This window comes from Pinus tabuliformis, chromosome 2_2, assembly GCF_031772625.1.
Source record: "Pinus tabuliformis cultivar Carrire ecotype Pingquan chromosome 2_2, CPIR1, whole genome shotgun sequence".
NCBI lineage: Eukaryota > Viridiplantae > Streptophyta > Pinopsida > Pinales > Pinaceae > Pinus > Pinus tabuliformis.
The window spans coordinates 644,510,834-644,582,922 of NC_142300.1; the positions used below are offsets into that span (position 1 = coordinate 644,510,834).

General features: G+C 37.6%; 2 protein-coding genes across 2 annotated transcripts; both read left to right on the top strand.

Moving 5' to 3' along the window:
- The first annotated feature begins 13,752 nt into the window (after positions 1-13,752).
- LOC149194272 (short-chain dehydrogenase reductase 2a-like) lies at positions 13,753-15,686 on the top strand. Its single transcript, XM_089407432.1, has 2 exons — positions 13,753-14,073; positions 14,640-15,686. Exons 1-2 carry the CDS (start codon positions 13,829-13,831, stop codon positions 15,460-15,462), a joined length of 1,068 nt encoding a protein of 355 aa, XP_089263558.1. The 5' UTR covers positions 13,753-13,828; the 3' UTR covers positions 15,463-15,686.
- Positions 15,687-45,707: 30,021 nt separating this feature from the next.
- Positions 45,708-58,739, top strand: LOC149194273 (uncharacterized). The gene is made up of 6 exons (XM_089407612.1): positions 45,708-45,978; positions 46,141-46,286; positions 46,338-46,433; positions 46,529-46,618; positions 46,812-47,003; positions 58,536-58,739. Exons 1-6 carry the CDS (start codon positions 45,708-45,710, stop codon positions 58,737-58,739), a joined length of 999 nt encoding a protein of 332 aa, XP_089263738.1.
- The last annotated feature ends 13,350 nt before the right edge of the window (positions 58,740-72,089 follow it).

The window sequence follows — 72,089 nt, forward strand, 5'->3', positions numbered from 1 at the left end:
ACTGTGATATGCCACTGGATGCCCCTGTTGAGTAGGGACTTCCCAAATAGTATAGTTAGAGGCATCTGTCTCAACCTCAAATGGTTGTTGAAAGTCTAGTAAGGTGGTCACTGGTGCAGAGAAGAGGTGATATTTCAACTCTACGAATGTTTTCTGTTGAGATTCAGACCAAAATAATTTTTCTTTCACTCCTCCTTTTGTGACTTGACTTAAGGGCCAAGTGATATGAGAGAACCCCAACACGAACATGCGGTAGAAATTGGAATGACCTATAAAGTTGTAGATCTCTATCAGAGTGGTTGGGGTTGGCCAATCCCAAATGACTTTGATCTTAGTTGGATCCACACACACCCCTCGTTAATCAATAATGTATCCTAGATACTGAGCCTGGGTCATGCCAAAAGTGCATTTCTACAAATTGGCACACAGCTTGTCTTGTCAAAGTGTTTGGAGAACCTATCGGATGTGGTGGAGGTGCTCTTCCCAAATCTGGCTGAAGATCAAGATGGCATCCAAATATACCACTACAAATGAGTTGGTGAATGGACGCAAGATGTTATCCATTAGCCTCATGAAGTTTGCAGGAGCATTCGTCAACCTGAAAGGGATAACCAACCATTCAAAAAGGTCCTCCTTGGCTTTAAAGGTAGTCTTCCACACATCATAGGATTCAATTGGTACCTAGTGATATCTGGACTTCAAGTCGTTCTTGCTGAAATATTCCCCCCCTTGAGTTGGTCCATAAGGTCATAAATTCATGGGAGCGGTTACCTATTCCAAATAGTGATCTTTTTCAACGCCCGGTAGTCAATACATAGTCTCGAAGTCCCATCCTTCTTTTGTAACAACATGATAGGGCTCCCACAAGGTGATGAACTCGGTCAAATGCGACCTTTCTGCAGCAGCTTCTGAATTTACCTCTTGATTTCATTGTTCTCCATAACAGAGCATCGATAGATTGGTCCATTGGGTAATGGCGCACTTAGGGTTAGATTGATGGAGTGCTTGACCTGACAATGCAGAGGCACCCCTACGGGGGAGGTGAATATGTCCTTGTACTCCTCGACAACCTTGTCCATCTGTTGTTATCGTGCAGAGGGGCCTTGTCTGGAGGCCATGGCCACCATCTTCTTCTTTCCTTGAGGGTATATGATCAGGAAAACAAATTTTCAGCTTTTTGAAATGAGCTTACTGCATTGTTTTGCATTAACCAGAGAGATGGTGGTAGGCGGTGCTACCTCCGGTATCGTGTACAACTTATTTTCCAATGTAACAATAACAGTGCAAGGCCTTAACTCATACACAATATGTCGCTTCCACAAGTATGGTTGGCCTAATAATACATCACAAACATCAAGGGAAGAAATGTCACATAATACCTCATCTGTGAAGGGCTTGATGCTATATGGAAGGTAGCATTGTTGCCTCACGTTTAGATCCCATCCTTAGTTAAGCCACCCGATGGTGTACAGCTATGGGTGTGTTGTGGTCAGTAGGCCCAGCCGCTTCATGACCTCTACTGCAATGAAGTTCTTTTGTCTCCCGTTGTTGACAATGAACTATAGCAGGGAACCATTTACCCACATCTGGGAATGGAAGATACACTCCTCCTCCTCTAGATCTTTGGATTCCTCCTTCTGGATCTTTGTGGTGGCGACAATGGCATTGGGCTCTGCATCAATAATATTCTTCCCTTTTTCATTCCCCTTGTTGGGTTTTAACTCAGAGTCGGAACATGAATCTAATTGTGAAGCCTTCAGGTTGGCCACCAACCACTTCTTGGCCCGGTTCTCACTTGTGTTGTGGGTGGAGCTCTTATGGAACTCAAACCACTTTCTTGTGTCCTTCTTCGGCTTCGCAGTGTTGTCCTTTACCTGTGGCCTTGGCAGGTTGTCCTGGGCCATCCCAACTTGGCTTTGTCCTTTGTTCTTCGGTTTGGGGGAACCTTTCCCTTGCTTTAGATTCACAGATCCAAAGTCTCTCTTCTTCCATTTAAACTTCTTCTCAATCTTGATGGCGTATCGGTACGTCGTGTCAAGAAAGGAGATGTCTAGGAACTCCATCTTGTCCTAGATGTATGTATCTAGGAAACTACAGTACTTGAGTACCAAATGTTTCTCAAAATCCTTTATACCCAACTTCATGCGAAGGGCATGAAAACATTGGTAAACTTTGACACATCTTGGTCCCTTCCCTACTGTAGCATGGTCCACTTTATGTATTTGTCCTCATAGCTCTTGATAGGGTAGTACTACTCCTTAATGGCGTCCCGGAATGAATTCCAAGTGGGAGTGTCTAAAAATAGTGAGGTCGTACTTTCATCCTTCTACTCACAATAGGTTTCCCACCAATTCTTGACGTGGGGGTCAGCTTTGAGAAGAGAAAAAGTAATCTTTTCTGAGCTCAAAAAATCATGAATAGAAAAATATCCTTGTAGCAAATTCAACCATTTATCTGTGATGTCTACATCTATTTGGCCCTCAAATATGGGAATGCTAAAGTTTACTTATACCTTAAAAGGTGTGGAGCCTGCAGAGTGCCTGTTGGATGTGGATGCGCCAATGGTGGGCAACCGCTGAAGGATCTGGGAAAATTTATCCATCATCGTGTTCCTTTATTTCTCGAGGACCTCCTCGAGCAATATTTTGATAGGATCTCCTGCTCCCTCATCTTTCTTTTCTCCCACCATGGGAGGCCGTTGGGATTTATGAAGCTGGTCTTGCAAAGGTTCGACCAGTTGGGGACATGCAAATAAAAATAGAGAAAAAGAAGACTACTCTGATACCACTGATCCGAATTTAAATCAGAACACAAAAAATTACAGATATAACCATAAATACAGAGATACAGCAGAAATAACACTTCCTTTCATTAATATCAAATATTGAAATATGCTTACAAACAAAATGGAAATGAGACTAGCTCGGGAAATGATAGCTTATCTCTGAGAAGCGATGTGGTGGCTACATGCCTCTGAACTGAGGTACAATGAGGCTCAAGGGCCTTTTTATTATTGAACAATAAGAGAAAACCCTAAACAACCAAAACCCTAACTCAAGGAGATGCAACACCAAGATTTTATGGGCCCCGTTGGGGTTAGTTGGGCAGCCAACTTCCTGGGGTCGTAACTTGGTCATATTATCTATGTTTGACACGCATGATACCTCGTTGGAAAGATGTCTCTGAGGACTACAAATGAAAATGAAATTTCATTTTAATCGGCTAGAGAAATATTACCAAAAAACGTCGTTTATGGCCTCAAAACGACTCAAAAGTTTAGGACCCGAATAATTGCCAAAAATAGTAAAATGTGCTACAATTAAGAAAATTGAAAAACTGAAAGAAATAATGGTGGGGTTCCAAGTGGAATAGGTGGTGGCCACCAATATCCACTTGGATCAATGGTTGATCATATGTGGGCTTTATATCCTTCACTATTCGCTAGTTCAAGAAAATGAGATTTACATATATGTATATGTATATGTATATATGGACGTTTTTGTAAATGTTGCAATGAGTTGTGTTATAAAGCTCCAATAACCTATATGATTGTCATGTTTTTTATGTTGGTCATGGTTTGCAGTTTTTTTTCATTTTAAATGCTGAATCGAGCTATGGTATAAAGCTCCATGAAAAGTATGTGTTTTTCTTAGCGGTTTGCTGGAAATAAGTGTCATTGAACACCAAGGACTGTGTTCCCCTAAGGGGGAGGGGTTTGTAATAGCCCCGAGTTTATTTTCTATGTAAATAAAAAAATAAAACCAAGGTCATGGGACACATATTCCAAGATGAATGTTGGGAAAAACATAGTGATAGGGATCACTTGTGATTAATTAATGGCTATGGAAATTGGCAAAGGCATAGTGCCAATAATTGGTATTTTATTTATGAAAACAAAGGAAAATAGGAGAAAATGGAGATGAAGGGTCGCATATTTGCATGAGAGGGAAATTGAAGGAAAAATGAAGAAAATAGAGGCCTCAATGATAAAAAGGCTCCTGAGGATCATTTCACAACGTTTTGTTAGTTTAGTTTTCGATCTCTCTTCTATTATCTCATTCTCTCAAACTCTTGCACACTTAGATCATTCTTGGAGCATGATTGGAGCAATATAGTATTAACTTGGATTTGGATAAAGAAGGCAAAAGAATATAAGGAAAGTGTAACATAATAGTTGGATCAATAGTTACAGTTGGATTTCTTTGTAGGTAACATGTTGCATGTGTGTTTTCCTTCATGATTTATGGATGCATGGTGTATGCATGTGATTATGTCGTTATGTGTTGTCATTGGCATGGAGAATTTCTTGGATTGGAAATGATTTTAGCCTTGCCTTGCCATTTCCTAAATAGCCACGGTGTTGTGGGTTTCCCATTTGATGGTTTTCTAGTTGGTGCTTATAACTCCTTATCGCTTTGGGTTGGAACAAACCCTCTAGAAGCCTTGGAACAACTTGGGTTGAGTTACTAGTCCTAGAGCCTAGGTTAGGACAAACCCTTTGGAGCCCTTGGTGGCTTGAGTTACTAGTCCTTGGAGCCAGGTTGGAAAAATGATCTGGATCCCTAGAATGATGTGGGTTGAGTAACTAGTTCCTGAGCCCTAGACAACTTGGGTAGAGACTAATATAGTTGGTGCTAGTGATGCCTGGCCGTGAGGTGGAATCGTTGGTTGAGGATTGAGGTGTTTTGGCCTCTGGAAGCCCTGGTTTGGTTTTGTTTGGTTTATTCCATGAGATCCCACATTTACACTTCGAATATGGTGTGAGGTTGATTGAATGAAAGAGAGATTCGGTTCACACACTCTATGGGCGGGTGGTACATGGAAGTCCCTGACTTGGTTGGCATTATCGTATGTTACTAAGATTTATTCTTCTATGATGATTCATGTTTAATTGTTGGCATTATGTTGGTGATATTATGGTTGGATTGCCATGGTTTATATGCTAATTATTTTCTGGTTATATGTTGTTCATATAATGTGTATCTTCTATGACTGTTCTCATGAATTTTTTAGCTATTGGTCAGTTAATGAATGTATTGACTAATAAGTGGTGTTGCATCTATGTGGAGAGCGTACAGGACCTTCTCGGTGATTCTCTGGTGAAATTATTTAATTAATGAACATATATGTATTTATAACCTACAGGTACTATGTACACAAAGTGTTTGTATAAATGAGTAATTTGGACCTCCAACTTCCCAGTGTCATAACTTTGGCATACGATCTCTATTTGACTATCATAATACCTCGTTTTGTAGATCTTTGTGAGGAGGCCAAAAATAGATCATAATTTAACATTATAACCTTTTTAGTCTCTCCAATTTCCCTAAAAAATGTCATTTAGGTCCTTAAAATGGCCTTTGAAGTTTAGAACCCAAAAACCTACCAAAAATAGAAATTTCTGTTAAATTTTAAGTAGACAAAACTAAACAAAAAAATGTTCGGTCAATTTGGGCAGATGATAGTGTGATTATGTGTCGTTGGGTGGTTGCATCTAGTTCTAAACATATGGACCCTATTTTCCATAAGTGCATCTTAGAAATTGGGTCTCGCATAGTAACTCTCTTCTTCGTGTTTACCCTAGTGAGCAAGTTAAAGTGGGTAAATATGGGTGGAGGTGGTTACAGGGTGGTATCAAAGCTTCCAGGTTCAAACATTAGGACTAGATGGGCTAGGTGTGATTGTTATGCATGCATGTTAGTTGTCAATATGTTAGTTATGCATGCATTACGATGGTCACTGTTATGGTCTTGTGTCATTATGATGTTGATGTTAAGACAATTTATACGTTGATTTCAATATCTCTCTCTCTCTCTCTCTCTCTCTCTCTCTAGATATATATATATATATATATATATATATATATATATATATATATATATATATATATATATATATAAAGAGAGAGAGAGAGAGAGAGAGAGAGAGATGGTATGTTTGCAGGAAGAAGATCAGAGATGACAAGAAAGATGGTGGATTACAATTCATGTGACTCTCCTTATAGAAAAAATGAGCAACAAAGAGATGAGTACTCTCCTAACATAACAGATAGCTTGAGAAGTTTAAGGGATGAAATTAGAATTTTCAAAACAGGTAATGACATGATCATTCAGTCATATGAACAGCTTGCCAAAGCTCAAGGAAAGAAAGAAGAAGTTAATGCAGTGATCCTTCGAAGTTTATTAGATTTGTAGAGACATGGACAACCACGAATGAATGATGAACAAGAGGAAAGGACAAATGGGACATATGGTAGCAGGTTTCATGGAGGGCACAGGTTAGATACAGTTGGCATAGTTAAAGGTGGTTGATGGATGGATACACCTGATGGGAGAGGTAGTGGTTATGGATTCTATTCTAGTTCTAGATTAGAGAGACAACATGGTCATCACCCTTATCATCCTTACAAGAAGAGTGAGAAGCAGTACTTGTTGGATGAGTTCAAGAAATCCAAGCCTCCTATCTTTGATGGAGAGTTGAAAAAACCAGAAGATACAGAACCATGGCTTCTTGGCATGAAGAAGTTCTTTGAGTTGCATGATTATACAGAGAACATGAAGGCCAAGATAATTATTCTCAGTCTCAGAGGGAAAGAGGACATCTAGTGGGAAGATGTGAAGTGTGTTAAGGGTATCGAGATAGAGGCATTGAGTTGGTATGAATTCAAGAGAATTTTCAAGAAGAAGTACTTGTTGGAGAAATATTATGATGGTAAGCCTAAGGAGTTCTATGAGTTGAAGATGGGATCTATGATATATGAAGAATATATGACTAAGTTTGTGGAGTTGTTAAGGTATGTTCCATATCTTAAGGATGAAAAGATGAAGGTCCAAAAATTCGTTCGTGGATTTCCATTAGGATTTAAACATCAGATTGAGTATGATGAGCATTGGTCATTGGAGGAAGTCATTAGGAAGTTGAATTATTGTTATGAGCAGTTTAAGACCTTATGGTGCCATAAAGCTAGAGGAAGATTTCAAAGTCTCACCCAAACCAGCATAGTTGTAACTACCATACTTGTATCATCAAATTATGGAAACCATGGAATAATGAAGAGCCCTTCTTTAACCCAAAATTGAGACCCTTCATTAAGGACATATTTCAGGTCTTTCTATGGATCAAATTGCATAATAAATCAACCTTTTGAAAACAAATATATGTCACAAGTGGTTGTCCAAGTGGGAAAAAAAACACTGGTGTAAATTGTCATATTGTGGCCAAAAGCCATTAAAACTACAAATAATAGCCTTTGATCGGAGAGCATAAAGGAGAGAGTTTACCTTTGGAACATTAAATTCCATGATTGCAGCTTGTTCTATTTGCTCAACAATATAGGTTCCAGGAATATTTTAAACCAAATCAGCTAGGTTGGAGACCTTTCCCTTCACCGCATCCTTATAGGGACTTGGAGTGTTTTGGGCCTGATTTGCAAAAGAGCAAGCCTTTCCTTATGTCACATATTTATAGGAGACTGGTCCATTTGATTTCTTAGACTCCAAAGCTCCCCCTCGCAGCCTCAATTGCAGGACTATGGTCGATTTCCCGACAATTTCATAGTCCTTAATCTATAGAGAGTCCGAAAGCAACTTTCCTTCATATAACAGACACTGATTTTTTGCAAGGATGCCTCATTTGTTATGTATACATTACTTCAAGTTGTAAATTGTGTTTCAACTTCCTCTCCAGAAAAGGGAGGTCTTCCCACTTACATTTTTTATGAAAATGTGTTCAAATAAATTATTCCCCAACACTTCCCGTGGTACTTTATTCTCAAGTTTGATTGGTAGATTGAGCATATTTTGAAGAAACTTCTCCCTTTTTAAAACAAAAAACAAGGCCCTCACAAGCTGCAACACCCATAGGACAACATGCGCACAAGATACCTAAGTATGGGTGATGTGGTGACCAAAAGACAACCCTGAAGGGCTTGGTCATTGTTTCTCTCGCATAAGATCTAAAAAATAACCAGAGTAGTTTATTTCATTCGACTTATGTTGATCTCAAACTTAAGGGGATATTGTTGGGCTTTGGAAACTTGCACTCTCAGAAACCATGAGTAAACAAATACAGGAAAACAGCCTTTCCACCATGAAAAACACATGTTGATCTGTTTATTTTCACCCATATGATAGTTAATGTTTGCAGCTCTTATCCATGGCATCCCCATGAAGCAAATATCCATTGCAAATATCCATCCCATTTGATAGTTAATGTTTGCATCTCTTGTCCATGGCACCCCCACAAAGCAAATCTCCATCTCAAATATCCATCCCATGACTGGCACTAGATGATGGGGAGAACATGAAAAAAATAACCCTAGAAATCAACGTGAACTCCATTCTCGAGATTCTCCAATAAGAGTCATCATATTTTAGTTTTTTTTTTTTAATTTAAATATTTTAGTTTTTAAAAAGAATTATAAAAAAATAGTTTACAAGGTAACTTAATTCGTAATCATGGTTATGAGGTATTATATAAACCATGAATTTGAAGGTTTAGAATAAAATAATAATAATAATAATACGATACACTTTACAACATAATTCTTTCTCTTTACAATATAACTACTTGCACATAAATACACAAATAGTAAAAATGATCAGTTTTCATAAATGAATATACTTCAAGAGTTTATAATCATATATTAATATAATTTTGAAATAGATAGATATTTATTATAGAGTGGTTAAAGGTGTTGCATTATTATATTTGAAATTTAAGAATAATATCACTTAGAAGTAAGAAAATTTTTGGTAAAAATCACATCATCATGAAGACAAGATGAAGAACCATATCTTGGCATCAAGTTAACTAGGTGAAGAGAAAAAAATTAGGTGTGATCATATAATAGTTAGATTTGACTAAATAAATATTATTTATCAATAAATAATAATATTTTAATAAAAGAAAATCATTCTTAGAATATAGTTGTTAATATTAAATTGAGAAAAATAATTAATCAAAGGAAAAAATTTAATGAGATGAACTAAAATAATATTTAGGTCAAATCTAGATAATCTAAACAGTAAAACAATTAATAAAATAAAAATAATATTTGGGTCTCACCAAAATAATCAAAACACTAAAAAAATTAATAAAATAATATTTAGATCAAAAAATTAATTCTAAAAACTTAAAAATAAATAAAAGAATAAATGGTCAAACTTAAAAAAATAAAAATAAAAATTAAAAATTCAAATGAAATAAATAATTAAATCAATAATGAAAAAAATAAAGTAAATAATCATTTTCCAGCCATATTTTTTATTAATATTATTTAACCTCTTTTCAATCTTTATTGCCTCTCTAAATTTACTTATCAATTAATTTTATTATTAATTTTAAAATGTATAATAAAAAATAAGGTCGTGGAGGCAGCGTAGTGGTAAATTCGGCCTCGTCATGATGGATCGGTCTTGTGTTCAATCCCGAGCAAGGTCGTTGCTCGTCGTGCGAGTAGTTAGTCTAAACCTTTTCCCGGATGCGGGTGTTACGTTGCCAGCTTAGGGAGAGCCACTTTCCCAGCACGGGAGGCCACGTGAAGGCTGGAGGTCTTTAATGCCTCTCGCCGCCAACACCTTCAGCCGGGCAATGCAGATTAATGGCCTTAATGAAGGCGTTGAGAATGATGGAGAGGTCACAGATCGCATTCAATGCAGGAGAACTCCAAAGGAATGTTGATGGCTTTAAGAAATTGGGAATGTGGGCAGGCGAAGCTCAGTTCGACGAGGTATTTGCCCAGAGCTCTGAGCAAAGCGGTGACATTGTTGATTTGGGTGAGGCTGGCACCTTACTGGTTATTCCCGGTTCTTGCCTGTGTGCAATTGAGTTCTGTCCTGAGCCAAATTGGAGGGGAGAATTGCTGGAGGAGGAGTGCGGAGATAGCAGGCCCTCATCCGCTTCGGAGAAAGTCAAGGAAGTCGAGGGCAGCATGGTGCGAGAGAGGATGCCGTGCAGAAGAGGAAGGAGCTCAGGGCGTGGTAACTCCTCCCGCTCACCCGCAGCGGACACTCACCACCACTGTTGTTGCTGTTACTGTCATCGAAGAGTGGGAGCTTCCCCTGTTCAAGCAAGTCAGTTTATGGAGGCTGGGGGATCCAACGATGGTGCGCCAAGACTCCCTGCGTTCGGCTCAGTTATTTTTACTTTGGGTGGCTCCAGGGACAATCCTGGCATTAACGCCCACATTTCAGTACTATTTACCAGGATCCCTGAGGAGAATGAGGGCGGATTGCAGCGGCCCCCCGCTGAGGAAAATCCTGAGGAGCATGATGGCGGACTGCAGCAGCCCCTTGCTGAGGAAAATCTCGCGGTTGATAGAGGGAAGCGTCCAATGGGGGAGGCATCAAGTTCGGGGGGCAATTCACTGCAGGGGCCTCAGCAAGTACATGGCCGAGCTCGCGAACCAGAATTACCAGCCTCTATGGCAATGTGGGATGGATACCCAGAGGGACAAGGCTGGGCTAGAATTCTGGAAGCAGAACCAGAGGAATAGTCCCCAGCGGCACTCCCTCGCTTTTTTCGGTCGGGTATGGGATCGTGGTCGGTTTCGTGTTCCCTCCTCTTGTCTTATGTCTTATGTCGTTTGTCTCATGTCTTATGTTGAAACTTGTCTCCTTCTCTGTTTTGGGTCATGTTCAAAGACAATGTAGTTTCTCTGTTTTGGGTCATACGCGCAGCTTATATAGAGTTCTGGGTTACATGTCATTTGAAGGATGCCCCTGCGTGGGCTTTTTTAGTACTATATGGGATCATTACTGTAATTGGTGCACTGGTCAAGAATGGAATTATAACCATGTGCAAGAGAATTTTGAGTGAGTTAAAGCCGCCCATGGAGCCACAGTTGGACATGGGCAGCCAGTCCTCTTGAATGTAAGTTTTATCTGTACATATTAATATATTAGTAGATAGTGTTGCTGAGAAAAAAAAATGTATAATAAAAAATAATATATCTATATGAACCATTTATCCATTCCATTCTTATTTATCATAATTATATTAATTAAACCTACTTACCTAAACAAATCTTCCATTAACTAATTGGATTTGGATCATGTTGAGCTTATAATTGCATTATTTTTACTATGTTTGGAAGTAAAAGCTTACTTAAAATGGAGTTTGTTTTCCCCTTTTACGCTAGGGCTACTTTGAATTCTTACATCCAAGAGAGTTGAAAATTAAAATTATGATTCAGTCATATCATTTACATTCTTTTCCATTTTACAATAATGCATATCGCAAATAGATTTTTATTAGATTTTTATTTTTGGAATGCTTGAAAAGAAAGGGTTAGAGTTATAATTTTGAGTTATGTAATTTAAAAAGTTTTAAAAAGTTAGATTTATTTATTTAATAATTTAGTATTTTGAAAAACTAAAATTACAATTTTACAAAAAAAATTGTATTAATAAAAATTAATGAAAAACCAAAATATCTAATTGTTAAATTACATTATTTTATTATAATTTCAATTGCGAAAACTAAAAGTAAGACTCTTCTGGTGTAGAGTAGACTGTGACTATTGGGTGTAGAGGAGACGGTGATGAGGTATTCTATTAAAGCACTGTAGTGTAAAGGTTAGTGAGTCGAAACTTCGTGGAGAAAATTCCATTTATACTAAGTGATTTTGAAAATGTAAAAGTCTTTAGATCTTGGCTACTCAAACAGTGTATTAAATGTACAAATCATTTTAAAACTCACATAACTTACCAAATGTCAATATTTACATATCAAATATCAATACTTATATATTTATATTTATTGAATTCCATATAAATATCAATATTTATATATTTATATTTATTAAATTCCATATCAAATATCAATATTTATATATTTATATTTATTAAATTTCATAATTTACTAAAATATATATAATTTTTTTACTAAAAATTTGTTATATGATTTTTTCCTATTTCATTATTTAAACTATATTTTAAATTTTAAATAACATTTGACGCTGCACAATCAACCCAAAAAATACAAACAAAGTTCCCTTATTAACTTAATTCCTGAAAAAGCTACGCGCCAACAAGGAAAATATCCCCTTATTAACTTAATTCCCGAAAAAGCAACCTATTGTTGGTGACATTGTAATGTTTCCTTGTTGAATTGCAAAAAAGAATTCAATGCACTGACTTGGCATGGCTATGAAAATTTAATTACTTTTAAATAAAAAATAATAAATGATCTTTCCTATTTAGGATTTTTACATAGTTAATATACATGGTTCTATAAAAAAAAATTACATGGTTCTAATAAAAAAAAAAATTCAAATAGTTTAAAATTATGTCTTTTCCAAAATAAAGCATATGCACTATTAAATACATTTTAATAGTAAAACATATACACTTTTCAATATGGATTTACATAAATTTTAAAAGGTGTTATTTAGGGAGGTTATAAATTAGTTTGAAAATAAAACATATACACTATTAAATACATATTTAATAGTAAAACATATACACCTTTCAATAGGGATTTACATAAATTTTAAAAGATGTTATTTAAAAAGTGTTATTTAGGGAGGTTATAAATTAGTTTGGAAAAAAAATTTAATTGAAATTTGGTAAATTTTTTTTAAAATATTTGATTATAAGAATGTTTAAATTTTTTTTTATGGAAATAAATTTTACACTATTATAAATCTTAAGATTATAAATTTTGAAATTTAACAACTCTAACTTAAATTTCTATCAAACTTTTAAAAAATCATACCAAAAATTTATTATTTTCTGAATAAATATATACCCTCGTATACTACCCTATTTTAAAGTGCATATATTCATGCAACTATATTTCAAAGTGCATATATTCGTACAATACCACAGACGATGAGCCATACGTCAATGCATAATGGTGGTCGTTGAACCGGCCTGTCAATTCCATTTATTTCACATATTTTCATCCAAATTTCGTCAATTCCATTTATTTATAATTTTCTTAAAAAAATCGCGATTTTAAACGGTTAATAATACATCCTTTTATATAAAAAAAAAATTCAAATAGCTTAAAATTATAATTTTCGAACTACTATCCTAGAAAGACTTATCCATAATAAAGCATATACATTATCCAATATCTATTTACATATTAGGACATATACACTCTTAAAAATGAATTTACATAAATGTTAAAGGGTGTTTTCTTGTCAGGAGGTTATAAATTGATTTGGAAAGTTACTTTTTCTAAAATTTAGTGATTTTTTTATAAATCTAATCACATGTGTGTTTGAATCATTTTTATTTAGGGTAAAAATAGATTCAGTTCGGTATTATTAAAAAATCTTTACCATTCAAAAATTTTAAAATTTAATAACTATAATTTAAATTTTCCAAAATTTTACTTAAATTTTTAACAAAAATTATAACAAAATTTCTACTATTTTCTAAATAAATTTGTGTCCTTGATCGATTTCAAAGTGTACAATACCACAGTCGATGAGTCATACGTCGATGCTGGTGGTTGAACAGGCCAGTCAATTCCATTTTTCGTCCTTTCCCGTGGTGTTTGACTAAGTTTTTATCAGTTTTTGAAAGGCTACCAATACTCTCTACAGATACTTTTTCAACCTTGAATGCATGCCGTCGTGAACAAAATTCAAAGATTAGGAAATGCGTATAGGCTGTCGTTTTAAATCAGGATTCTGTCTTATCATTTCCCTCGTGCCCTTCGACGAAATTGTAGTTATAACTTGTGGCTATAAATATGGTCATCACAGAAGGATACTCGCACTGAGCTGGCTCTTAAGTTGGGAGATCATTTCAGTAGCAATCTCTTTAGTGCTGTGTCTTTTGTGCACTTTCTCTTTCCTTTCCGAATCACAGTCATGTCGGCGCAACATCTAGGCGAGAGCACTCATAACCAGCATTCAACGGTGCGAGATAACGTGCCACATAGCAAAAGCAACGAAAATCCCATAGTGTTGATCAATACTGTTTCTGAATGCAGCGAGGATGGCCATTCTGTGATGCCCAATATCGTTTCAGAGGTTATTGAGAATGGGCATGGGCGTGTGCGGGAGCCGGTCATTATTTCAGAAAGCAATGAGAATGGACACGCATCCTTTAGAAGGTAAGATTCAAGATTCAAGATCTGCTGATCACTCTTTTTGAACTCTTTAAAAAATAGTTGTGCTTTTGTAATCCCACAAGCTGTCGAATTAGTCTGGATCATATTTTGCTACACAGTATTTGCGTTGTGTCTCTTTTACTTTGTTGGCGCAAGATTTCTGCTGGTGATAAATTGCTTAATTTCAATCACATATCTGGTTAATAAGACCTTCTAAAGGTTTATGACGGGTTTCAAACATAGTTACCAAGTTCGGCAGCATCCGCCAAAAAAAATCGAAAATTCTTGAATACTATTCGATTCATTTAATAATTCGTTAAGTTTAATACAGTACGCATTTTTTTGAAGAGTAAAAATTAAGATGTATATTATCTATTTTTTTTTCAACGTTGAATTTACAGTGTCGAATTTGATAACTATGGTTTCAAATACATGTCTATATAAATTTGGTAACTATGGTTTCAAATACGTATCCATGTATTAACTAGCTTTGTCGTTGGAGAGTTACTAGAATACATGAGTTTTTACCGCATGTTGCCGAACGTAAAATTGCTTTGCCTGATATATAGGTTGGAAGGCAAAGTAGCAATTATTACAGGAGGTGCGCGAGGGATCGGCGAAGCTGCCGTTCGGCTTTTTGCAAAACATGGTGCAAAAGTTATAATAGCCGACATCGATGACACTGCAGGCGAGAAACTCTCCAAATCTTTGGCTCCTGCTGCAACATACGTGCATTGCGATGTGAGCAGAGAGGAGGATGTGGCCCAGCTTGTCAACATAACAGTTGCCAAGTACGGAAAACTTGATATCATGTACAATAACGCAGGAATCCTTGGAGAGCAGAAGAAACGCAAGAGCATAATGGAGTTTGATGCAGAGGAGTTCGATAGAATAATGAGTGTTAATGTGAAAGGAGTGGGGCTTGGAATGAAACATGCAGCACGAGTCATGGTTCCCAGAAGAAATGGGTGCATTATTTCTACTTCAAGTGTTGCAGGTGTTCTGGGAGGACTTGGACCTCATGCATACACGGCATCTAAGCATGCCATCATTGGGTTAACAAAGAATGGTGCATGTGAACTAGGAAAATATGGGATTCGGGTGAACTCAATTTCTCCCTTTGGAGTTGCAACGTCTATGATGATAAATGCTTGGAGCGAATACGATGCAGAAAATGTAGAAGAGATGTTAAAGGATGATCTCGAACATCGCAAGCAGAAAATAGAAGAGCTGGTTGGAAGCTTGGCAAATTTAAAGGGCCCAACTGTTCGAGCCAAGGATATAGCAGAAGCAGCCCTGTATCTTGCCAGCGATGATTCGCAGTATGTAAGCGGCCATAATTTAGTAGTGGATGGAGGTGTTACAAACGTAAATAACTGTATTCGTCTGTGACCTGCTTCCAAACAATTTGTCTCTCGTTTCACGCACACTTTTTTCACCAATCTTGATTAATGTAAGGAGTTTGGACTCCACAAGGGTTCGTACTGAAAGTTGACTTGCAAGAGCTAATACTTGTGATGGAAGTTGACTGGAAAGAGCCTTATCTGACATTCATTTTATGATTTATTTTTGTGAAACTGCTTGTAATTTAACTAATTCACTGAAAGTTGACGTTGACTGGGAAGGGCTAATACTTGCCATGGAAGTGGATTGGAAAGAGCCTTATCTTACATTCGTTTACTGATTTATTTTTATGAAACTGCTTGTAGTTTAACTAATTTTAAAATGCAAGGTTTTATGGCATGTATTTAATTATTGTAGAAATTTTTTGTTTTTAAAGGAAATTTAATATTATTAGTTTAGTGTTATCTTTATTTTAGATTTATGAGGGATCTTTCGAGGTGTAGAGATTTGAATTTCAGAGACTTATCCCTCTCACAGGTTGATAGATCTGGAATTAAAATAGATTTAGGTTGGTTTAATAATTAATTTTAATTTTTTTTTTAATTTTTACTTTTATATAATTTTACTAAGTCAAAATGTTTTAACTAATAATTTTCTTTTTTATTTTTATTTTTATGCAATTTGATTTGGTCAAAATGTTTAGATAAGATAATATAACATGACATTACAACATCTATTCTATACTAGGAAATAAGAGATGGTTTTGGACATGTGGTATTGATGAGTCATCATATTGGACCATGGTATGGTATGGTTAATAATATCTATGGTAAAGTGAGAGTGAATATCCATGGTTAAAAATCTTGTTATATTTTAAGTATTAATTTTTTATGTGGTTATTAATGAAATTTAAATATGTTCGCAAAACTATTATTTTAATTCATATAATAAAATGGATGATATTTTTTAATGTGGTAAAAGTGTCGATAGATCTCAAAAGTAATTATAATTTATTGTTTTTAAGATTTAATCAAAAAACTATTATAAAATTAAATTCATATAAAATATTTATAAAATATTTTGATTGTGAAATGCTAGATGGTTTATGGGTATATTGTATTAATGAACCATGGTATTCACACATCGCATTGTAGCAAAGTCTATTTACAAGTTAATAATATATATGGAAAACATATTGTTATATTGTAGGTATTAAAGTTTCCATATGCTTATTAATTAAAATTAAATATGGTTCTAGAATCATTATTTTATTTTATAAGATTAAATGGATCTTAACTTTTTATTGTTATTTATAGGCTATATATTTTAATGTAATATATATGTTACTATTTTCTTTTATCTAAAAAAATATTCATAATTTTACTAATAAAAACAAAATTACAATATAACAAATTGAATTTTATTATTTTTATTATTTTTAACATTTTAAAAACACCACAATATCTCTCTTATACTAAGCTCCATATTATTTTTAACCTACATACAAATATTTACCAACTTTTTTATGTATTATAAATTAAACACATTAATCTAAATTCAAACCATAAATTAAAATGTAAATTTATTTATAAATTTTCTTATCTTATAACTACAATTCACTCTTATGCTACGGGTACACCTCACTCCTGTACTAAATTGTAAAAAACCTTTTTACCAATAACACTATATATATATAGATATATATATATATACTTTACCAATAACACTTTTAATTTTATATATATATACATATATATATTTTACCAATAACACTTTTAATATATATATAAAAGTGAAACCACCATCAAAATCAAAAAGCTTTCGTTCTGGGAAGGAATCTTATCACCTCTTACTTCCGCAAACACAGAGCCACTTTCAAAATGGGACAAAAATTACAAAAAGGCCAGTTGGAAATATAAAGTACAAACATTGGGAGTCGGTGAGAGATCCCTGTAACATATTTGGAGAATAGACATTAGATTTTGACCAAATGAGAGTCCGAGCAGTTTCCTGCACTGGATTATGAGTATTAGTGGTACATTGTAAATAGGTAAACCGAGTGTGTTGAACAATATGATGGCATCACAAACATTTTTAAAAGTAATGAGCGGAAAGAGGTCAAGGACAGATGAAAATTTAAAATAATGAAATTTGCTTTTGAGTTTAATTGCAAAATAAATCGACGACTACATCACTTTTAGTGTACGTATAAATTGATGAGAAACGAAGTGAAAAGGGTAATTTACCCACCAAAATTTAAAAATAATAAATATTTGCTGTTGAGTTTTAGAGCAAGATAAATCGACAACAAGACCCTGTGATACGTAGCACACAAATTCAATGGATTTTTCTTTTTTTTTTTCTACAATGTGTTTGAATAAAATAATTTTTTAAAAAATATTAATAATTTATAATATATTTATTTAAAATATATTATTGAATACAATAAATTATTGTAAATTTTAATTATATTAATAAACAATTTTATTTAAATAAAATAAATTGGTTATCTATTTTAAGAATACTAATCAGAATTATGAAAATAAAGTTGGATAAGAAGAAAAAAACGTTTGCGCTGGAATTTCAACATACTTTTGAGCAGTAAATAACTAAATATTCAATGCAGCATATTTTTAGATGTAAATATTAAAATTGAACTGTAAAGTCAGCAAGTTCATAATATATTTGGTTAAATAATAATATTTAAAAAATATTTTTAATTTATTTATATATATATGTTAAAAAAAAAATATTTAAATTCAAAATTTATTTGTGTACATAAATATTGTAAATATAGATTTGATGATTTCATATATATATATATATATATACAAACATTATTTTCATTTAAATATCATATTTATAATGTTATATGCAAAGTATTTACTATTCAACTCAATAAAATAACTCTTATATAAGTTATGAAAAATTAATGTAGCAGGATAATAGTACTATTATACTTGTGAGAGATAAGTCCTCACTAGCTCTATTAATGTGCAACTAAATTTATACAAGGAGGTGACCCTTGGTTTCAATGTCTAAAGGTCCCTTCATATTCTCCTAGTTTATTTATTTACAAATTTTATTACAAAAATACCAAATGATTATGTTCAACATTCCCTCCTTTAAGTCAAAGGGGTGTTTGTGATCCAATTGCATATAGATGGCCACCCACTTCTTCTACTGACTCAATGGTTCTCTATATTTTTGGAAGTTTTTCTATGAAAATTTAGGTCCCAAACTTGTAGGGTCTTTTTGAGGCCTTGAATGATGTTTTTTGGAAATATCATAGGCCACATGTTGCCATAGAATCCCCTTGGCCATGGCGAAAATTTGTAGTCTTTGGACGGATCTTTCCAACAAGCTACTATGTTCATTAGATAAACATTGTATGCACAATTTTTCCCTAAGGAAATTAATTTACCAACTAACCACCTCATGGGATTGCAAACCATTCGGCACTTCATATTATATGGTTAGGGTTTTGGACCTCTACAATTCTTTCTTTATGTTAAAAGACCATCATTTTGGCCTCTTATAATAGATTTTGCAAATGCATATAGCTGACATCTCTCTCCCTTAAGAGATAGCTTCCATAATTCTAGCCAATTTGTGTTCTGAGATATTCTATTATTTACTTATAAATAGAAATTGGGTTTTCACTATATTATTATTTTCTCTTTTATATTTGTTTGTCTATTCCATTTCCTTTCTTTCCTTTCCTTTCATTCTTTGTACAGCTTGGATTATTCCGTTTCCTTTCATTCTTTGTACAACTTGGATTATTCCATTTCCTTTCTTTCTTTTCCTTTCATTCTTTGTACAACCTGGATTATTCCATTTCCTTTCTTTCTTTTCCTTTCATTCTTTGTACAACCTGGATTATTCTATTTCCTTTCTTTCCTTTCCTTTCATTCTTTGTATAACCTGGATCAGTTTGTGAGCTCAAACATCATTCTGATTTTTTTAAACGTTTCCCTTTAGACTACTTTTCTCCAATTTTCTCATTTGTGGAAAACTTTCTTAAAATAAATAATATTGGTCTCCACATGCTATCAAATCAAATGATACTTTGTGATGATATGTTTAGTTCAATCATAGAATCTAGGATTCTTGCCCAACTTCATTACAAGAGTGTTGTCAACTAGAGGAGGAGAGGAGTAGAATTCACTTGTTTAAAAAATAAATATTCATGTGTTTCCTTAATCCACACAATCTTCTTTATTTCTTCAATAACTACCACATATTCTGTTTTTGTTGTGGAATTTACTAGAATTGACAATTTGTGTTACCTCCAAGAAACAGCTACCGATCCTTGATCCAAAACTAACTTATTAATTGGCTTGAAGTTAAGACATCATTTTCTTTGTTTCTAACAAAATTTAAATTTAAATATTCAAATAAACAAATTTATGTAAGTGTAAATATTTGAGTCCAAAATCTTGAATTTTTTCTAATTTATTTACTAATTTATTTATTTCTCTCAAAACTACTTATAATTTAATTTAAATATTATGCAAGCTATGCTTTCAAGTATTAAAGGAAAAGCTTTCGTTTTGGGGGAGAAATGAACTGGGAGCCACCTTCAAATTCAGATAAAAATTACAAATAGGTTGTCTTTATCTACTACAAAACTACTTATAATTTAATTTAAATATTATGCAAGGAATGCCTTTAAGTATTAAAGAAAAAGCTCTTGTTTTGGGGAGGAATGAACTGGGAGCCATCTTCAAAATGAGATAAAAATTTCAAATGGGTTGTCTTTAACTTGTAATGCCCCCGGAAAAAAGTGTAAATATTTGGTTTATTGTGGTAAATATAAACTGAACGTGATATTATTATCTGTTTGAAATTTAAATATATTCGTTTTTATTATGAGAGATAAGAAATGTTTCTTTTAAAAGTTGGTAACTTCTCAAGGAGGAAGTTTTCCTCTTGAGGTAAAAAGATAGTTGCTATGAGGGCAACCCTAACTACCATAGCAACCCTAACTACCTCCCCTAACTGGAAGTGTTTCAGAGAAAAGGAGGGGAGGGGAGGAAAATTTGCACTGTAGGGACACGCAGAAAAAAAGAAAAGATAGGAGGTTAAGTTTGGTGATAGCCCTGCACATTGTGCAAGTAAATTGTGGAAGACTATGGTCTAGCAAGTAAGCAAGGGGGGAGATTCTGGTCGTGATAGATGACTCTCATGGTCGGGCAGTTGAGAGGCAGTAGAAGCCCGGTGAGCCTTCAAGAAGATCTTTACCAGCCAGAGAACTAAGTACGTAAAGAAGCCTTGACGGAAAACTGCTGTGTGAACTTTATAATGTATCATATTTATGTAAAAGAGGTGTGGAAGGTTTTCTCTACAGTAAATAATAGAAGAAATACGAGAGGCGAGATGGGTGTCTTCTCATGAATATCTTTACAAATGTAAGAGTTAGTAGTCTGTGAAGAGTTTTCTTCTTATTTATGAATTGGAATTAACTGCGAGAGAAGTTTTTGGGAAAAATAATCCATAAATTAAAAGCAGAAAGCTCAACAAAAATTTATAGCAGACTCAGATTTAGCAAAGACTGTCCATGTAGTAGACATGAATCCATATAATAATTAATGGAATTGACCATTTAGGAGCTCTTTCCTTAATTATGCCTGAACACAAAGAAATGCAGGAAAATCTAGAGAATAGATTCAAACCCTCGGAGCACAACCAATAGAGAGAAATTTATGAAATATTTTAAAGAATATGCTGAGAGGCAAAACAGTTTCCGCATGCATAATGAATCCAAATCCAGAACCCTTTCTTTCCCTACATGCGTGAAATTATATCAATATATAGCAGCAATGCAAATCATGTAGCTATATAACATTTACAGCAGAACGAATCTTGTAACTATACAATCATACGAAGGCGAAGAATTCATGATAAAGTTAGATAATAACATAACCAAAGCTCTGAGGAGCGGATTGAAGATTAAGAGAAAACGTAAATGTGGTACGCACAAAATATCAGCAATATCATAGGGCTAGACCTGTAAGCAAATGCCATCATTCATCAAGACCTGCTAGTTTAAACCATTTTAACCATGCTGTAGATTGCTCACCTAGAATCTCATGAAAACACTCAGTACAAACACAATAACGTTCCATGGAAATCAAAACTGAGCATACAATTACATAGTATAAACCATAGAAATTTCTTATAACTCAAGGAACCCTAAAGGGGTTAGAATATTAAAGTATAAACAGGAGCCGCAACGCCCAGTAGAAATGGCATGCATTTAAAAACTTAACATATACTCAGGTCTCAAGGACCTTAACAGAAATCTGGAGAATAAATATATGAAAATGTGCTTAGCTAATAAATAAAACTGTGGTAAGCCACAATGGGATTCAACCCAGGGTTTATATCCAGAATAGTCCTCTTTTTAAATAAATGTAATACACAGCGTAATAGAAAATTAAAGAGCAAGCTCGAGGGCATGTCAAATTTAACAATGCGCCAAGATAACTAGGGCTATAGTTCTAAGGAATAACCTGAGAACAAGGTTTCACAAACCCTGAAAAGAGCAGAGTAAACCTGACTAGCGTATAGAATTTGCCATCAATCTGATACAATAAACGAAATAGGAGTCATAAAGACTTGGGCCGGAGGGCCATTTTAAAATAAAATGGAAGAACCCTTTCCTTTCAACAACAGAATGGGAAATCTTTCAATAGATCCAGAAATCGACAACCATCAGGAGAAGTATTCCATGAAACTTACCCGTTAGCCAACGTAGAAGAGGTAGAACCTGGGAAACCTGGCAAGCATTGTCCAGAACCCTCGGGTGATTGTTGGAGGCCGGCATCATGACCCTCAACTATAGAACAAAGACAAGCAAGAGAACTATTAGAGATTTGGACAAAAAAAATAAAGAAAACCTGAATGGAGGAAAAGAAATCAATGAGCTTAAAAATTGCATGATTAAACTCTTACCAGAAGATGAATGTTGTAATAACTAGGTTGAATACCGTTCAGAGCTTGGTGGCATCCATGGACCATCTGAATTCATTCAGTGAGAAGGAGTTCTAGACGATTCGGTGCCAAGGAGGAAAGACAGAGCTGAAGCAGGCCTTGTGCAAATGCTTTGGGAAACTCCACGCTACTAGATAAACATGGGTGGAGCACATTGAACCAGCACAGCCCTCGGATGGGCATCCATACATCCACACTGTCGATGAGGGGAGAAGTTCGAGGGGCATGAAGTCAGAGTGTACTCTGACCATACCCATCACGTGACAGAGCCGGTGGTCATTAAATTCCAATGCCAGATGTTAAGAGTAGACAGTGCTAGCATTAAAGCCATCATCAAATAAACTATCCACCAGAAAGATTTTCCGACAATGCAAAACAATACCATTTGATAATTCCAAAATGGCATATGTGGTATTAAGAAATTTAGTAAAGTTAACATGTAATATTTCATAAGCATGTATAAGGTGGAATAGGGATTGACTTATATGTAAAAAAAATTATTTGGTATGTTTATTTCATGTAGGTGGGTACGTTACAAGTGGTATCAGAGCCAAGTATCAAAAATTGTGGCCTCTAGGAAATGAAACAGATAAACAGATAAAGGGCATACATTTTATTTTAATGTCTATTGAGTAGTTAAAGAAAAATAGTTAATGCGTTGAACCTTCTTCTATTACTTCTCTTATGTTAAGTACAGGAAAACAGAAGACCGAAAATATGAGAAGAGAAGACAGTGTGTCACGTAGGTTTGTGGTGGGTTAGGGACCTACAACCGGTCCTGAAAATGACCCTGAATTATGGGTACAGCTTGGAGAGGAGGCTCGCAATACAAATCTTGCAATTTTAGAGACAGTGCAGGAGTTGAAAAATGAAATGGACCGATTGTGGGAGGATAACGCGAGGTTAACCATGGAACAGGAGAGGATCATAAAGAGCCTATCTGACAAGCAAAATCAACAACCGCTGAATCCCAGCGCTGAGCAGAAAAGGGTGTTAGAGGAGAAGAATCACCACACAGAACCAGAAGAGTCAGAAGGAAGGGAGGAGGAACGATCTGATAATGCTTCCGAACAACAGACATCAAAAAGGCAATGAATAGAGTTGCAAGGGGAGTTCCGTAAGATCAAACCGCCACACTTTGATGGAGAACAGGAGGAAGCAGCTGAGGTGTGGTTGATTAATATGAACAAATATTTCCAGCTATATGAATACGATCACAAACTCAAGGCACGGTTGGCCATTTTCCAATTACAGGGAAAAGCCACTCTGTGGTGGGAAGAAGTTAAGATGGTAAGAGGAGTAAGTGAATAGAATATAACTTGGGAAAATTTTCCAAAATACTTTAAGGAAAGATGCCTGACTGAACGTTTCTATGACGAAAAGGCAAGAGAATTCCATGACCTGCTACTGGGACAGCAAACTATGGATGAATTTATCACTCGTTTTACTTCATTGCTCAGTTATATGCCTTATATCCGAGAAGAAAAGGCTAAAGTACAGAGGCTCGTCAGTAGTTTACCTTTGAACATGAGGGAAAGAATTGAATTTGACAACCCAAAGATGATGGACGAGGCCATACGTAAAGCCTGAATTTGCTACCAGCAAAGCAAGTAGAAGGGAGAAATCTTGGGTAAGAAATGGGTTGATAAGAAAAGCAACAAACTAGCTGGAAATACTAAAGCTAATCGAGGTGGTGGTAACAAAGGATTCACCAAGGGGAAAAACAACAAAAACATACAGAAGAATCTACTCCGATTAAAGCCCCCCATTGAGTCCAGAACCAGTGAACAACCTAGAGAAATAGACAACAAAGGGACAACAAGGCCTCCAGTGCAATGTTGGCGCTGTGGTGGACCACATTATGTAAAAAACTGCCCTCAATGAAAAAGAATTGAACAGGTTTCCCAGATCTATGAAGCATCTATAGTTGGCGATGTAGGATGGAGTTTACCAAAGATTAATGCTGCCCTGGAAGATCGTCAGGCAGAGTACGAGCCGACCATGGTGGAATTTGAAGGTAAACTCTTAGACCTTGTTGTGACTGTTTTAATTGATCCTGGAGCTACGTTAATTTATATTAGTCCTAAGGTTGTGGAGCATTGTAAATTGCAACCTGTTAAATTTAAGGACCCTTGGCTAGTACAGCTGGCAACAGGGGCAAAGAGACGAGTACTTGCTAAGGTCAATAATTTCCCTTTAAAGATAGCAAGATAGCCAATGACGACAAATTTAAATGTGCTTCCCCTTGGTTCATATGATGTACTGATTGGTATGGACTGGTTAGAAAAACACTGGTCCATAATTAACTATAAAACTAAGACTATCTGTTATAAATATGAGCTTGGAACAAAGCAAGAGATGTAGGGAATTAAGCAGCCAGTGCAGATTCGGCCAATAACCGCCTCACAGTTAGCAAAATGCATTAGGAAAGGATGTCATATTTATGCAATCCAAGTGGGTTATTCCAACTCGAAAAATAAAACAGCCACATTGGAGAACATTTCTGTGATACAAGAATTTACTGATGTGTTTCCAGAAGATATTCCGGGACTGCCACCCAAAAGAGACATAGATTTTACCATCGAATTAGTGCCAGGAGCAGCGCTGGTGTCCCGAGCACCCTACAGAATGAGTACACTAGAATTGACAGAGTTAAAAATGCAATTATAGGAGCTGTTAGACAAAAACTACATTCGCCCCAGTGTGTCACCCTAGGGAGCCCTGGTGTTGTTCATTAAGAAGAAAGACGGGACTCTTCGCATGTGTATGGATTATCGCCAATTGAATAAATTGACGATAAAAAATAAGTATCCTCTACCCCGTATTGATGAACTGTTTGATCAAGTAAAAGGAGCAACAATATTCTCAAAGATTGATTTGCGATCAAGGTATCACCAAATCAAGATTAAAGAGGAAGACATAGCTAAAACAGCTATTAGAACATGATATGGCCACTATGAGTTTGTGGTGTTACGCTTTGGGTTAACCAACGCCCCCACAACCTTCATGTGTCTAATGAACTGCATATTTCATTAGTATTTGGATAAGTTTGTGCTAATTTTTATTGATGATATACTGATATATTCTCGAACTATGGAGGAGCACAAGGAGCACCTCAGATTAGTATTGCAAACCCTCCAAGAACATTGATTATACGCTAAGTTTAGCAAATGTGAATTCTTTAAGGAACAAATAAAATATTTGGGGCATATAATCACTAAATAAGGGATCGCAGTGGATCCTGAAAAGATAAGGACCATAATGGAATGGTTGATACCAAAGGATGTGGCAGACATCAGATCCTTCATGGGGCTAGCAGGTTATTACAAACGGTTTGTAGAAGGATTTTCGAGAGTAGCTTATCCAATCACTTCCTTATAGAAAAAGGGAAGAACCTTTAGGTGGACCCCTGAATGTCAAAAAAGTTTCGAACAACTTAAACATCTGCTCACCACCACACCCATTCTAAGCATAGCCGATCCTAGTAAAGATTATGTGGTGTGCACGGACGCAAGCAAGGAAGGTGTAGGAGATGTGTTAATGCAGGAAGGGAAGGTGATAGCTTACGAGTGAAGAAAATTAAAAGAGCATGAGCAAAAATATTCTGCTTATGATCTAGAGTTGGTAGCCATCATTCACGCTTTAAAAATGTGGTGACATTATCTTATGGGAAGAAAATTTCTATTATTGACAGATCACCACAGTCTGACCAATTATTTTAGCCAGCCCACCTTAAATGCTAGGCAAGCACGGTGGGTGGATTTCTTAAGTAGTTTTGATTTTGAGATCAATCATTTGAAAGGGAAAGAGAGCTGGGTGGAAGATGCTTTAATTCAGAAATTGCAATGTCTATATGAGATTTCTTGCAGTGAAGGGAAAAGCCCCTTCGAAGAAATGATTAAAAAGACAACAGAACAAGATACTAATTATCAAAAAATAAAACAACAAGTTCAACACCAAACCAGCAAAGAAAAAAGGCCAGGTTATGCTTTGGATGATGTTGGAATGTTGTATTACAAGAAAACATTGTAGGTGCCCAATCAGAACAGCATTAAAAATTTGATTTTGGATGAGTATCATAAGAGTAATTACGTTGGACACCTAGGATATCAGAAAATGATCACTGCACTCCGAAAAGAATATTATTGGTTGGGTATGAAGAAAGATGTGGCTGGATATTTGGCACATTGCCTAGAGTGCCAACAAATTAAAGCAGAACACCAACACCCTGCGGGATTATTACAACCATTACCCATTCCAGAATGGAAGTGGGAAACCATGTCTATGGACTTTATAATGGGTTTGCCTAAGTCAAAGAAAAATAATGACTCCATCATGTTGGTGGTGGACAAGTTCAGTAAGTCAGCACATTTTATACCAGTACAATCTACTTACAGAGCTGTGCAGATCGCTCATGTTTTCATGCAAAATATATTTAAGTTGCATGGATTACCAAAGACAATAATCTCATACCGTGATGTAAAATTTACACTGGTATTTTGGAAAACATTGTTTGAAGAATTGGGGACTCAGCTGAATTTAAGTATAACTTATCACCCTCCAACTAACGGGCAAACTGAATGGGTGAACCAGGCGGTGGAAGACATGTTAAGAGCATATCTGATGCAGCAACCAACCAAGTGGGAAGACTACTTGCACTTGTTTGAGTTCGCGTACAATAATGGCTATCATGCATCATTGCAAATGAGCCCATTTGAAGTATTGTACGGGCAGAAGTGTCGCACACCCTCAAGCTGGGGTGGACTAGAAGACAGATTGATGTTAGGTACCGAAATGCTTAAGGAAATGGAGGAAATGGTTAAGAAGGTACATTCTAATCTAAAGGCAGCTCAGGATAGGCAAAAGAACTTTGCTGAATAGAAAATGAAGTTTAAGGAGTATCAAGTCGGTGATCATGTGTATGTGAGAATTCGAGCAAAAAAGAGCACATTAAGATGGAGCAGGTGCGCTAAGTTGGCACCCCAATTCTGTGGACCTTTTCAAGTCTTGGCTAGAATCGGGCCAGTAGCACACCAGCTCGCCCTACCAAGTCATATATGGGTCCACAACATTTTTCATGTTTCCGTGTTAAAAAAATATGTTTATGATCCTAAGCATGTAATCAGCTGGCAGGATATATAGGTAAGGAATAGCTCCGGTAGATCAATCTAAATGAGTTTTTGTTAAAGAAAAACTGATTTAAGATGTTGCATGTTTCAGGTCGAACTGGAAGGAGAAATCTTGGTCGAACCGCTGAACATCCTTGACCGGAGAGAAGTAATGCTGCGGAAACGAGCTATTACCCAAGTTAAAGTGTAGTGGCAGCACTTTGGGCCTGATGAGGCCACTTGGGAAGATGAAGAACTCATGAAAAGAGCTTATCCAGGGTTGTTCATGGCCAAAAGACATCGGGACGATGTCCAATTTCAAGAGGGGGAGATGTAATTCCCTAGGAAAAAAATGTAAATATTTGGTTTACTGTGGTAAATATAAACTAAACCTGATATTATTATCTGTTTGAAATTTAAATATATTTGTTTTTATTATGAGAGATAAGAAATGTTTCTTTTAAAAGTTGGTAACTTCTCAAGGAGGAAGTTTTCCTCGTGAGGTAAAAAGACAGTTGTTGTGAGGGAAACCTTAACTACCTCCCCTAACTGGAAGTGTTTCCAGAGAAAAGGAGGGGAGGGGAGGAAAATCTGCATTGTAGGGACAAGCAGGAAAAAAAAGAAAAAAAAGAAAAGAAAAGGAGGCTAAGTCTGGTGATGATCAGATAGCCCTGCACACTGTGCAAGTAACTTGTGAAAGACTGTGGTCTTTCAAGTAAGCAAGGGGGTAGATTATGGTCCTGATAAATGAATCTCATGGTCGGGCAGTTGACAGGAAGCAGAAGGCCCAGGTTCGGGTGAGCCTTCAAGAAGATCTTTACCAGCTGAAGAACCAGGTACATAAAGAAAACTCTGAGGCAAAACTGTTGTGCGAACTTTATAATGTATCATATTTTTGTAAAAGAGGTGCAGAAGTTTTTCTCTACAGTAAATAGTAGAGGAAATACGAGAGGAGAGATGGGTGTCTTCTCATGAATATCTTTACAAATGTAAGATTTAGTAGTCTGTGAAGAGTTTTCTTCTTATTTATGAATTGGAATTAACTACGAGAGAAGTCTGTAGGAAAAATTATCCATAAATTAAAAGGAGAAAGCTCAACAAAAATTTATAGCAGACTCGGATTTAGCAAAGACTATCCATGTAGTAGACAAGAATCCATATAATAATTAACGGAATTGACCGTTTAGGAGCTCTTTCCTTAATTATTCCTGAACACAAAGAAATACAGGAAAATCTAGAGAGTAGATTCAAACCCTTGGAGCACAACCAGCAGAGAGACATTTATGAAAGATTTTAAAGAATATGCTAAGAGGCAAAACAATTTCCACATGCATAACAAATACAAATCCAAAACCCTTTCTTTCCCTACATGCATGCAGCTATATCAATATATCATAGCAATGCAAATCATGTAGCTATATAACATTGACAGCATAACGAATCTTGTAACTATACAATCATACGAAGGCGAAGAATTCATAATAAAGTTAGATAATAACATAACCAGAGCTCTGAGGAGTGGATTGAAGATTAAGAGAAAACGTAAATGTGGTACACACAAAATATTAGCAGTATCATAGAGCTAGACCTGTAAGCAAATGCCATCATTCATCAAGACCTGCTAGTTTAAACCATTTTAACTCTGTTGTAGATTGCTTACCTAGAATCTCATGAAAACACGTAGTACAAACACAATATTGTTCCATGGAAATCAAAACTGAGCATGCAATTACACAGTATAAACCATAGGAATTTTATAACTCAAGGAACCCTAAAAGGGTTAGAATATTAAAGTATAAAGAGGAGCCACAATGCATGACAGAAATGGCATGCATTTAAAAACTTAACATATACTCAGGTCTGAAGGACCTTAATAGAAAGTTGGAGAATAAATATACGAAAATGTGCTTAGCTAATAAATAAAACTGTGGTAAGCCACAAGGGATTCAACCCAGGGTTTATATCCAGAACAGTCCTCTTTTTAAATAAATGTAATACACAACGTAATAGAAAATTAAAGAGCAAGCCCGAGGGCATGTCAAATTTAACAATGCGCCAGGATAACTGGGTTACAGCTTTGAGGAATAACTCCGATAACAAGGTTTCACAAACCCTAAAAAGAGCAAAGTAACCTTGACTGGCGTATAGAACTTTCCATAAATTTGATATAGTAAATGAAATAGGAGTCATAAAGACTTTGGCCGGAGGGCCATTTTAAAATAAAATGGAAGAACCCTTTCCTTTCAACAACAAAATGAGCAATCTGTCAATGGATCTAGAGAATTGACAACCATTAGGAGAAGTATTTCCAGGAAACTTACCCATTAGCCAACGCAGAAGAGGTAGAACCTGGGATAACCTAGGGAGCATTGTCCAGAACCCTCGGGTGATTGCTGGAGACCAGCATCATGACCCTCAACCATTAGAAAAAAGACAAGCAAGAGAACTATCAGAGATTTGGACAAAAAAACTAAAGAAAACCTAAATGGAGGAAAAGAAATCGATGAGCTTAAAAATTGCATAATTATACACTTACCAGAAGATGAATGCTGTAACAACCGGGTCAAATACCGTCCAGAGCTCGGCGGCGTCCATGGACCATCTAAATTCATTCGGCAAGAAGGAGTTCTGGACGGTTCGACGCTAAGGAGGAAAGACAGAGCTGAAGCAAGTCTTGTGCAAATTGTTTGGGAAACTCCACGCTACCAGATAAACATGGGTGGAGCACATCGAACCAGCACAGCCCTCGGATGGTCATCCATACATTCACACCGTAGATGAGGGGAGAAGTCTGAGGGGCACGAAGTTAGAGTGTACTTTGACCATACCCATCACGTGATAGAGCCGGTGGTCATTGAATTCCAAAGCCAGATGTTAAGAGTAGACAGTGCCAGCATTAAAGCCGTCATCAAATAAACTATCCACCGGAAAGATTTTCCGACAATGCAAAACAATACCCTTTGATAATTCCAGAATGGCATTTGTGGTATTAAGAAATTTAGTAAGGTTAACATGTAATATTTAATAAGCACGTATAAGGTTGAATAGGGATTGATTATATGTAAAAAAAAAAATATTTGGTATGTTTATTTCATGTAGGTGGGTACATTACATAACTATTACAGAAAAATATTTTGTTCGGTGGAGGAATCTCAAAGCCTCTTACTCTGGCGAACACGGAGCCACCTTCAAAATCAAATAAAAATTACAAATAGGCTGGTTGGATATATAAAGTACAAGCATGGGGAGTCGGTGAGTTTTACAAGCATTGGGAGTCGGTGAAAAACCCATGTAACGTATATCGATAATAGACATTAGTATTTTGAACAAACGAGAGTTCGAGCAGTTTCCTATACTGAATTAGGATTACTAGTATCATTAGTACATTGTAAATATGTAAACCTCATGTGCTGAACAATTATGGAATCAGAAATAATTTTAGAAGTAACCAATTGATGAAACAGGTGAAAGAGGTCACTGAGATTAAATTTAACAAGGTGGAAAGAGGTTATTGATGAATTAAATTTAAAAAATATAATATGTAGCTTTCTTGTTGAGTACTTGTTTCATGCATAAAGTAATTGATAGCTTAAATTATTTTATCTAAAATAAAAATTCTTACAAGTTATTAATTATTACTTATCTCATGCATAAATAATTGATAGCATAAAAATTCCAGTCATACTCATGAATAAAGATATTAACATTCTTTAATTATTAAATCTTGTGATTTGCAATGTTCCATTTTGTAAGCAACATTATAATAGTTTAGATCTTCTTCAAATTTTGAATTTAATTTTCTACTTCAGAATATTAAAACAAATAGAATCGTTAAAAATTTTAAGTAGGGAGATTTTTATAGCTGAATTCACAAAGTTAAGATTTTGGAAGTGTTTAGTTAAAACAATGAAATTTCGATTTTACTTTAAAATCATCCATAACAAAAACTTCCACAATAAATGACATCAACTGACTTTTGTTTGTTGTCTATATTCTTAAATAACTAATACATCTACAAATGCTTATAAGTCTTTACCTTGCATTATTCAACAACTTGATATTTTAAAGCCTTATATGACTCTTACACAAGATGCCCATAAAAAAAAATAGAATTGTTAAAATTCTTAAGTAGGGAGATTTTTATAGTTGAATTCACAAAGTTAAGATTTAAGTGTTTAGTTAAAACATTTAAATTTCGATTTTACATTAAAATCATTCATAACAAAAACTTCCACAATAATTGACATCAATTGACTTTTGTTTGTTGTCTATATTCTTAAATAACTAATACATCTACAAATGCTTATAAGTCTTTACCGTGCATTATTCAACAACTTGATATTTTATGGCCTTATATGACTCTTACACAAGTTTCCCATAAAATCAAGATAGCTATTAAAGGTAGTAAAAATGTTTGACAGGAAAACATTATATAATATTAAAGGAACACATGATTATTTATTAAAAGACATGTTGACTTAGGGGCATGTCAAAAAGCTATATATATATATATATATATATATATATATATATATATATATATATATATTTGCCAAAGCAAGAGTGGGACCTTCTATTTCATTAATCAGTAAATAAAATACATAAGATACACCACTCCTCAGTAAGATATAGACCAAGGAGAAAAATCAACATTAACTACCAACGGGCCCGAGGCATATGCCTCAAATCCTTCACCCAAACCTTAGAACGTACAAAAGAAATCCAAAATATAGTTGGACCCGAAGCGAACAAATGTGCCATTCCAAAATATTTCGTGTCTGCAAACTCACAACCCTTATGTCTTTGAAACTTGGGAAAAAAAGGCGCATCCCTCCAAGAACAATTGCTTCCCGCCTTGAGTACTAAACCCTGACATCTCCCGCCAGTTTCTTGACCAATATCTTTGATCTTGACCGTCAAACCATCTTGCCTGCTCCTACGACTGTGGACAATTTTATTGTGCTTAGACTCCCGACATTTACCCCTATGGACCCACCAACTTGCTCGATCCATACTAACCGTAGATCCTCCTCGCAAGATCCAACGGTTGATGGTCATATCGCACCAATCAACATCGTCGAACAATAGCATGCGATCAGGGTGGTATTTCATTCGACCCAACTGCCACGTGGGGCTCATAGAATGGAATCGCTCCCAAAATGGAAAAACCGCTTCCCGCTTGCAAGGCTTGTGATCACCCAAAAACTTCCCTGGCCGTGGTATTGCGATCAAAGACGAAAAACCTAGGTTTTCGGGGATGCCGAGATTTCCCGGATTCTATTCTCTCACCATATCTTCTCTACCTGTACCATTATGAGAAGAAATGTCCACCATCCTGCCTGAGACCCAAAAAATTAAAACTCCCAGGCTACCACCACTATTAGCCTTTTTGAGAGTATTTCCCCGGGCTGCAGAGGCCCGCTGGTGCACGTCACCCACTGAATACTTGAATGTGAACCCTCCATTGATCATAATGCTTTTGAGTCATCTGTACTTCCCTCCATGGCCCTGTTCCGAAACACCATCCTGTCTTCCTCAGCATGGTCATGGAACCTCGCCTTTAGTCTATTCTGAGGTAGCTCTTGACATTTCATTGCAACCCTATCTTCTGTGCAGTTCACTCCTTGATTGGCCAGAAGATTCGCCAATTTATTGTCCGTTCTTCGCACATGTTTAAAATTGACTGTTCAGAGGCACAAAAGGTGACTATGGATCTGTTGAAAGACCTAGGTCAGCCTCCAGTTTCTTGAGGCTTTTTTCGGCTCCATACCCCAGCTGATTCTCTTGACTGAGTTAATGATTAACTCAGAATCTACTTCAACAATCACATTGTGTAGATTATCCTGAATCAGGAATTCTAAACATTGCTCCATAGCCATAACTTCCATCATATTGTCGGTGGCTCTCCCTAAGTGTCCATAGAAGATGAATATAATATTTTCTCTTTCATCTCTTAAAACCCCACCATGACCCGCAGTACCTGGGTTTCCATTTCATGCACCATCAATATTGAATTTCAAAAAACCCTTGGGGGGGGGTGCCAAAAATCAAGCTCAAAGTCCCGAATGAGAATCTTCCTATCCAGGCCCTGAGGAATGAGTCCCTGCAACCCAAGCTGACAAAGAATTCAAAATTCTAGTACCGAAGGTGGATTCTTAGGGAGATTTCAGACAATGGTACCCACCGTCTCCTTAAGCTATTTTAAGATCTGTTCCAAAAGGTAAATGGAATGTTTTTTAACATTCTTGAAGATTCTGTTGTCCCTTTCTTTCTAGATATTCCAAATAATGAAGCTTGAAATTAGAGCCCAAGCTGAGCCAAGAACTTCATTATTCAAAAATTTTCTTCTCCAATTGTTTAGGGTGTTGATGATACTCCCTTTTTCCCTATCTGACTGTTGGAAAATGGTGGCAAAAGAATCCCACAACCTGGAGGTAAAGGTGCAATTGTTGAGAACGTGCTCCATTTTTTCCTCTTGAGCTTCATAGAGTTGGCATTTGGAAGGCCCTAGAACACCCCTCTTCCAAATGTTATCCCAAGTCAAAATCTTCCTATGCTAGACCAACCACATGAAGAGTTTAATTTTCATCCAACCTTGATTCCTCCATAGTCTTTGCCAAGCTCTATCCAGAGCTTGGGAGTCCAAACCAAGGAGAATGAATTTTGCTTCCTTAAGTTTGAAGGTACCCTCATTGTTGTTGCCCCATCTCAGCTGGTCATTCCCTTCTGACACTAAAATTTTAGTTCGATCTAACTCTTGCATTAGCATTTTAGCTTCAGATTTTAAGGGGTTGTCGTCCCTGAAATCAAAGTTCCTCCATGTTCTCCATTTTCCTATACTGTTGGTTTGATCCAAAAAATCCTTTACTTTGGATAGTCCTTTAGTATCTTCCTCTGCCTTGAGGTCGTTCAATTCCTCTTTTTATAGAATAGGCTCTTGTTGCCATCTGTTCTCCCAGAATAGAGCTAACTCTCCCTCTCTAATTTCCCAGAAGCTGTTATCTTGGACTAGGTCTCTGTTTTCCCAGGCCTTGTTCCATATGTGTGATCCCTTAATATTTCCATCCATCCGTATATGGTCATTACTTTACCATGAGCTGGCATATTTTTCTTTCCAAATTATAGCCCACTGAGCCTTTGGTTCTTTTACCCAGTGCCACCATAATTTAGCCCCTAAAGCCTTGATTAGAATGTCAGGATCAGCCAAACCAAGACCCCCATGGTTTTTAGGTTTGCAGATTTTTTCCCAGGCTACCAAAGCCCATTTCTTCCTTTCTTCCCCCTTGCCCTAGAGAAAGTCTCTCTGTGTGGTTTTGAATAGATGCAAGACTCCTTTAGGAGTAGGGAGAGCAGATAGCATGAAAACTGGGATTGATTGAAGAACAGCCTTAGTGAGCACCAACCTACTAGCCAAGTTTAAGGACCTCATAGTCCATTTCCTGATTTTATCTTGCAATTTATCAATCACCAGCTCCCATATGCTCTTGTGTAATGGCTTAGCAGTTAGAGGAACCCCCAAATATATTGAGGGGAGAGATTCCCTTTGAAAGCCCAGAATTTTAGCAATGTTCTTCTGAATAGAAATATTAGTATTGAAGAAAAAATCTTAGATTTGGAGAGATTAACTTGCATACCTGATGCCCTGGAAAAGTAGTTTAGGATTTGTTTATATGCAAGAGATTCTTTGACTGTGGGGATTCCCTGCAACATGGTATCATCAACAAACTATTGATGAGTCCATGCTTGTCCCCTATCAGAAAGTTGGAGACCTTTGATCTTACCAACTTCTTTTGCATGCTTGATAGACCGACCCAGTCCCTCCATCGTGAGGATGAAGAGAAAGGGAGAGTGTGGGCCCCCCTGTCTAAGGCCTATAGAAGGAATAAAAGTCTCAGAAGGAGAGCCATTGACCAGAATTGAGAAGCTGGAGGAAGTAACCAAGGCCAAGATCCATCTCACCCAGTTGTGATCAAACCCAAAAGCAATAAGAATTTTCCTGATATAAGTCCAATTCAATTTATCATAGGCCTTAGCTATGTCCAATTGCATGATCATACCAGCCTTTCTGTTGCTAGTCAGAGAGTGTACCACCTCATGTGCTTGAATGATATTATTGAGAATTTGCCTTCCTTCCACATACCCAGATTATTCCACAGAAACAAGGGTAGGAAGGAGAGGTTTAAGTCTATTGGCCACCACTTTTGATATTATCTTGTAAACCACATTGCATAAAGCTATCGGTCTAAACCTGTCAGGAGTTTGGGCTACCTCCTATTTAGGGATCAGGGCGATGAAGGAGGTGTTCAGTGCTTTCAAAATAGTTCTATTCATCTGAGAATCTTCTACTACATTCAGAATATCCTGTTTTACAATATTCCAGCAAGCCTTAAAGAAATCTACATTGAAACCATCCGGGCCAAGCGATTTACCGTTTTGCATTTCTTTGAGCACTTCACTAACCTCCTCTTCGGTCATTGGCTTGTTTAGGTTGAAATTGTCCTCTCTGGACACCAGCCTAGGTATATGTCTAGTGAAGTCCTTGATGGAGTTTTCTCTATCATAACAAGTTTCCTTAGTTATGCCTCGAAAGTGTTGAACAAGAATAGCTTCTATCTTTTCATGAGAGTTGTGAAGATTACCTCCCTCATCCTTGATCAATGAAATTCTGTTGTGAGCTCTGTTCACCATAGTGGATCTGTGGAAAAATCTAGTATTGCATTCTCCTTCTTTAAGCCATTGAACCCTAGATTTTTGTCTCCAAAATATTTCCTCTTGTTTACATAAGTTCTCCCATTCTTGATTATATTTGGTGGATTGATCACTTCTAACCTCATCGAAGCCGTCCGTGATAAGGGCTTGGTTTAGTTCCTGAATTTTACCTTCCATAGATTTTTTTGCCTCAAAAATATTGCCATATTCGTTCTTATTCCATAATTTGAGCCGGAGCTTGATGTGTTTTAGTATTTTTTGAAGAAGGAACATTTTTGTGCCCTGAATGTTCAAATCTTCTTACCACCATTTGGCGATGTTGTTGATGAAATCTAGGTGGGAAAGCGAGATATTTTCAAATCAAAAAGGTCTGTTTTGGGGGGTACCAATACCCTGCACCTCCAGATCAACTGGCTAGTGATATGAGCCTCCAAAGGGGAGAATTCTTGCTGATATTTCCTTGTCATTAAGCATAAGGTCCTCTGAGATCATGAATTTGTCTAATTTTGAGGTCACTTGAGACTCTCCTCCTCTTTTATTATTCCAAGTAAAGATGCAATTACTCGTTACAATTTCCACTAACTTCATATTATCTATAAAAGTTTGAAGTTTCAGAGAGTCTTTACTTAGAACTTTGGTTCCCCTTTTTTCTCCGAAAGTGATTTGATCATGTTGAAATCACCTCCCAAGATCCATCGAATGCCTAAATGTCTGTCTCTGAGATCCTCCAGAGAATCTAGAAACTTGAGTTTACCCTCCAATCTTTGGGGGCCATAAACATTTGTGACTGGGTAGGTTTCCCTATCTCCCACACACTGCATGACCACTGATAAATATTCCCTAGATGCCTTAGCATGGAAAATTTTAGGGGCTAATGTTCGCCCAGTGGGCTAATTTTCCATGATTTTTCCCCAAAAAATATTCGCCAATTTCCAATTTTATAAAAGATGATTCGCCCAGATTTTAGAATATAAAATTATTTTACCTTAAAAATAGCCAACATTATATAGAGACTATATATAAAATCATTATAAATTTGAATAATTTTACAAATATATCAATAAACATTTTATAGTTTGCATATTAGGGACTAGTGAGATTCGCCAATGTTTTTAAACTTCAAGAAAATTTTCCATCCTTAAAATTTTCCTTGTGCCTTAGCATCTAAAATGTCTATTTTTTTTGGATTCCAAAGAGTGAGTATACCTCCTGCTGTATTCTCTGCTTTGACTTCCAGAAACTCATATTGATTGAGCCATTTGCTATGAATCTCTTTTATTTTTTGAATGGAACATTTAGTTTCCTGGATGAAGATAACATCCAGTGCTATTTGTTTCATTCTATTACTAATTAGTCTCTGTTTTCTTTTATTACTTAGACCTCTAATATTCTAAGAAGTGAACATCATTATTAAATATTTGTAAAGGAGTAGCTAGTTAGGTCTTTCATCTTACCTGAGTCTATCATTATCTTTCCACATTCCATCAATAGTTCGTTCTTCTTTTTCCTACCTCTTTTCTTTCCTGGGTTTCTAGGTGCTAATCCTGGTGTGGATTTCACCGTTTTCACCCCTTCATTACCCTGCCTTTCCTTGTTTCTTTGCCTCTCTGGCCCTTTGTTTTGGGTTTTCCATATAAATAGTTGTTGGACTCTGTTGAACTCATCTGGAGGTAACGAGTCTATCCCTTCCTTGGTTCCTTGATTCAAGAAATCTTCCAAATCTAGGTTCTCTTTCTCAAGAATCTCTTGAAGTTCTTGGTCCTCCATTTCCATCTCACTTTGGGTCATCTCATGATCCATATTTGTTTCTACATCACTCAACATAGTTTCATTTTTCTTATTTTTATCTGGTGTTTCTTCCCTGTCCTCTTCTTTCCCCTCTTCCATTAAACCTTTTCCCTTCATATGGTCTGCACTTGTTATCCCTTCTTCCTCTTCAAGAACTTGGAACCTGTTTTGACTGGCTTGTTGCCCTTTTGATATTTGTATCTTTGGCCCCCTCTTGCTTCCTTTTCCTTTGTTTGCCACTTTGTGAAAGCTTTCAAAATCTTTCATTGTGTTAGCTTTACTCTTATTCTCTATTTTAGTGAGAGGGCAGTCTCTGAATAGGTGCCCGTTCTCATGGAATTTGCGACATCTGAAAGGAATATATTCGTAATCCACAGTTTGCACCCATTCTTCATCATATACTTCCAGGATTACCTCATCTGTAGAGCTCCAGAGAGATCCATCTCCACACATATTCTAGCAAAGGAAGTATACTTTCCCCTTCTAGTGGCTTCAGAAGCTCTGACAAAACATCCTAACTTATTTCCTATGGAAAATAAGGACTCTATTTGCTAGTAATCAAGAGGAAGAGAATAAAGTCTTACCCAAACTAGGACCAAAGTAAAGGTCTCACGTCCCAGAACAAAATTCATGATCCATGGTCTCATATAGAGACCAGCTGCAGCATAAAACTAGGGCCCTCCTTCAAAAACTCTGTCCTTATCTTCGATGTTTTCAAATACCACAGTGAAGAAAACATTTGACCCAAGGTGTAGGTCAATGCTTCCTTTTGGTTTCCAGTGGTATTTTATCCACATTTGTAAAGCTTTCTCAGTGGGCCATAAACCCATGAATTTACAAATGATAGCATATGTCTGCATGTGGTCCCTGTACGCCTGCAGAGCCAGCTTTGGGTTTACATGGACCCATGTGTGCTTTGTCTTTTGTTCCCTGTTCCCTGTCTTCTTCCTCATTTGCCTTAGTGATGTTATTCCCCTTTGACTTCTGTCCATCGTGTTCCCCTTCACTATTCCTATTCCTTCCCATTGAAGGGCCTCTACCATATTCCATTGGTTTTTTACCCTTGTTGGTCACAGCCTGTTTGTAGGAGGGAGTGGAGCTCCCTCCTTTGCGCCCTTCCATGGAGAATCTCCTCTACAACAGACCTGAAACCCTAGCTATTCGCCCTGCGCCGATCTTTGTTCATAAGGCATTCTCCCGAACCCTTAAAAAGAAAAGGCTATAAAATTTTATAATGGGGGGACATTGTTTTTTTTCTTATCAATACATTACATTATTTTGAAATATATTGTTAGTAGAGAAATGAGTAATTAAGTTAAGTTTTAGGTATTTTATATTTTTACTGAAAAACAATAGTAAAATATTTATAAGTATTGGGATACGTTAAGTTATTAATAAATTAGACAGACAATAAATGTAAAATTGATACTATAATATCGTTGCAATTTCTATGATTTTTTTCACATATATATAATCCAACTCAAATGTTGATCATTTATCTAATGAAGTTGTATTAATGTAGGAAAGGACTCAAATGCAGCAAAATTTTAGAGAAAAAACTTAGATTGCAATTAAAAAAAAAACTCTATATTGACATAGGAAGTGATAAAATATCACAAATGTACTTTTTTTTGTAGTTGTTGTACTGTTGAAATAGTATTAGAGTCTTAGTAGTAAAGCTTAAAAATATATTTTTATTAAAAATTTCCGATTATAAGAATATTTTATTTAAGTAATAACATAATAATTTTAAATTCTTCTCTTTTATATATATAACCACTAAAAACAATATCATAAAATAAAAAACTGATTATTTTTTATTAATAATGTTTAATTTTAACTATTGAAATAAAAAATATTTTTTCCCTTATTCAAATTCAATTCTTACACAATATTATTAATTTTTTAATCCTTACACACATTATTAATTTTTTAATCCATATATTGTGATGACCCCGGGAAAATGTAATTATTTAAGTTTACTACGGTAAAAACTGAATTAGAATGACATTGAAAGACTTATTTTTCTTTTAAGAGTATTCTGTTAATTTTACATGTGCACTAAAATGTTTTAAAAGAAATACTCATAAAAGTATTGGAGCTCCCAAAAGGGAACTGGAAAAAGAAAGTTAGTTAGCAAAACTGGAAATAACCACCTTCCCTAACTGGAAGGGTCTCCAGGGAAAAGGGGAGGTTGGTTGACAGAACTCTGGGCTGTAGAGACAGGCAGAGAGAGAAAAAGGGAAGAAAAACCCTGAATGGACTAAGTCTGGTAAGGACCAGATAGTCGAGCACAAAGTGCTGTCTTGCTGAGGATAGTGATCCGGTAAGAAGAAGCTTGGGGGGAGACTCTGGTCCCGGAGGACAAGTCTCACGGATGGGTGGATAACAAGCTTTACACAGAGATCTGCAGGAGACTTACTAAGGAGTTACGGTACCGGCAGTGACCAGGTAAGTAACTGAACCCTAATGCATCTGTAGTTATCTGTGTAACATTTATAAAACAGAGCATTTGTAGTTATCTGTGTAACAATTATAAAACAGTGCATCTGTAGTTATCTGTGTAATATTTAAAAAGTAGTGCATCTGTAGTTATCGGTGTAATATGTATTAAGCAGAGATTCTGGGAATTAGAAAACATTAATACTGCTGCATAAATAGGCTTGCAGCGACTATGACTCAGAACCAATGAACTGGGTATCGTATGAATGGAACAGAAACCCGACAGTAGGGATAATACCTTAACTCATAAAGCATACAGAAAATAGGAAAACATGGTTAAACCCCGACTGAGAACCAGAGGGTGGAAGACCATGCCTTGTGGGTAGTTGTCTTAAGATATAGGGGTTGTCCTTACCCAGAGAAGTTAACAACATTAGAATAGTGGAGAGGAATGATGATAAAAACCCTTATCACGTTCCTCATAAACCTCAAATGGAACCTGCCCAGGTATTGCATAGAATGTAGAATTTAAAAGAAGACAAGAAGAAGATTAGTGAACACATAACCCTCGAACCGGGTTGAATCTGCGGTAGGTGTGGGTTCTGGAGATTACTTCGTGCCAGGCGATAGCCTGAACCTCGGTTCGCATTTTTGGAAAACAAACAAAACTCATGAAAAAGAATCAAAGCTTACGAGTTATCTTTAGATAAATAATTAAGAAAACTGAACAGTCAAGGACCGGTACCCAGGGGATGGACTTCTGTAACAACAACAATTTGATAAACAAAAGAACCCTCTTTTAAAGAAAAAGTGAGACATGCAGCAAGCGCCGTAATGGGCATTTAAATAATGAACAGTGAAACATATATAATTATCAAACGATTTAGAGAATATATATATATATATATATATATATATATATATATATATATATATAGTAAGCCACAGAGCATTGTCCAAACATTGTCAAATTAAGGACAAATAATAGTTCGAATTCGTGGCTTAACATTCAGAACCAAATGGTTTCTTATATACAGAGAACCCAAAATCGAATCGACCATACATCTATAGTAATAAGATGCAGGCACGATATTCCAGGGTACCTTATAAAGACCTGCTAGAAAATGAATTCAAATATAAACAAACCCTTACCTAACGTCGTAAACAATAAGCACATTTTCAGAACGAGAACTACAAAATCTGGGTAGTGCTCGAACTTCATTATTCATGGAAAAACTTTGATAAAAATGCATGCTTGTAATTGACAGTAGAATATGAACAAGGGTTTGTATTAATTAAACGGCCGCAAGTCTATGTTGGTCCAGACCAATACCAAATGGGCCGGATTCCCAACAAATGTCTTTAGAAAAGTCATGAATACAGTTCAATCAAAACAAAATAATACATAGTTGCTTCAATAAACCACAGGTGGAACTATAGCCTCATAAACTAGAGGCTTCCAACCCAAAACCGCTGGAAGCGAAGGGGTTAACCCAGTACTCATAAAACAGATCCAAGACGTATGGGACCGGAGCATATTAAACCGTTCGTCGCCATCTGCGTCCAACCGTGAAAGAGTAAGGTTGGGGGTTTCATTTAGGCGCAGAGGGTAACCCTCAGGCGACGAATGGTGGGACAGAAGAGCTTCAAACATAAATTATTCACATGGAATATATAGAAGAGTCGAAGAGATGCACCTGGGGTAACCTCGGCGAACTAACACCTGGAGGAAGTCCACCCTGTCGTAAAACCCCGGAAGCGGACGTCTGCAACCAGCCATACAATAGAGGAAATCAATAGTTCTGACTTCTTAAAAGATAAACCAATGAAAACAACGTAACGTTAAGCCGACTGTAATACTTACCAAAAGCCAGCTCGAGGATTTATAACTCTGAAGCAGAAGCTCAGCGGTGAGGATGCATGATGACACAGATGGCGGATATGCCTCAGCGCGGAGTTGTGGAGTAGTCTCACCTACTGTGGCGGAATGGAGCTGAGAGCCAAGGAAACGCCGAATAATGCCAGCAAAACCTTGAAGATTCAGGAAGGGCATAAATATATAGCTAATTTCCAGAAGTGGAGACGTGGGGGTATCTCCACCCTCCGATTTTACCCAGAGCCTCCACACCGTTGATTAAGGCGGTAACACCAAAAAACAAAAAGCGGGAAAATTTCCAACCTGGAGCCATGCCCCATCCACGTGAACAGGCTGGCGGAATTTAGTGCCATGGCCAAGTGTCCAACGTAGGTGGCGCCAGCAAGTGAGAGACAGAGCTGCCTCGATACGCTCAAGTCACCGCAACAGAGTTATGCATGGTGTATTATTCATGGGTAGAGGGGCGCCACATAAGGTTAAACGATATAACTTATAAACATGACCAGCACCAAGATAAATTAATCCAAGAGTTATAATGTTAATGAAGTTGTAGCCACCATAAAAAAAAAAAATTTCTATATACTTTAATATGTGGGTGAGGTATGTGACAAATTGGTATCAGAGCCCAGGATGCCCATACTGTGGCCTCTGGGATGTGATTAACGTGTTAAAATTGAGAAGGTCATCATAGTATTGATATTTCTTTCTTTTCTTTGGGTAACAAAATTTTGCCGGAAACTCACAGTGTTAAATGTTTCCTGATTTTAGACTAGACCAGACCAGGCTAGACAAAGGAGAAGAAAGAGAGCATCAAAAGGTACTAAATAGTAACAGTTAGCATGCAGAGAGCTAGCAGCGCACCGCACAGGCCCGCAGCAGATCAGGGGCCTGCAACAAATCCTGGAGACAACCCAGAGTTGTGGGTGCAGCTGGGTGAGGAGACACGTAGCACGAATCTGGCCATATTAGAAACAGTTCAGGAGCTGAAAAATGAAATGGCTCGGTTGCGGGAGGATAATGCACGATTGACGATGGAGCAAGAAAGGATTTTAAAAAGTTTGTCTGACAAACAGAACCCGCCACTAGCCAACCCCAGTGCAGAACAACAGAGAATGACGGAGGAGCAACGTTACCAAGCAGAACCTGAAATTGCAGAAGAAGGAGAGGATCAATCTGATAATGCATCAGAACAGCAGACCTCAAAGCGTCAAAGGGTGGAATTACAGGGAGAATTCCGGAAAATTAAACCCCCACACTACGATGGGGAACAAGAGGAAGCGGCTGAAGCATGGCTAATTAATATGAATAAATATTTCCAGCTATATGAGTATGACCATAACTTGAAGGCACGATTGGCTATTTTTCAGTTGCAGGGGAAAGCAACACTGTGGTGGGAGGAAGTTAAAATCGTTAAAGGGGTAAGCGAACGAACCATAACGTGGGAAAAATTCCAGAAATATTTTAAAGAGAGATACTTGACAGAACGCTTTTATGATGAAAAGGCAAAGGAATTCCACGATCTGCGATTGGGACAGCAGACTATGGATGAGTTTATCAATCGTTTCACATCCTTGCTCCGTTATGTACCCTACCTTAAAGAAGAAAAAGCCAAGGTGCAAAGGTTTGTTAGCAGTTTACCCATGTATATGAGAGAAAGGATTGAATTTGACAATCCTAGAACCATGGATGAAGCTATTCGCAAGGCCAGAATCTGCTATCAGCAGAGCAAACAGAAAGGGGACAGTTCCAACAGAAAATGGAGTGAGAAAAAGAATAGTAAAGTTGCTGGAAACAGTAGAGGAGGCCGGGGCGGTGGAGTTAAAGGAAGCAGTAAAGGGAAGAACAGTAGAGCAGCACCGAGAGGTTCATTCAGACCCAAGACCATCAGTGAAACCAGAATGGGCGAACAATCCGCCAAGTTGGACAGCGAGGGAATAACCAGACCCCCAGTGCAGTGCTGGGGTTGTGGCGGACCGCACTACGTCAAGAACTGTCCGCAACGGAAGGGAACTGATCAGATATCCCAGATTCATGAGGCATCAACCGTTGGCGACGTGGGACGAAGTGTGCCAAGAATTAACGCAGCCTTGGACGATCGCCAGGCAGAATACCAGCCCACCATGGTAGAATTTGAAGGTAAAATTTTAGACTTTTCTATCACTGTTCTAATTGATCCAGGAGCTACTTTAAGTTATATTAGTCCAAAGATAGTTGAACAGTGTAAATTACAACCTGAAAAATTCAGGAACCCTTGGCTGGTACAGCTAGCTACAGGGGCTAAAAGACGAGTAATGGCGAAAATAAAAAACTGCCCTATAATAATAGCAGGACAGCCAGTGGTAGCAGATCTGAACATGCTTCCACTTGGATCCTATGACGTCCTAATCGGGATGGATTGGCTAGAAAAGCATTGGGCTTTAGTGAACTGCAAAACGAAGATCATTCGATACAAGGATGATTCTGGAATGGAACAGGAAATGCAGGGAATTAAACGACCAGTGCAGGTCCGGCCAATCACTGCATCCCAGCTAGCGAAATGCATCCGGAAAAGATGCCAGGTGTATGCCATTCAGGTGGGTTATGCAGAAACCAAGAATAAAACGACCACGCTGGACCACCTTCCGGTAATAAAAGAATTCGCGGATGTCTTTCCGGAGGAAATCCCTGGATTACCTCCAAAAAGGGATATTGACTTCACCATTGAGTTAATACCAGGAGCTGCCCCAGTTTCGCGGACACCTTATAGAATGAGTGTACCTGAGTTGAAAATGCAATTACAAGATTTGCTGGATAAAAATTATATCCGTCCCAGTGTATCTCCATGGGGAGCTCCGGTGCTATTCGTCAGGAAGAAAGACAGAACCCTTCGAATGTGTATCGATTACCGACAGCTGAAAAAGCTCACAATTAAAAATAAATACCCCTTACCTCAGATCGATGAGCTTTTTGATCAAGTCAAGGGGGCGACAGTGTTTTCTAAAATTGATCTGCGATCTGGTTACCATCAAATCAGAATTAAAGAAGAGGATATTTCTAAAACAGCCTTCAGAACCCGGTATGGACACTATGAGTTTGTAGTGCTACCTTTCGGATTGACTAATGCACCCGCCACTTTCATGTGCTTAATGAACAGCGTGTTCCATCAATTTTTAGACAAATTTGTACTAATATTCATTGATGATATTCTGATTTATTCTCGTTCCAAGGAGGAGCACGAGGAACACCTCCGGTTGGTGCTGCAAACTCTTCGAGAGCATCAGTTGTATGCTAAACTCAGCAAATGTGATTTCTATAAAGAGGAGATTCAGTATTTAGGCCATGTGATCACAAAGGAAGGGATTGCAGTGGATCCTGAGAAAATAAAAACCATAATGGATTGGCCCGTGCCTAAAGATGTGGCGGATATCAGGTCTTTCATGGGATTGGCTGGGTATTATAGAAGATTTGTGGAAGGCTTTTCAAGGGTGGCATATCCTATCACGTCTTTGCAAAAGAAAGGGAGGACATTCAAATGGAATTCGGAATGTCAACAAAGTTTTGAACGACTTAAGCATTTGCTCACTTCTGCTCCCGTCTTAAGTATAGCTGATCCTGATAAGGATTATGTGGTATGTACCGATGCTAGTCGAGAAGGCGTCGGAGGTGTGTTAATGCAAGAAGGGAAAGTGATCGCCTATGAGTCGAGAAAGTTGAAGGAACATGAGCAGAAGTATTCTGCCTACGACTTGGAGTTGGCAGCCGTCATACATGCACTTAAAATGTGGCGGCACTATCTTCTGGGAAGGAAATTTCTGTTGTTAACAGACCATCACAGCTTGACAAACTACTTTAGTCAGCCCACCCTGAATGCAAGGCAAGCCCGTTGGGCAGATTTCTTAAGTGGATTCGATTTCGACATTAAACATCTGAAAGGAAAGGAAAACCGCGTAGCGGACGCCCTGAGTCGAAAGGTACAATGTTTATATGAAGTTACGCTCAGTAAATGGGAAAATTCCTTGCAGGAAATGATAAAAACAGCAGCAAACCAGGATGCCGAATATCAGCAAATGAAGCAGCAAATGCCACTTTCCAGCAAGGAAAGTCAGCAGGAGTATAAAGTAAGCGGGGATGGAATGCTGCTTTATAAAAAAAGATTGTTTGTACCAAATGACAATAGCCTTAAAAATCTAATTTTGAATGAATTTCATACCAGTCACTACGCAGGTCATCCCGGATACCAGAAAATGCTTACTGCACTTCGAAAGGAATACTACTGGCCGGGAATGAAAAAGCATGTGGCTGGGTTATTGCAACCCCTGCCAATTCCAGAATGGAAATGGGAAATTATATCTATGGATTTCATAACTGGGCTGCCTAGAACAAAGAGGAACAATGATTCTATTATGGTGGTAGTGGATAAGTTGAGTAAAGCAGCACACTTTATACCAGTGCAATCTACCTACAGGGCAGTGCAGATTGCACACATTTTTATGCAGAACGTGTTCAAATTACATGGGCTTCCAAAGACTATAATATCAGACCGGGATGTAAAGTTTACATCCGCCTTTTGGAAAGCGCTATTTGCAGAACTGGGTACACAGCTGAATTTTAGTACGGCTTACCATCCCCAGACTGATGGACAGATGGAGCGAGTAAATCAGATGGTGGAGGACATGTTGAGAGCATGTGTAATGCAAAAACCGACGCAGTGGGAAGACTATTTACACTTGGTGGAATTCGCTTACAACAATGGATATCACACATCAATCCAAATGTCTCCATTTGAAGTCTTGTACGGACGAAAATGTCGGACGCCCTCAAATTGGAGTGGCCCAGAGGACAAATTAAGGTTGGGACTAGAAATGCTCAAGGAGATGGAGGACATGGTCGAAAAGGTGCGAGCTAACCTGAAGGCCGCTCAAGATCGGCGAAATAATTTTGCGGATTGGAAAAGACGGTTCAAGGAGTATCAGGTTGGCGACCACGTTTACATAAGAATACAAGCCAAGAAAAGTACCCTGCAGTGGAGCAGTTGCGCTAAACTTGCGCCTCGTTATTTTGGACCTTTTCAGGTCTTGGCAAGAGTTGGGCCAGTTGTTATAGACATTTTTGTGCCTCGCATCATGAAGCATGGAATGTCGATAATTACAGGGATCCTCAGTCCCTAAACATGTTGTTCTTACCCCTAGAAGAACAAGGTCATCAAACAACAGCACTTCCAATCAGTTCTCCACCTGAAAACACTTCAAAACAGGCTTATTTTGGATCATGTCAGCTGCTTCACTGAGCTTCTGCGCTGGAATGCAACTGTCCCTCCTTGTACCTGCGCTGGAAGTCAAGATTAATGAAGGCTACCTGCGCTGGGCGAGATTGGCCAAGTGGCACAGTCATCCTGCAAGGTGTCAACTGCCCAGGAAGCTTCCAAACTGACACTTGGTTCATGAGATTCGCCCTGTGATGAGTAAGAGGTACTTGATCACCATGTGTAAGCAAGGATCTCCAAGTGGACACAAGAACTGAAGATTAACTGAAGAGGGAGAGGACACAAGGCAGCTTCATGTCAGTCTCAAGCTGACTCATCCTCTCTTCTTCTCTCCTATATATAGAGCTCTTCTATGAGGTCTAAGGAGGCTGGAATTTTGTATTAAGCAAGGAGGTGCTGTTGGTTTACAGTTAGAGCTATTGGGTGATTGTTTTACTAGAGGTGAAGAGGAGAGTTCTTGCTGCTGGGGAGGTGCTACTGGATTGGAGCCATCATTGGTTGTAACCTTCTCAGAACCTTATTACTTCTATCAATAAAGTTTTGCATGTTCTCCTATATACTTGTATTACATTGATGTATTGTATTTACATGTATATTTGATTCACTCTAATCCATGCATCAGTTATGAGTACATGTATCTTGTAGTTTGCTCTCTTGTTTTGTGCAGGATCTGTGTGTAGCTGGACCGGCAAAGAGAGCAAGGAGCTGGGAACAAGAGACAAAGAGAGAGGATAAGGATCGACTAAGCGCAAGACACCAGGTTGGTTAATCTCTTCTTCCTTCTCTCTGTACTTTCATAAAGGAAAACATCAAAGCTTTACTTTCAGTTGTTGCTAAAGACTGTCACCTTTAGAGTAGGGATAGGGTCATCCGCATCGGGTACTTTTCCCCACAACAAACTGGCGACTCCGCTGGGGAGCCTAGTATCTTGTTGGTGTTTGTAGTATTTTGCTATTCATTTTTTGAAGAAAAGAGTACCAAATCGAAAAGCTTTTGACTATATCAAAAGCGAAGTAGAGGGACTGCTACTCTTGCTCATTTGTTGAGCAAATTCAAGATTTGAAGAGCTTATCTACAAAAGACTCTTTACTCTTTGTGATAGATCTTCATCCTCTTGATCATCCCTTAGCCTGTACTTGACCTATAGCTTTTTATTTCAGCAAAAACAGTGCATTTTTGAGCTTTTTATGACCCGGAATTCTTTGTAGACGAAACTCTCGTGTGTCAGTGCAGGCTGTCCATAGGCAGTCTACATTACAGCGCAGGTGCTCCCTTCGGGAACTGCGCTGAGAGTGAAACTGGCAGACTAGAACCTGCGCTGGTCCAGTTAGCCATTGTCTTGCTCAGTCTTCCTTTTGTGTCTTGGCCCTGTTTTCACTGAATTTTTGCTGATTGCTTGCTGGTTATTGTACTTGCTGTAAGCCACTTCTCCTTGACATTATTCCGCCTCAGTTGTGTGATGAAACTGTAAATGTTCTTTCAGTATTTCTTGTTTCAGTTACAGTTTCCCATTGTGAAAAGCGAACCAGTATAGATGTGGCCTCTTAGATCCTGAACTGTAAAAGTGTCTTTGTGATCTTATGAGCTAGTTTTATTACTGTTCATGGCTGTTTGAGCTTGTTTGCTCTTCATTTTCATGGTTTGAATCTATACATTTCCTGTGTTTAAACAAGTCTATCATAAGGTGTTTTTTTGATTGTGGACAAGCTTGTTTATTTCTACTTGAAATTAGATTCAAAATTATACAACAGTTTCCTTTCTGTCTAGCATCAACATTAAGGATAACGAAAAGAAATACATGCATTGTGCATTTTGCATTTGACTGTGTGCTTGACGATTTAGGAAAAAAGTGCATTTTAGTGTGTGTTCTATGATCTGTGGAAAAAGTTGTGTCTTTCTTTTCCCTCAGTAGATTAAGGTTTTCAAAGTTGAAAGATTGGAAAGATTTGCTTCTCATTCTTAGATTGCATATAGGAAGTTGTATATATACATCTCGTGGCAAACCTGAAAGGCAAACTGTTAAGAAAGATCAACATTAAAATAAACTCAATTTACATAACAACGCTTTGGAATTTAACGCAAACATCTAGAGGTCTAGGTAGAGACGTGTTCCGGCGTCGTTAAACATAGTGACTGTCGATCTCTACGAAGGTGGGTGATTCCTCCTGAGAGTCGGTGGCACTAACACGGACTTGAGCTCCCGCGTACCGTCGCGTATATTGGGAGACCCCTATAGGCTTTTATCCTTTATCCTTAGGAAAACGTGTCGGCCGCCCTACTGATCGCGATGCAGTGAACACAGCATTCACGAAGATCGACCACCCGTACCGTAAAACGTATTCTGTGGTTTGGCGAAAGGTTTGGCACACCCTCTGCCTAGATCTCCAGAGCAGTTTCTTTTGGCCTTTTTCAAACTCTATAACTGAAAAAGTCCAACCGAGCATTTGTCACTTCGGGCTCGTTAATACATCGAAGGCGACTAGAGTCATCTTTAGCTTTTTCTCGACTCTTAAAACATGAAAAAGCAAGTTTGTGTCTAAAAGCGTCGTAAATAAAATTTATTTTAAAGCGGAGCATAATCACCTGTTATTCCCACGTTGATCTTTCAGTTGAAAAGTATGGAGCCCACCAACCAAGGAAGTAACCTTGGCGGAAGTCCAAATCCCTTCTCCTCTTGGGGAGATGTTGGTGCGCCTCATATGGCTACATTGTCACTTCCAGGATTGACAATCGGCCTTCCTGTTTGGCTCTTTTCAACTAATGTAGTCCAGATCGCCACTAATCCTGAGCAGTCGAATCAACAGTCAGAACAATCTAGAACTACCCACCAGCCTTCCACTTCTTACGATACTTCCTCTGATCCTTCATCTTCGCAAGGTAGAGCCGCCAAAAGTCAGCCTCCCAAGGAGAAGAAGGAAAAGAAGAAGAGAGGAAAGAAGCAGAAGGAGCCTCTGGCGAAGGCGACTGGGGGCAAGCAGAAGAAAACTGACAAAAACCCACACACTGCACCGACCGGGCCTAAATCACCATGTGTCATTTGCAAAGGGATCCATTTCCATCGTGATTGTCCTTGTATTCCCCGGATACTAAGGGACTGGTCCCCAAGGTTGCACAATCCGGTAGCATCAACCTCTGGTTGTCATGTTGATTGCATTCTGTCAACTAGCGAGAGTGAAGGATGAAGAAGGGGACCAAGATCACCCTGTCTATTGTGTGAAGGCAATCATGCCATCCACAAATGTCCATTCTTAGATGAGGCAAAGAGAGTTTTGGAATATCGCCCGGTGTCACCGGTGCAACTTCCTCCTGGATACCGAAAACTCGCGCCCAATCCCTCGATAGTTGAAAATCCAGTTGAACCACTCAAGTGGTCAGCTGAAGTGTCAGTCATTGAGAATGAACCTACTGAATCTAGACCAGACGAAAGTCTAAAGGTCGAAACGGCAGTTGGCCCGGTTCTTCCTTCAGAAGTTCTATCGTCCAATGACTCCGTCATTGAAGACCCGTCTTCAAATGACACCGTCGCCGAAGAGTCATCTTCATACGACACTCTCACTGATGAGAACAAGGATGACACCATCCAGGTTCTTTTCATCAGCACCGACTCCGATGAGCATCAGGGCAATGCGCCCACTCCTTTATCGCAGGAAGGAACATCATCAGAGTCATATCCGGCCGTATATTCTGTCCCACCACCAAGCAACCTGGTTGTATCCTTTGATTGGAATCAACTAGGCAGACCCCGGTTACCAGCCAGTATACCATTCAGAATCATTGTCCAGATCTATAGAATGATTATGGCTGGTACTATCATTGATGAAGGGGCATCTGTGAGTATCCTTTCCTCTATTGCTTGGAAAGCACTGGGTTCCCCAGCGCTTTTACCTGAGTTGAGAAATCTCTCAGGTTTTGATAAAGGAACCAGTCGACCATTAGGGATCCTCCCCGATGTACCTGTTACATTGAAAGGGAAGACCGTCAGGATGAACGTGTTGGTAGTTCAAGGACCCTTGGATTATAACCTACTCCTTGGACGCGACTATATTTATTGCATGGGAGCGATAGTCTCCTCACTCTTTAGAGTAATGTGTTTTCCACACGAAGGAAGGGTGGTCAAGCTCGTAGACCAACTTTCATTTCCGGGATCTCGCATCGCAAATAGTCAAATACCAATCCTAAATGGTCTGTTCACTCAAGATACGCCTCCGCCCCCAGTCCTCCTTCCCGATGAATGCGAGTGATTCGGAAAGAAAGACTAGGACCCAGGGGGCATGCACCCTGGTCTGCTTCGGGCAGAAGAAACTCCGGGTATAAGAAAGAATTTCCGCAGAAGAACATGACTAGTCCGTACCCCGTCCGTAGGAAGTGGGGTTGTTCTGGAATAATGATCTTTTGTTAAAGTTATGTGTTTGACCAAAGAGTCATTCACCCTTGTCTAAAAAGTGGGCAATGCCCAAGTAGGAATTCCCTTATTGCAACAAGTAGTAACCATCTTTAAATTCAAGCCTCGCCCATCGAAATATATATTTTGAAGGATAAGCAGGGGCAGTCTACGAAGAAGGAGACCATATTGTTGTGACAGAGGGTAACCATCTTTGGACAACCCAATGATAGACACCGCCGAAGAAAGAGATTGATTTGCGGCAGCAAATTGAACCGTCTTTGGAATAATAAGAAAGAGGCAAGCCTCCCTCAATAATACCAATGTTTTATCTTTGAGTAGTGTTCTTCCATTGTCACAAATAGCTGTTCGTTAAAAGTGGGCCGACGGGAAGCCTGAGTACTGCGTAAGACCCCTTAAAATAACGAGAAGACAAGTATCGTTAGCATTAGATTAGCAAGATGACAAATAACTGTGAACACCCAAAGAAAAGCAGAAGTAGGGGAGAGGAGGGGCAGCCTCGAAATTCTATCCTATACCTGGGGGCATGCAAACCTTCTGGAGTGCAAGCTAGGGGCGGTTATTTATCTGGTTTTAAGATTAGCCGTTTCCGACCTTGCATGAAGGAAGCCTGTGGGGCAAAAGTAAAATTTGCCAAAATTAGAGCATAGCTGTGGTAAGGCATAAGCTCTATAAAAATTGGTCCTTATAGGAGGCGTTCTTTTTATGACTGGTATATCAAGCAGTTTTAGCATATAGTTCATGCTCGTTAAAAAATAAACGCAAAATTCGAGCAGTTTTAGGACTGAATTTATGCTCGTTAAAAAATAGAAAAGTGTGAGCAAAAGTTTCCCCCAGAGTTCAAGCTCATGAAAAATGAACCGGTAAATAACCTTTTGAGATCGTAAATTCATCAGCCATAAGAACCTTGATCGTGTTTTCATCCACCACCTCCATTGTTCATTTGGCCGATCATTCACTTCCATTTGTGTGTTTACCTCTTTTGAGAAACAGCTGCGAAGAGTGATTTCACCTAGCCATCCTTGTGACACTGCCGTGATTGGAAAATTCCAACCTGTACCTGGAATCTGTAGCTATCCCTGTTTATCACTCGTTCCTCAAAAGACGAGTCTTCTTTGAGCTCTTTTCACTGACTCGTAAAATATGAAAAGTTTTCCGAGTTTTGGCCTTCCAGCTCGTTAAATGACCGGAACGCTATCCCTCCTCTAAATTTTAATCTTTTTGGACTTGAGGGATTATTGCACAAAAGGATCGAGCGCTTGTCTTGTTCGGCTTGTTAAAAGTACCGAACGACCATCCCTTCTGTATTGTTTTATACTTTTTCGGACTTAAGGGATTAGCTGACGAAAAAGGAATTATGGAGTTAACTTTCTGTACCTTTTCAGACTCTCTAAAAATGAAAAGGACCGAGTTTTCCTTGTCGTTAGACTCGTTAAAATGATTAAATAGCAACAAACTTGTCTTTAGACGAGAACGAGTTTCCCTATCGCTAGGCTCGTTAAATCATAGCGATGGGCTTGCCCGAAGGGCAGGTTATAGAACAAGCATATGTTATCCTCCTCAAGCTTGACAAAAATAAAGAGGTACTGGTCAGAAATGACTGGGGAAAAATTGGGAGAACATCAAAATTTAATGGTAGCAAGTCACTCTTGAACATGACACTTTTCCTCCGTACCATCGGGTTGGGTTGTTTCATTCACCGGTCTCATCACCATGGTCCTCGCCAAACCATCCACATTTGGGGTAATGCTACCGATCCATCGCATCAGTGTCGTTATATGTTCAAGAGGGGTCATTCTGAAAGTGTCAACCGTGTCCCATCCACTGCCATACATTATCCTTCATCCATTCATGATCGCCACCCTGAATCATATGTCACAGTTTGTTTTCACCTCCACTAAAGTCATTTGCTCCGTTCCGTGTCATTGATGTGGGATTCATCAAGGCCCTCCTTTGACAGATCGCTTCTTGTCGACTTCAGCTCATTATCCAAGAAGTTGATCTAGGAACACCCCCCATCAGTACTTTGAAGCTTGCATGCCTCAATGGCAAGTTTCTCACTTTCGGCGACAGGTATACCTCAATGACCTTCGACCAGAAGATTTTGCGTGGCGTTCGACGCCAAGTCCTTTATTCACGCCACATGAATTGTACTGCCGTACCTTGAGGGTCATCGTCATTATTGGTGATTCCTCTCACGCTTGTTAATGGTTTTCATTATCGACCGGTAATCAAGCGATGTCTTTCCATGTTCGACTTCAGCGCAATTCTCACATGGATCGACTTGTACTTAGAGTGAAGATCGAACGAGTTTGAAGACCCCGGATCTAGTTTCATCCATCCGGGCTGCGATATATATTCAGGAAATATAAAAGCATTTGTCGTGTACATCATTGCAGCAGATGATCATCCTACTCAAAGGATGATAATTTCAGCGGAAGATTATCAGTCTGCCTTCAGACGATCGTCTGTCATATGTACTAAAATGTATTTATAAAAGCTGAGCATGGGAATGCCCGCCTCAGCCAGATCATGAAAATAGAATGAAAAATAATGTATTGTATTGTATTGTATTACAGGGCACTCTCCTCAGCACTAGAACGAACTTCGGACCCTCTAGATAAAGCATTTCACCCGATAAACGACCTCATACTTTAGGGGGCAACTGTTATAGACATTTTTGTGCCTCGCATCATGAAGCATGGAATGTCGATAATTACAGGGATCCTCAGTCCCTAAACATGTTGTTCTTACCCCTAGAAGAACAAGGTCATCAAACAACAGCACTTCCAATCAGTTCTCCACCTGAAAACACTTCAAAACAGGCTTATTTTGGATCATGTCAGCTGCTTCACTGAGCTTCTGCGCTGGAATGCAACTGTCCCTCCTTGTACCTACGCTGGAAGTCAAGATTAATGAAGGCTACCTGCGCTGGGCGAGATTGGCCAAGTGGCACAGTCATCCTGCAAGGTGTCAACTGCCCAGGAAGCTTCCAAACTGACACTTGGTTCATGAGATTCGCCCTGTGATGAGTAAGAGGTACTTGATCACCATGTGTAAGCAAGGATCTCCAAGTGGACACAAGAACTGAAGATTAACTGAAGAGGGAGAGGACACAAGGCAGCTTCATGTCAGTCTCAAGCTGACTCATCCTCTCTTCTTCTCTCCTATATATAGAGCTCTTCTATGAGGTCTAAGGAGGCTGGAATTTTGTATTAAGCAAGGAGGTGCTGTTGGTTTACAGTTAGAGCTATTGGGTGATTGTTTTACTAGAGGTGAAGAGGAGAGTTCTTGCTGCTGGGGAGGTGCTGCTGGATTGGAGCCATCATTGGTTGTAACCTTCTCAGAACCCTGTTACTTCTATCAATAAAGTTTTGCATGTTCTCCTATATACTTGTATTACATTGATGTATTGTATTTACATGTATATTTGATTCACTCTAATCCATGCATCAGTTATGAGTACATGTATCTTGTAGTTTGCTCTCTTGTTTTGTGCAGGATCTGTGTGTAGCTGGACCGGCAAAGAGAGCAAGGAGCTGGGAACAAGAGACAAAGAGAGAGGATAAGGATCGACTAAGCGCAAGACACCAGGTTGGTTAATCTCTTCTTCCTTCTCTCTGTACTTTCATAAAGGAAAACATCAAAGCTTTACTTTCAGTTGTTGCTAAAGACTGTCACCTTTAGAGTAGGGATAGGGTCATCCGCATCGGGTACTTTTCCCCACAACACCAGTAGCCTACCAGCTAGCTCTACCAAGCCACATTAGAATTCATAATGTCTTTCATGTATCCATGCTTAAAAAGTATATTTATGACCCTAAGCATGTGATCAAGTGGCAAGATATACGGGTAAGAGTTGCTTTCAATTGAACTAATTGGGAATGTATCTGGAGACAAATGACTGATACTGTTAATGGTTGCAGGTCGAACCGGAAGGAGAGGTCCTGGTCGAGCCGCTGAGAATTCTCGACCGGAGAGAAGTACAGCTGCAGAAGCGGGTTATTACACAAATTAAAGTGCAATGGCAGCACTATGGACCTGATGAGGCCACTTGGGAAGATGAAGAAATTTTTAGGAAAGCTTATCCGGAGCTGTTTGGGGACACTAGACATCGGGACGATGTCCAATCTCAGGAGGGGGAGATGTGATGACCCCGGGAAAATGTAATTATTTAAGTTTACTACGGTAAAAACTGAATTAGAATGACATTGAAAGACTTATTTTTCTTTTAAGAGTATTCTGTTAATTTTACATGTGCACTAAAATGTTTTAAAAGAAATACTCATAAAAGTATTGGAGCTCCCAAAAGGGAACTGGAAAAAGAAAGTTAGTTAGCAAAACTGGAAATAACCACCTTCCCTAACTGGAAGGGTCTCCAGGGAAAAGGGGAGGTTGGTTGACAGAACTCTGGGCTGTAGAGACAGGCAGAGAGAGCAAAAGGGAAGAAAAACCCTGAATGGACTAAGTCTGGTAAGGACCAGATAGTCGAGCACAAAGTGCTGTCTTGCTGAGGATAGTGATCCGGTAAGAAGCAGCTTGGGGGAGACTCTGGTCCCGGAGGACAAGTCTCACGGATGGGTGGATAACAAGCTTTACACAGAGATCTGCAGGAGACTTACTAAGGAGTTACGGTACCGGCAGTGACCAGGTAAGTAACTGAACCCTAATGCATCTGTAGTTATCTGTGTAACATTTATAAAACAGAGCATTTGTAGTTATCTGTGTAACAATTATAAAACAGTGCATCTGTAGTTATCTGTGTAATATTTAAAAAGCAATGCATATGTAGTTATCGGTGTAATATGTATTAAGCAGAGATTCTGGGAATTAGCAAACATTAATACTGCTGCATAAATAGGCTTGCAGCGACTATGACTCAGAACCAATGAACTGGGTATCGTATGAATGGAACAGAAACCCGGCAGTAGGGATAATACCTTAACTCATAACGCATACAGAAAATAGAAAAACATGGTTAAACCCCGACTGAGAACCAGAGGGTGGAAGACCATGCCTTTTGGATAGTTGTCTTAAGATATAGGGGTTGTCCTTACCCAGAGAAGTTAACAACATTAGAATAATGGAGAGGAATGATGATAAAAACCCTTATCACGTTCCTCATAAACCTCAAATGGAACCTGCCCAGGTATTGCATAGAATGCAGAATTTAAAAGAAGACAAGAAGAAGATTAGTGAACACATAACCCTCGAACCGGGTTGAATCCGCGGTAGGTGTGGGTTCTGGAGATTACTTCGCGCCAGGCGATAGCTTGAACCTCGGTTCACATTTTTGGAAAACAAACAAAACTCAAGCAAAAGAATCAAAGCTTACGAGTTATCTTTAGATAAATAATTAAGAAAACTGAACAGTCAAGGACCGGTACCCAGGGGACGGACTTCTATAACATCAGCAATTTGATAAACAAAAGAACTCTCTTTTAAAGAAATAGTGAGACATGCAGCAAGCGCCGTAATGGGCATTTAAATAATGAACAGTGAAACATATATATATCAAACGATTTACAGAAAATATATATATATATATATATATATATATATAGTAAGCCACAGAGCATTGTCCAAACATTGTCAAATTAAGGACAAATAATAGTTCGAATTCGTGGCTTAACATTTAGAACCAAATGGTTTCTTATATACAGAGAACCCAAAATCGAATCGAACATACATCTATAGTAATAAGATGCAAGCGCGATATTCCAGGGTACCTTATAAAGACCTGCTAGAAAATGAATTCAAATATAAACAAACCCTTACCTAACGCCGTAAACAATAAGCACATTTTCAGAACGAGAACTACAAAATCTGGGTAGTGCTCGAACTTCATTATTCATGGAAAAACTTTGATAAAAATGCATGCTTGTAATTGACAGTAGAATATGAACAAGGGTTTGTATTAATTAAACGGCCGCAAGTCTATGTTGGTCCAGACCAATACCAAATGAGCCGGATTCCCAACAAATGTCTTTAGAAAAGTCATGAATACAGTTCAATCGAAACAAAATAATACATAGTTGCTTCAATAAACCACAGGCGGAACTATAGCCTCATAAACTGGAGGCTTCCAACCCAAAACCGCTGGAAGCGAAGGGGTTAACCCAGTACTCATAAAACAGATCCAAGACGTATGGGACCGGAGCATATTAAACCGTCCGTCGCCATCTGCGTCCAACCGTGAAAGAGTAAGGTTGGGGGTTTCATTTAGGCGCAGAGGGTAACCCTCAGGCGACGAATGGTGGGACAGAAGAGCTTCAAACAGAAATTATTCACATGGAATATATAGAAGAGCCGAAGAGATGCACCTGGGGTAACCTCGGCGAACTAACACCTGGAGGAAGTCCACCCTGTCGTAAAACCCCGGAAGCAGACGTCTGCAACCAGCCATACAATAGAGGAAATCAATAGTTCTGACTTCTTAAAAGATAAACCAATGAAAACAACGTAACGTTAAGCCGACTGTAATACTTACCAGAAGCCAGCTCGAGGATTTATAACCCTGAAGCAGAAGCTCAGCGGTGAGGATGCATGATGACAGATATGGCGGATATGCCTCAGCGCGGAGTTGTGGAGCAGTCTCACCTACTGTGGCGGAATGGAGCTGAGAGCCGAGGAAACGCCGAATAATGCCAGCAAAACCTCGAAGATTCAGGAAAGGCAGAAATATATAGCTAATTTCCAGAAGTGGAGACGTGGGGGTATCTCCACCCTCCGATTTTACCCAGAGCCTCCACACCGTTGATTAAGGCGGTAACACCAAAAAACGAAAAGCGGGAAAATTTCCAACTTGGAGCCATGCCCCATCCACGTGAACAGGCCGGCGGAATTTAGTGCCATGGCCAAGTGTCCAACGTAGGTGGCGCCAGCAAGTGAGAGACAGAGCTGCCTCGATACGCTCAAGTCACCGCAACAGAGTTATGCATGGTGTATTATTCATGGGTAGAGGGGCCCCACATAAGGTTAAACGATATAACTTATAAACATGACCAGCACCAAGATAAATTAATCCAAGAGTTATAATGTTAATGAAGTTGTAGCCACCATAAAAAAAAAATTCTATATACTTTAATATGTGGGTGATGAGGTATGTGACATATATTATTATAGCATTATTAAGCTTATTGTATCTAAATCAATAAGACAAAATATTTATATTTCAAATTTAATAATTTTGATTAGCATATATTTATTTTATATATCATAATTTAAATATTAAAAAAATATAATTATATATATAATATAAAAAAATCAAAATAAAATTTATTTTATTGTAATAATTAACCTACTTATTTTAATAGCGTTGTTTATTGAGGCGGTAAATTTGTTAAAATGACAGATTTTAATAAACCCCTTCCATGTCTTAATATATGAAATATAATCATTGAAATGATATCTGATTTAGATTAAGATGCACTCAGATTTAGAATATCATTTTGAGAGCGTGATTTGGTTGTCTTTAAATAATATAATATGAGTTAGAATATTTGTTTTATTGTTTCGTAGATGTATTAAAGTTATTAATGTAGAGTCTTTTCATAATTTTAAAATTATGAGATGTGTAAGAATTTTTATTGAACAAATTATATAAGTTGACTGTAGGTGAGGTGAAAGTATTTTCATTAAAATCTCAGTCTTTTCAAAATAATAATACAATAGGATAAACGGTGGCCGATGTTTTCAACTATGGGCACAGGGAAAACTGGTGGTACTAACGTGGATATTTTAGGTTTTCCTGACTCCTCGTCTGGAAAACGGTTTGTGTCGGGTGTTTGAGTGGAGAAAAGAAAGGCGCTGTGTGCTTTATTTTTCCAAAAATTTGTTATAAATCCAGATGTGTTTAGATGACAAATTTTTGTATCTTGAATCTGGTTTCATGAGATCGGAAATTCATATCCTTCACATTAATATTGTTGAATTCAGCGAAAACCCCGGGAAAAACTAGTTTGAACCGTTCTTTATCGGAGGATAAGACATTTTCAACACATTCTCGTTATAATACCATCCTACAAAATTACTACGCATTAGGACAGAGGTGACTGTGTACGTTGAGTAGCTTTTGTGTATTATTATAAATATAAATTAATTTTTTTGGTTGATGTTATAAATTTGTTTAATTAGAATTTGGTAAAACAAAATTTAAAAAATTAGAATGTTGGAATGTTTGAATGGTTTTTTTGATATGGGAAAGATGTTGGTTTTTTTGATGTTGAAAAGATGTTGGAAATAGATTAGTACCATCATTTTGAAGTTTGATAGCTATAAGTCAAATTTTCAAAAATTTCTTTGTCACAATCTTGCAGTGTTAAATTTTTTGTTGGATTTTAAATTTTTGATAATTAGATTTAAAACCATATAATCATCCATCTTATTTAGAAATGAAATTTTGAATTTTTAGATTTGATGTGTGTACTATTTTTCACAAACATTAAGATTTATGTGTTTACTATTATGACACTAAGTGGTATAAAAAAAATAAAAATTAAATCAAATTTTATTTCCAATGCTATTTATAACCTGCCATTTTATGTCAATAAGAAAATAGAGATTCGAATTTCAAAAATTATTTTTTATTTTCAAAATATTTAGTTTAATATTTTTTTTTTCAAAACTTCACTGCTATTTATAACCGCGTAAAATTAGTCCTTTCATCTATACGAACCAATAAAAAAGAGAAAATTCAAATTTCAAAAAATATTTTTTATTTTCAAAATATTGTGTTTAACAATTAATTTTTTCAAAACTTTAATTATTTATTTATTTTTATTTTTTTTTCAAAACTAATTTAAAGTCAAACATTTTTTACTATAAATTATTACAATATAACTTGCCTATCAATAAATAAAAAAATAATAAATATTTGTTTGAATTTCACAAAATAAATGGATAACACTATGTCATAGTGTAATTACAAATGGATGAAAAATAAAGTGAGAAAAGTAATTCACTAAACAAAATTTAAGACTAACAAAGGAATAACAAAACCTGGACAGGTAGGAAACAAAATTCAATTGTTTTTATTTTTTAATTATCCAAAATGTTTTTGAATAATATAAATTTTGAAAAAATATAATTATTTATAATATATTAAATAAAATATATTAATAAATAAGATAAAATAATTCTAAATTTTACTACTACGAAAATAAAATTTAATCTAAATAGGAAGTGAGAAGCATCGAAGCCTGAAGATTTAACGAAACCTTTATGAGCTGCTCGGAATAACCTTCTCGGAGGGGGGCTCCTCCCTCTCACCCACCTGATGAAGCCGTTGCGTTTCAGGCCTTCGAGGCGGCCCTATCAAAGAGGCCAAAAAAACAAGAATGCACAAACAAAGTTCATAAAGAAATCAGATTCAATCCTTTCGGTAGTCCTAACTGAGGGGGTTCGCTGGACAACGCTAAATCTCTCAGAACACGCTCTAGTTGGAAAATTTATGGGGAATGTGGTCGTCTCCCTATTCAATGGAAGAATGGACCGAGAAAACCTGGAGACAATGATGAAAGTTAACATCAATCTTCACCCTTGTGGGAATGGCTTTTTTCTTTATTGTTTGAACTTAAAAGAAGTTTTGGATGTAGTATTTAGAAATGGTCCATATTTTTTGGGTTCAAGAGGGATGCATTTAAATAAGTGGTTTCTTGATTTTTAATTTAGATAAAGATATTCCAAATGCCATCTCAGTATGGGTGAAGCTCCCTTAGGTGCCATTTTCTTATGGGAGTGATGATCATTTGAGAGCCATTTGAAATGGAGTTGGGAAATATTTGGATTCGGCTGAATCCAAAGTTTCTCAGTTTGCAAATGCTAAAATTTGTGTGTAGGTAGATCTCAAAAAAGATTTGCCTTTTGGGATCAATCTCACACTAGGAGACTGACACTTTACCAATCTCTGGACTACCAGAAAATCCCTTTCAAGTGTAGATTTTTCCATGAATACGATCACTTCCCAAAAGACTAAGAAAATTCTAATGAGTACCAAAATGGCCCATTGATCATGTTAAACATGGCAAACTCAAAGGAGAGGAGGAAACAAAGGAAAAACCTTGGAGAATAAGGCACAAAATGTCCAAAATAAAAGTGGTACATTCACATCAACAAATCATTTTAGTATGTTGTAGCATCATAAAGGTGTAGAAGGGGCTTCCATAAACCCTAGCTAGTAGAAGCAAATTTCACGTATAGAAACTGTAGTGGTGAAGCAAGAAGTTGAGGAAATAAGTGAACATGAGAAAGAACAAATCTCGGAAAAAATTCCAAGAGCCTCATGCTTGAAGGTCAACTCCTAATAAGTCTCAGGCTGAATAATCACCTGATCATGTTGCAGACAAAAATGCAGGAGGTCCAGCCACCACTCAAAACATGCCCCATTGCCAAATCACTTATCCAAGCAGACGAGGGCAGTAACCACGAGAAAAAAGGTGGCGAGAAAGGGAAAGGGAGACCACCTAAGAAAATTGTACGGGAAAGGAGTAGAATAAAAAATTAGGAAATCAACTAATTATTTTGAAGTTATGAAAACACAAATCCTCAAAAAGTGTTTTGATAACTATGTTTTCCATTTTAAATTACGTTTCGCATATACATAGAAATATTAGAAATATTTTGGAGGGTGTATAAGTTTAACATTTTTCGAATAGCAAAATGTAGATATGGGAGTCTAAGATACAATGTTTTTTTATCATTTTAGATGCATATGAAGAAATCAAAGATAAATATGTAAAATGTTTTATCGTGTAAATCAAATTATTTTAATATAAGTTTCATAATTGTTTAAATTTTTTTTATTAATCTATATAGAATAAATTGATGGGCTATTTTAATCACACTAATTATTAATATGAAAATAAAATTTATACTAGAATTCCTACCCATTATTTTGAAGAGGCCTAATGCAATTATATATATATATAGATACCAAAAACTTGAACTATAAAGAGAGCAACCTCATAATATGATATAGTTTGGTAAATAGTAATTTGAACACATTGTTAATTAAAAAAATATTCTTTAATCTATTTAATTAGATACAATTTTTACATATAGATATATTTATGTTAACTATTTATTGATCAAATGATGAAAAAAATTATAATTCTTTTTAATATTTAAGGCTAATTATATTTGTTTGTCAAGGAAAGCACAAGGGAACAATTGGATCAACAATCACAGCTGGATTACTTTGCAGGTAACATATTACATGTGTGTTTTCCTTGGTGATTTATGGATGCATGGTGTATGCATGTGATTATCTCATTATCTGTTGTCATTGGCAAGGAGAATTTCCTGGATCGACAATGGTTTTAACCTTGTCTTGTCATTTCCTATATAGCCCTAGTGTAGTGGGATTTTCCATTTCATGGTTTTCTAGTTGGTGCTCATAATTCCTTATGGATGTGGCTTGGAACAAACGCTTTGGAAGCCCTAGAACAACTTGGGTTGAGTTACTAGTCTTGGAGCCTAGGTTGGAACAAACACTTTGGAGCCCTTGGTGGGTTGTGTTACTAGTCCCTAGAGTCAAGTTGGACAAACGCTTTAGAGCGCTGGAAGGTTGTGCGTTGAGTAACTAGTTCCTGGAGCCCTAGACAGCTTCGGTAGAGACCGATCTGGTTGGTGATAGTGATGTCCGGCCATGAGGTTGAATCATTGGTTGAGGTTTAAGTTGGTTTGGCCTATGGAAGCCCTGGTTTAGTTTTGTCTAGTTTATTCCATGATATCCCACAATCACGCTTGGAATATGGCGCGGGGGCGATTGATTGAAAGAGAGATTTGGTCCAGCCCAATCTATGGTTGGGTGGTACATAGAAGTCCCTGACTTTGTTGGAATTAGCATATGTTAATAAGAGCTATTCTTTTAAGATGATTCATATATAGTTGTTGACATTATGCTAGTTATATTATGGCTGGGTTGTCATGGCTTATATGCTGATTATTTTCTCGTTATCTTTTGTTCATATGATGCGTATCTTTTATGCCTCTTGTCATGAATTATTTAGCTATTGATCAACGAATGAATGTATGGACTAATAAGTGGTGTTGCTGTTATGTGGAGAATGCCTTCTCGGTGATTCTTTGGTGAGATTATTGAATTAATGAACTAATAAGTATTTATAACCTACAAGTACTATGTACAAAAATTGTTTGTATAGATGAGTAATTTGGACCTCCAACTTCCTAGGGTCATAACTTCGGCATACATTCTCTGTTTGACTATCATAATACCTCGTTTTGAATATCTCCATGAGGAGGCCAAAAACAACCTACTGAATTGGTCTTGCACTTTTTTAGTCTCTCCATTTTCCTTGGAAATGTCATTTAGGCCTTCTAAGGCCTCGCAAGTTTAGAAACTTAAAACTGCCAGAAATAGAAATTTATGTTAAATTTTAAGGAGAAGAAACTGAAAAAAATAATGTTGGGTCAAGTTGGGCTGATAATAGTGTGATCATGTGTCACTGAGTGGTTGTAGCCAGTTTTGGACATAAGGACCCAATTTTCCATAAGTCCATCTTAGAAATCAGGTCTAGCATAGTAACTCTAATCTTCGTGTTTACCCTACTGAGCAGGTTAAAGTGGGTAAATATGGGGTGAGGTGGTTACAGGGTGACATAAAATCTTCTAGGTTCAAACACTTGGACTGGATGGGCTAGGTGTGATTGTTATGCATGCATGTTAGTCATTGATATGTTAGCTATGCGTACATTGTGATAATCATTATTGTGGTCTTGCGTCGATATGATGTTGATGTTGAGACAATGATATGTTGATTTCATTATATATATATATATATATATATATATTGTTAATTTAGATTGATTTTGTAGACGATATAACCTCCCCTGAACTTCATTAGGGTGTAACACCCCCTCCTCCTAGGTTCACCCAAGCAACCAACCCGCCAAGGTAACATGTCATGAGAGAGGTTACTATAAGGGATTCAATCTCGTTAATGACCTTAAGAAAATGGAATCGACGAAAAACATCAAACAAACCCAGCCATATCAGCAACAACACCCTCAGGAGACATGTCAGCCACTCAGACATATTTTCCTAGAGTCCCACTAATGATTTAGGACTTTTAACTCAAAATCGCTCTCATGCTATGGGTAATACAACCACCATAATCCAAATTCTCTCTCACGAGCCTATGTGCTAGTGTCCCTAGACTCTTTTTAGCAGACCTGTGCCAGCAACTTGAGATTTGAGCCACTTTTCCAACCCAGAATCCCGACCTCTGCCCAAAACTTATTACAACCTCCATAATCAATCAAAGACATGATGAAAGATAAACAAATCAAAAATAAACCTCAGGACTAAGCATAAGCATCCCTAACCAGGACTGACATTATGTCAAACACTTGGCATCAATGCAACCTACAGGTCTAGGACATAAGACGGAGCATAAATGACTGAAAGAACTTATGAAACATAACCAGAAGGATCACTAACTTCTCCATTAAACTATTATATAATCAATTAGGTCTTGTATCCATCCATTTAATAGTTACAAGTAAATACATGAAATAACCATGACATAAGTAGACCATTTAACCATGCTTATAACTGGCACAAAACCATGTAAATATCAGAGATGTGAAAGCCATCAAATCCACATATAAACAAGTGAAAAAGTAAGAGAACTTAGCTTTCATTAATCATAGGAAAATCTGACCAAGTTCGAGACTTCCATGTATCACCCGACCGTAGACATGGTTGAACCAAATCTGTCTTTCAGCCTGTCACCCTCGTGCCATATTCCAAGCATGAATGTGGGATCTCATAGAACAACCAAGGGAATATAGAGGTTAAACCATCAAACCATGATCACACCAAAACTGGTGCTCCGATCACAACCAAACTGAAATTAGAATGCCATCCGAAATCCATCACTATCCTTGAGGAATTTTCTTTCTCCTTGTCTCTCAGGATTTATTGCAATCCCAACCCAGATCATTAGGCCATAAACCGAGACCACTCTCTCAGGATTTACTACAATCTAAACTTGGATCACTAGGCCCTAAACCGGGACTTATCCCTCAAGATTGACCGTGTATCTCGCCAAAACTGGTTAAGGGATTCCTAGGCCTTTGGGAATGGAACTTGAGATAACCTACGCCCTGAATTCCAAAATTCACTGGAAAACCAAAGATCAAAAATTGAAATAAAAATCCCAACACCATGGCATCCGGAAAAAGGCAAGGCTAGGCTAAAAACCACTATCATAACCTGGAAAAACCATGCCACCGACAAAAGAAAACAATACATGAACATGCAAATTCATGCATGTCCAAAACAACTAGGAAATCACACATGCAAAAGGTTATGTGCAAGTATTCCTATTGAAGCTTTTTCATCTTTCTTTCCTTCCTTTCCCTTTTCTTTCTTTTCCTTCGTTGATCCAAAGCTAGAGTGCTCCAAGAAAACTCTAAGTGATCAAAAGTGAGAGAGAGAGAGAGAGAGAATAATGAGAGATCTCCAAACTTGAACTCACAAATGGTTACCAACTGATCCTCAAAAGGTTTTTTTATGGATTGGGCCGCTATTTTCTTCATTTTTCCATTATTTTCATAAATAATTGTGCCAAAAATGCCCTTTTTCATTTTAGTGCCTTTGCCTTAGCCTTTTCCAATTTCCTTAGCAAAAACACACATCCAGTGATGCCCACTAGGATATCTTTGCCCAACATTCATATTGTAATAAGTGTTCCTTAACTGTGGTCTTATTTTTCCTTTATTAACTTTTATTACAAGAACTTTTCATGAGGGTTGTTACAGATCCCTCCCCCTTGGGGAACACCATCCTCAGTGTTAAACCTCACTAAGACCTTAGCAAAACCACTGAAAAGAAAACATACTGCCTATGGAACTTTATAACTTAGATCGTTGCAATACTTACAATGAAAGACCTACTCAAAGCAAAACATCATGACAACATGATAATATAACAACCATACCGCTTATCGGAGCTGTATAACGTAGGTCATGGTGGTATTTACAACCATATATACATATACCAAAACATCAAAAAAGGGTACGCCAAACATATACCAACATCAAACCAAAACTACTTTTCCTCAACTGGAAAACAATGCAGGATACAGGGCCCACATCTGATCCACCATCTCCCATTTATCTTCTTCACACCCAAAGTTCTTCCACTCCACTTTAAATTTCTCTATGGCTCTGTTCGTGAGTATGACATACTTCCGCTACAATATGCACTGAGGCTTCAGTTGGAACGCTTCTTCTTGCTGCACCTGTAATACATACCAATCAATAACATGATCAAAATCCTTTATATACTTCCTAAGCAATGAAATATGGAAAAAATCATGGACTTTCACTATTGGAGGCAGTGCAAGTCAATATGCCACTAGTCCAATCCTCTCAAGAATCTCAAAGGACCCGCAATACCATGGTGCCAACTTGGCACATAAACTAATCCTCAAAGAGCTTTTCTTCGGTTTGATGCACAGATACACAATCTCCCCAACCTAAAACTCCTTGAATACCTTGTGTTGATATGCATAACTCTTATGTCTATCTTGTTCTGCCTTTAGGTTCTTCTATATAACCTGCATTTCTTGCTCCATATCCACCAACATATCCTGTCCAATAAGTACCCTATTCATTAGATCACTCTATATGATGGGAGTGTTACAACTTTGTCCATACAATGCCTCGAAAGGAATCATTCTTAATGACTCCTGATAACCATTTTTGTGTGCGAACTTAGCCAATGCAAGATACTCCTCTCATTTCCTCTACTGGCGCATCACATACATCCTCAGCATATCCTCCAGGATCTTGTTGACCCTCTCTGTTTGTCCACCTGTTTGTGGATGATAAGTTGTACTGAAGGCCAACTCTATACCCAAACTTGCAAATAACTCCTTCTAGAACTTTGAAGTGAAATTTTCATCCCTATCTGACACAATCTTCTTTGGAACACCATGCAGTCTCACTACCTCTTTGATGAAAACTTGTTCTACCTCACTCGCTGAATATGTAGTCTTCACTGGAATTAAGTGAGCTACCTTGCTAAACATGTCGACCATGACCATAATAGAATCATGTTGCATCACTTTCCTCGGATGGCCTATGATGAAGTCCATGGAAATGACCTCCCATTTCCATTCCAGAATCACTATAGGTTGTAGTAAACCACCTGTATGTTTACATTCCACCTTAACCTGCTAAAAATATAAACATCTAGCGATGAACTCTGCCATTTCCTTCTTCAGATTCGGCCAATAGTATAACTTCTTAACCATCATCAATGTCTTCTGATATCCTGGATGACCTGAGTATGGCTTCACATGAAATTCTCTCAAGATAAGGTTCTTGAGCTCATTGCTTTGGCACATAAATCATGTCTCTAAATCTCACCAACCCATCTGCCATGAGAGGGTAGTCTGCATACTGATCAATTGAACCATACCTGAACATGTACCTATACCTGTACCTATACATGTACTCTGCTATAACCTGTGCATGATCTCCATGTATTCCCGCTATGTTGCCTACAAAATCATATCCTGTAATTTTGTCCCATAAGAGCTCATGGTTTCTATATGATTTACTTGTACCTTCTTGCTAAGAGCATCTGCAACTCAATTCTCCTTCCCTTTGATGTATCTAATATTTATGTCGAACTCACTAAGAGTAGTCAACCATTTACCTTGCTTAGCATTTAGATTCAGCTAATCAAATAGATACCTCAACGCACTGTGATCGCTCATCAATGTGAACCTCCTACCAAGAAGATAATGTCTCCACATCTTCAATGCATGTATAATATTTGCTAGCCCATGATCATGTGTTGGATAGTTATGCTTGTGCTCATTCAATTTCCGTGAAAAATAACGCACTACCTGTCCTTCTTGCATAAGAACTCCACCAAGTCCTCTCTTGCAAGCATCTTTACACACTACAAACTCCTTGAGCGGGTCCATAATCTTTAGCATGAATGTGTCAACGACTGCTTAAGCTGCTCAAAACTAATCTCACATTCTTCTGTCAATTCAAACTTCTTACCATTCTTGTATAATGATGTGATAGGATATGTGATGCATGAGAAGTTCCTGATGAACCTCCTGTAGTAGCCTACCAATCCCATGAATGATCTCACCTCATCCACATTCTTAGGAGTTGCCCACTCCATGATGGCCATTATCTTTTCTAGATCCACTACTATGTCATCCTTGCAAACAACATGCCCCAAGTAATGTACCTCATTTTGAAAGAAGTTTCACTTGCTAAGTTCAACATACAACTGGTACTATCTTAGCAACCTCAACATTGTTGCTAAATGTTCTACATGTTCTTCCTCATTCTTAGAATATACCAGTATGTCATCAATGAACATAATAACAAACTTATCCAAATATGGACGCAACACACTATTCATCAAATACATGAATGTAGCTGGAGCATTAGTCAAACTGAATGGAACATCAACAAATTCATAATTACCATACCTGGTCCTAAACGTAGCCTTGAAGATATCCTCTTCCTTGATGTGTACCTGATGGTATCCCAATCTCAACTCGATCTTAAAGCACATTGTTACTCCCTTTAACTGATGAAACAAATCATCAATCCTCGACAAAGGGTACCAGTTCTTGATCGTTACCTTCTTCAGCTGCCTGTAGTCAATGTACAATCTAAGAGTACCATATTTATTCTTTACGAATAAGACTAGTGCACCCCAAGGCGATACACTGGGTCTGATGTATCATTTTTCCAACATCTCCTCCAGCTGCAACTTCAACTCTACCAACTCAGGTGTGCTCATGTTATAAGGTTCTCTTGATGTTGGAGCTGCTTCTGGCACCAACTCAATAGAAAATTCTACCTCTCTGTGATGTGGAAACTCTGAAATATCCTCAGGAAATGCATCTTGAAACTATTACAAAATTGGATACCTTCTCCACACATCTGCATCCTCAACCTCCTTACTCCTTCCACTAGAAATGTGTACTACAAACATCACACAACCTTTTATGCAACCTTAGCCTGCATAGTGGTAACCATCCTCACTGATGTAGGCTTCTTCTTTCCCTGCAAAGTCCTCTTTTCCCCACTATCATCCACACACTCAATAGCCTTGTCAAAGAAATCCAGTTTGGTTATGTGAAGGTATAGCCAATCCATACCTAAAATCATACTATACAATCACAATGGAAATACATTCAAATGTGTTGTTGTAGGCATACGATTTAACTCAAATGCACAAGCTCTTACCCAGTTGTGAACTTGCTTCTTTATACCTGTAGCCAACTATACCAACCAATATTCTACATGCACTTCTTTTCTCAAACCACACTTATCCACCAGTTCAGGATTTATATAACTATAGTTAGATCTAGGATCAATCAAAATAGAAGCAACTTGATCATAAAGCTTACCATCCATCTCCATGATTGATGCCTAATGATCTGCCTGCCTATTATCCACAACTGCATAAATCTGAAGAATTCTATTACCAACATCACCAACTGTATACGCCTCCTCAACACTGTAGATCTGGGGTCTACCACCACTGTGACACTACGGACAATCACTCTTACAATGATCCTAACCACATATCCAACACTACAATGGTTCCCTACCACCGCCTCTAACCTGTTGTTCTCCATGCTCCTTCTCAAATGTCTGGAATCTCATGTAAGGAACTACATTTTCTTTCTCACTTGCATCTTGAGGTCTTCCTCTCTTTGGTGTCCATTTTCCTTTAGCTTTGTCATTTCTCTTCAAGTCACGTTTAGGCTCAACTTTGTGCTTCAACTAATCATAATAGTGCTTCAAATTTCAGATGGCCTCCTCCAGTGATCTAGCCTCATCAAACTCAACTCGGTATCTGTATACAAATGACAATCCACTGATGAATCTCTGAACCTTGGCCTTCTCCTCTGTGAGATAAGTTACATATCTCAACAACCCCAAAAATATCCTAGTATACTCCTCATCTGTCATAAAACCCATCCACAACTCATAAAACTCCTTAGCCCTTTCATCATAGTACCTTCAGACAAGTACTTCTTATTGAAGAGTCTTTCAAACTTATGCCAAGTCAAATCTCCCTCATCTATATCATTGACATTCGTCATGTCTTCCCACAAAATATATGCTTTACATTTGAGACTAAAAGTTGTTATCTTTGCTTTCATGTTTTTTGAATGATCATGCAATCGGAATAATTTTTTCATGTCAAGCAACCATGCCTCTGCATCTTGATATTTCTTCATTTATCCATCAAAACTATATGGCTTTTCTCTCTCAAAATCATCCAGAAAGTATCCCCTATTTCTCCTCTTATAAGGATGATGATGATCATGATCATGATGTCTATGAGAACCAAAACTAGAATAGTACCTGTGTCGATCACCTCTCCTATCTGGAGTGTCCAACATCCTGCCATCTTTAACCATGTCAGATCTATCTGACATGTGTCTACTAGGAGATCTATTTCCATATGCCCCATTAGTTCTATCCTCCTGTCCATGGCTGATCCTAAGTGGTCCTTGACGCTGCAAATCTAACAAACTCTGAAGTAGTATTGCATTCACCTCTACTTAATTCTTTTGTGCCTGCATTATCTTTTCATTATCTACTTTGCAACTCGTTATTTCTCCCTTCGGGATTCTTAATATGTATACCAAGTCAAAAGAGTGCCCCACACCGTGCTACTCATCTGATGCATAGGGAGATTCTATGTAGTCTACTACCTTGCTAGCCATTTGATCTCTTTCCTACAAGTCATACTATGTCAACTAAAATAGATCACCATAAATCAATGTACCTTAGCATAATTAAGGGAGGATACCTTGTCTGAAAGATCATCGAATCATCATGATGCATGTATAACATAACCATAATAACATATAGACATATATCAAATAAGTGCATCAACGCATAAACATCATTCTAGCTAGGATCCATTTATCAATGCAAGGCCATATCAATAATGCATGCTATGACCTCCTGCATGACAATGAACATTATTCCATTGTACACATTTCCTCATGCAACTATCAACCTGCATAAGGAATGCCTAATCAACTACACATATGCATAACCGCATGTAGTCGAGAATA

Coding starts and splice junctions, on each gene's coding strand:
- LOC149194272 (XM_089407432.1), top strand. CDS start 13,829: ATGTCGGCGCAACATCTAGGCGAGAGCACTCATAACCAGCATTCAACG. Junction 14,074..14,639: donor GGACACGCATCCTTTAGAAG/GTAAGATTCAAG, acceptor CCTGATATATAG/GTTGGAAGGCAAAGTAGCAA.
- LOC149194273 (XM_089407612.1), top strand. CDS start 45,708: ATGGATTGGCCCGTGCCTAAAGATGTGGCGGATATCAGGTCTTTCATG. Junction 45,979..46,140: donor TAGTCGAGAAGGCGTCGGAG/GTGTGTTAATGC, acceptor TGTTGTTAACAG/ACCATCACAGCTTGACAAAC. Junction 46,434..46,528: donor AAAGTCAGCAGGAGTATAAA/GTAAGCGGGGAT, acceptor ATTTCATACCAG/TCACTACGCAGGTCATCCCG.